A 72089-nucleotide genomic window follows, 5' to 3' on the forward strand; every position below is an offset into this window, starting at 1 on the left:
ACAGACTAGAGGAACACAACACTGGACCCCTCACAACTACCAACACATTCCTGACTGGGTTCACAGAAGCACCTTATCTTGAAAACAGTCCCCTGATTTTAAAGTGATTCACTGTTGTGAACACTGTTAATAGTCTTTATCAGCACATCACCATCCCTCACCTTGCAGTAGGGAAGTCATCCTCCCTAGAAATGAATGACAGGAAAGAATGAAACTCATTTACACATGGAGAAACCAAAAAATAAAGAGAGGACAAAAAAAAGGATAAAGGGATCTTAACTGAAGATAACTTTTTTAGTTATTGGTAATAAATATCTCAAGCTTCTTTCATCAGGAGAGTGACACATTCATAATTATGCTACAAAGATATTCCATCTATATGAATAGATTATGCAATATTTTTACTGGAAATTTCACTGCTGCTTTAATTTTGGGCCATCTCTTTATGGAGCCCTGTTCTAACTCCTGTCAAGGGAACTGTTTGTATTCAGTTCCATGTAGAGGGGGGTGAGGATTACACTAAGACTTTAAAAAGAGGGGAGTTAACAAAGAAAAAAGGCAATAAAGAAGAGACATTGGAAAAAATAGAACATCGATAATCTTGTAGTTCTCAACCTTTTAAATCAGTCAAATAAGGATGAACAGCAATTTAATATTCTAAGACCAAAAAAAATTGAATTTTGGAAGACTGCACCTTACAGAACTAGAACAGTCACTTATTGTGAAAGCTTTTATAGTCCACATCAAGTTTCTGAAACAATTTAAAAAACAGTAAACAAAAGTTCAGTGTTTCTGAGTTTTGGACTGTGTCATAGCAGGTAACACTGTGATGCTTGGGAAGTACAGTCACAGGGCTGGTATAAAATCTCACTATGAAGGGAACAATAGCAAATAGGCTTATGCTGATGATGCATTATGTCAAGAATCACTAGCTAAACAGCAACTGCTGATCAAATATCATAACAGTAACAGAAATAAATAAGAGGGCCTTTGTTTTTTCAGGCCACAACTGCAGCACAGCATCACACTGTCCCATCACACTGTTAACTGCAGCATTACATAGGCACACCGCAGACACTGAACCTCTCCATCATATCAGAAATAATGTTTAACCCTCCACAACAAAACGTACTTTTTTCCCTGATAGGTTTTTGAATACATCAAAACCTCAAAACACTTAAAAACCCCAAGTAATCTATTATTTAAGTCAAGACCAGAGAACAGTGCAAATCTCTTTCTAGTCAGAGGAACTGATCAGATGATGCTACAAAGGATCCTGTTGCCCACCAAAAATCACTTGGCCAATGATGCACACTGGCTTGAGCGATTCAGGGAGGGCACTGAACCTGCCCAGGTTTCTTGGACAATAAAACCTTGCTGGGTTTACTGCGCCAGCACAACAGATTTAGTAAGGAGTCACAGTGCCTCTGTTGTCTGCTGCCGGTTTTCAGTCCCAGAGTGTAACAACTTCCTCTGAAACACATGAAATTTGAAAGCTGTGGGAGACAAAGAATGTGCAGTGTAGGGATGCCAAACAGTGCCAGGGGTGAGAGGGATCTCCTAGATACTCCTAGGACAATTACAGGGGGTGCAAGTTGCCATTAGACCCACAGTGCTTGAGACACTAAACCCCAAATAACATTTCCAGTCATGGAAGGTAAAGACGGAGTTAGACAGAGAACAGTGACATGATGGAGTGACACCTTGCTCTGCAAAGAGGGAAGAGAGTGTCAAAACTGACACAGGAGCTGTAAGCCTGAATGACAGGGAAGATGCTGAAACTGCTGATGGACAAGTAACAGTAGATGTCAGGAAAATGAGGTGCCCCTGTGAAGAAGAGTTAGATCTAAGCCAGCGTATAGAATGCAGCTCAAACAGAACAAGGGCACGAGAAAAGTAAGACCATGTTAAGACCCAAGGTGGGAAGGCCTTCTCCAGGGACCAAGGGCAAGAGGAACAGAAATAGAAGTAGGAGGAAAATTTTGATATCTGTTCGGAGAAGTGCTAAAAGCAGAACTTATATTTTTCTGTCCTGAACTGTTAAATCCATTTTAGGTAACCTTATTTAAAGAATGCAGTTTTGTCATGCACTGGATTCTTGTCAAAATTATTTTGGGACAGCCAGACACCAGGTAACCCACAGTGAAGTGCCATATAGAAATGTGCTTGACACATTGCAACATATTAGCACTGAGGAACTCTCTGGATGGTGATACGGGCACCCTGACCTTGGATGTCTTAGCTGATGCTCCAGAGGCATGTATAGTTAATTCTGAGTTTGCTCTTGTGAGGTCTAAACCCTACTGTGCTGGACATCTGGAACTAAAAAGAGAGGCGCTGAATCTATATCAGAGTTTGAAAAGTGACTGAAATGTAGATGGTAATAATGGAATTCTGTCAGCGTAGGGCTCAGTGCCCATGTCTCTCCTTGCAAATACAAACCTTGGGGATAGAGAATTGTTCAGCTGTGGGCTTAATGCTAGACAAACTATAGAAAAGGAGGAAGAATCCCAAGAAACATGAATGAGATAACACTGGGGGAGGAAGCTGTTAATGAAAATTTTCTTTTTGTGAAAGACTGGAAAGATTGATGTCTCGAGACATTTTGGGGTGCATGTGTGTGGGGGAAGGAACAGGTCAGGCCTTGCCCAGGTGAGGAAGTGCCCTGCCCTGTGCACCCCACCTCCAGAGCCTGTATCCCAGCCTGGCAGTGGCTGCCAATCCCTGGCACAGCAGAGGAAATGCTCCACACTCACCTCTGGAGCCCCTAACCCAGCTCCTGAGTAGCCAAATGACCAGAAGTCCCACCTGGGGAAGGCCTCAGGAAGGTCAAAGGGCATTTAGGGCTGAATATGAGGCAAGCACATATGTTGACCCTACCTCCACTTGCAATTTCGATCAGCTGAACACTGCTGGAAGCCAGGAGTTGGTAGCTATATGTGTCCTTTTCTGTATCTTTTCTGTCTTTCTCTCTTCTAATTCCCTCTTCTCAGAATTTTTGAGTAACTTAAAATCAAACGAGCTTAGAGTTCCCTAAGTTGAACAGTCCAAATTAATGCTTTCAGAAGTGTTTTGTGTTGACTGAGTATTTCACTAAATATTTTGCAGAAGTTCTTTGATTTTCTGAAGTTGCCAGTAGTCTTTTCGTTGTTTTGACCTCTTGAGGATATCCCATGCATCTAACTCAGAGCAGACGAACAACTGTAAAGCCCTTTTTAAAGCCTCATCGAGCAAGTTGTTTGGGGCCTTACATTGTTCCAGTATATTTATCTTTCAGTTGGAAAAAAAAATCCTTCCTAACTTGTATTCATTGCATGCCTGACATGTGTTTGGTTTTACTTTTTGCTTTGCTCTTTCTCAAGTGTTAAAAAGAAGAGTACTTGAAGTCCGGTGAACATAAACTGTGGTAGGCAAGTCTGAGACCTTAACTTCAAAGACTGACTACATAGACGACAAATACAGGTTGGCTGGAAAAGTGTTAAAGGAGTGAGGTAAGTGCGTGTTTGATGAGGAAGGCTCATCAAAACCTATCTTAAAGTTCAATTGGAAGTCTCTCTCTGCCATCACTAAATGACTGCTCCAGAATGTTGGACTGCTAGAAACCTCCTCTGAATCCCCACCCTGGAGTTCCTCAAGGCTGTTAAGATCCAAAGTCCTTATTAAGGTCTAACAGATGAAATACTGACGGTTCTCACTTAACCCCAACAGCTGCTAACCTCCATGCTGTAGCTGTCTTTGCTGGTTAGTTTATCTTTCCCTTTCATGTATAACCCTAACAGTCTCTTTTAAGTTATTATTTATCTATGCAGCCTGAGGTTCATCCTCACAGCTTTTTTGCTTACATGGAAATAAATTCTAAATATACTAGAAATGAGTATGTTCAGTTTACTTCACCCAACTGATTTCCTAAATTTCTTTTTTTTCTTTCTTTTGCATGCCTTTAAAGTGAAGCAATAGACTCATCTCTTAACCTCCAGTTTAACTGAATTATTAATCAGCCCATCAAAGTTGTTTACAGTTCTTTGTGTTTTGCATTTTTAACGGCTGATCTTCTACAACATGGTCATTACTTTCAAAAATTTTACTAGTAAGGAAATCCATGCAAAAATATGTCTGGGTCCCACCATTACTTGTAGTATTTTTCTTCCCATCAACACCTGGAAATTACATAACTCTTGAGAACATTTATTCTTGTAAAAACAACATAGAGACTACATATCCAAGCCTAATACTTGCCATATGGTGGCTGGAAAGGTGACATGAGGGATTATTTTTTTTTTTGGTGGGTTTTTGTTTTCTTTTGGGTTTTTTTGTTTTTTTTTAATAAAGATGAGAAGACATCTGAAGGTAAAAAAAGAAGAGAGGAAAAAAAGAAAGGCAAAGCAAGGACAATGTCAGAACTGCTGCTGAGAAAAACAGGCAGAGGAATCAGGGAGAAAGTAAAAAAACAGTGACAAAAGAACACATCAAGTAAGATTTCTAGCTGGTGTCTGTTTCAGGGCTGGAAAGAAGGGCGTTTCTCCTGTAATTCTCTGTAGATCAAAGCCTGTTAAAATCAATATACAGGGGAAGAGACGACACCTCAGATGGTACAATACTTAGACAAAACATTCTACAAATTTTTGGCCCATTTTACAAATGCATACTAAGGCACTGACTTTGGGCAATCCTAAAAGTCAGGTTTACTCAACTCTGTAGTACCGGCCCAACCTACCGACACATCTGTAGGTTGGAAGAACACAGCCCTGCCTTATTGGCTGCTACTGAACATCCCACCTGCTCTTGAGGAGACTTTTCCAGAGGGTTTAGGCACCAACTGCTACATGGAAAGCAAGGATTTTTAGGCAGTGTGTGATTACTAAATACAGGGACACTTGCATTCTACCAGCCATATAGTTAAGTGGATCTAGACTGTGATGAGCTTTGGCTTTAGCCCATTACCTGGCTTACTCTCTAGTATAAACATAATCCTAGAGTGGAAGGTGAGAAAATCAAATGAGAGAAAATCTTAAACATTAGAGGTTGTATAAGTAGGACAAAAGACAGAGCTCAATAGGCAAAATGACAAAACAAGCTGATTATTTAAGAAGAGAAATTTGCAGCTAGTAGACCATGAAGAAAAGAAGGCTTTTAAAAGTCCCACATCCTGAAAAGACTATAAGTGAAGGAACTGATCCAGAACTACAAATAAAATGAAAATGAGCAAGACAAGTCAAGGTGCAAAGCTAAATAAAAGCTAAGTAACAAAAATTGAAGGGAAATGGCAAAGAACACAGAGTTCCAGGAGTCAAACTCATTGAAGAAGAAAGACAGAAAAAGACAGCTGAAACTACAATAGGACTCTGAAATGTAAGGGAGCCATCATTATTTATCAGTGTCTGAGAAGGGATAGAAAAAGAAATGAAAATGATGCCAGACCTGCTATGAGAAACAGAGATCATATTAATTCTAAAAGAAAGGAATTATCTGGCTGTAGCTAGACAGTGCACTAATAGGACTGGTACAATTCATCTTACATACCCATTACTATGAGTAGTACCTAAACACAGGTACTATTGTACCTATCTAGTGTAATAGCACCAGAAACTAATTTAACCACATAATTTAAGGTGAATGTGCTAAGACAATCTCAGATTCTTTTGAAGAAAAAGCAAACTGAGCTTGCAATACTCTGCTTTATATATCTCTCAGTAGAGACACCATTTAACCAGATTTGTCTCAAATATTAATTTCTATACAAATGAGTTTCATAAAAATACTTTTAAGTGGAATATATTTGAGACGGAAAAGGATGATTTCCTCCTTCTCCATCAGAAGGTAAAATATGTTTAGTTTTAGAAAAGATTAAAAAGTATATTCCAAGTATTGGGATCTGAAAGTGAAATAGACTGTAATTGACTATTCCCATTTCCAAATGAGAAAAGTAGGGGTATTTATAACAAAAAGAGCAGCTTAACATTTTGTGTTTACTTTTCCAATTTAGATAATGTAATTTGTTAGTTCCAACACAGTCTAAGTAAAAGATACTTACATTAAAAATATGAAGCTAAATTGCTAGTACAGGCAGATACAAGTCCCACAAAGTCATGTAAATACAGATCTTTGCACACTCCCTGTGGAATATCTCAGCTGGATGTCACCTTTTTAAGTCAACACTCTGTGCACAGAACATGGCTGGATGTTCAGTCACTGGAACTTCTCAGCACAGGTGGAAAAGCCAGATTTTTTATTAGATTCCTTCATTATTTTTCTTAGCCCTTTCTTCTCCTAAGGTGTATTAAAAGACCTACACCTATCTCAGTATGTGACTAAAACATAAAACAAAATAAGGACGCTCATTTGTCAGATCAACCCTATCTTCCAAGCCAGATAGTTCACACCACAGGCTTGTGTTTCTACTTCTGAGCTGTCACCAGGCAATTAAATGAGTCAAAATGTGAACCTACATGTCACTGCACACTACAAAATGACTGGTCTTCACTACTTTTCATTTCTTACTTCTAAAGCACAGAACATAGACCAAACTCCAAGTCAAATTAAAACTTATGTGTTTTATCCTTTGTTTTTGCACAGAACTCTTCATATCACCTACTTGGTACACATACAATTCATGACTCAAAACATAGGCATTACATGTATATTGCTATGTCTCATATCAACTCCAAAAGCTTCATGGTTACTTTAACAAAAAAAATTTAAATAAGAGACAATAGATGTTTCTGAGTATACATGTTTTATGCAGAATTCAGGTGACAAAACTGTACTCCCTTTGCTACAGGTTTTGTGATAGATGTGTATTTTATCCGTCTATTCTATGGTGCAACAGAATGATAATTCTTCATGTGGCTGTAAGAGCCCCAAGGAGTTACAAACACAGCCACGGTCAGAATGAGGTCAGGTTATTCCACATCCCTTTTCTCTGGTACAGCAGCAGGAGGAAAAACATATGGCATAACAGACATGAAGTCATATTGCTTGTTCTAAACATAGTTTTCTATTTCTGCCACATGTGGAAAGTTCCATGTGTAATAAATGTCAAGAGCCCTTGCATTGCCCCAAATTTTTGAAAATTCTTCCCCTTGATCAGGCAGCTGAAGCAGGAGGGACACAGACCGGAGGCTGCACACCCCCACACAAAAACACCCAGAGACTTGTACTTTTCTTCAGGCTGCAAAAAAATGAATTTGCTCACTACAGCAAACCAGAGAAGAGAACTATAATCAGATGTGAAGTGCCTCCAGCTCTTTATTGACACCATTGATCACACAACCATAATAAGCAAAGATGGCCACATTTGGGCTCCTTTTCTCATTGCAGGTTATGCACTAACCCTGAAGTCACCCTGAAGATGACACTTGGTACCAGGAGTGACAGGAATGGTTAAGACAGGCTGAGGTGCAGTTGGTATTTCTGTGTTGTCCCCAGCTCAGCCCTCCTGAGCAGACCTGGCAAGGCAGCACAGTCCCAGGCACAGCCAGGTAACCCCACCACAAGCCCTGGACTTGGGCTCACAGGCTACATGGATGGGAAGCAGGCACTGTTCAGCAGGCAGAGATCCTTTTCACACACATGAACAGACACAGCTTAGAACTGAATTAGGGCAGGCACTACCTGGATTTGTAAGAGACAGAGTGTAAGAATCTCCTTCAGCATTCAAGTACTGAACTTAGAGTGCTTTAACTTGTACTAGAAACTGCTTATGGAGAGCTAGGATCACAAGCCCATATATCATTATACCGGCAAGTGCTCCCTTTGCATTCAAAAGGAATGGGGGGAATCTCACCAGAAAATGCGCTGTGCCTTCTGCAGTGTCCTCTGGGACAGCACAGCCCTTTACTCGTACTCAGAAAAATGCCTTAAACCCCTTTCATATTATATATGCTTCACTGGGAGCCTTGTACAGTCATGCAGGAGGAAAGAAAAATAATGGGTCATTAAAAAGATAGTTATATATTTCTTTAAAAATGGTTATATATATGCATATATAAATATGCAAGCATCTTTAGAGTACTTTTATTTGAAATACCATTAATAAAATCAAAACTTACTGATGAAACTCCACCCTCAGGTGAAGTTTTCTTTCACTTCAATGGTATATCTGCCTGAGCAAGGCTGTGGGATTTGGATTTGATACAAATAAAGCTATGAAATATTCCCTCACCAAAATAAAACAGTAAAAGAGCTGCTACTCTACCACCGTAACACTGTAATATTCAAAGTGTGTGCTATCGGACTGTAATTATGCCTGCACAGACAGTTGCAGGGGAAGCAGTGCACTATGTTCCCTTCTCCCAACGTAGATCTCTGCAGGTAATTTTAATGGGGCTGTTAATAACCTGGCAACCATCCCAGCCAGATGTAGCACATTTAAACGTTGTCCTTACAGCTTTGTCAGAACTGTTGACATGGCATGTCAGTAATGGAAAATTGCCACTGCACCCAGCAACCATCTTCATTATATGGAATCACATTGTTAATCTACAGCCAAATGCAACTTGAGGCGGAAAGAGAGTTTAGATTGCACCCATCTGTATACTATCACTCCAGGTGGCAGGTCGTTCCTCAGGATTAGAGATTGAATCAGTCTTTCCATCATCAATAAGCCCTGCTCCACAACAAGAACCTGTCAATCCAATATTTTACTTTCAGCACCGTGAGGACCACACAGCATGGTAATGAAATTTCCCTGTAAGTAGACCACAGGGATCTATACCAGAGAGATACATCTCTTTAAAAAGCTCAGGAAAATCAGACAGTGTGCTGCACAATCTGGACAGTAACTCGGTTTCCAGCAACACCCTAACTGTTTTATATGTTTAGGGGTGAGACCTACCAGATAAACCAGCATTTTAATGCTGGGTTATTTCTTATTCTTTTGGTAGTAATTAGTATTGGGTAATTATTTCCCATTTGGAAATGTTTGAGAGCCTCAGAAAAGACATTCATTTCTGAAACAAAACAAGCTTGTTGATATACAGCCGCTACATTAAATACTTCTCATCACATATTACAATTGACCCAGGCTAAAAAAATTGTTTCAAACTGCCCCATATTAAAACTTACTAGATATTATATATTATCTTTTCAAGATGCAGCTTAGCATCCTCCAGAATCAACTGGAATTTCTTCAAAGCCCCCTTGTTACTTGCAGTAGGCATTTTGTTGCACTGAGAAGTCTTCTGCCCCCTTAAATTATCCATCTCCTCTTATATATTATATGCCTCCAACAACATCACCTAATCACCATCTCCAGGACTTTCCTGAATCAGAAGTTTATTTCAGCACTTCAGGCATTTGGGCTGTCTGATGATAGGTTTATTTAAAAAATATATACTATGAAAATATATACATGCATTTTAGCTGCAACACATATACTTCGCTATTACAAATGAAACTACTTTCATAACAAAAATATAATGAGTGTGAAATTCTCATATTTTAACAAGCATCTAGCTTCTTAAAAGTATATTAATATTATATTACTGCATTCATTCCCACTTGGTTATATTACGGGTCATAAATTCAGCTCCCACACCTTTTTATTTCAGTGTTCATGTTTTATCTGATAATGGTTAGTTACAGCATGTGTTTTCAAAGCAGATGGAAATAGGAATAAGTTCATTTTCTTAGTTTTTCACAATCTATTATTGATTTTTGTACGTTTGTTAAACACCTAACAAGTTCAAGCTAACAATTATGATCATTAAACAGAAATGACTATGTGACACGGTCACAGAAACAGCTGAAAACAGGAAAGCAAAAGACATTACAGGAAAGCAGAAGACATTACAACTATGGAGATACAGAAACAGGACAGACTAAACCCCTATTTTCTGAAGCAGTAGGACTGGTAGAATATGCCTTTTACCTCAGTACATCATTTGGTTTTGGTTTATCACATCTGCAAATACAGAAAACACATTTGTTTACAAATATAGTTTCTTAGAAAACAGATAATTTGATTATTATCAGCATATTAATGTTGTGTTTACCCAAGAAGAAAAAAGAACACATCAGCTTTTTTTCCTGACCTCTCCTTTTTATTCTACTGACAGTGGGTTTGGATTGATTATGCTATTTGCTTTCTAACTACAAGGACTACAGTCCAGTACATATGGAGGGGGCTCTGCCCACAGGACTACAGGGCAGTAAGTTAGAAATCCCTGCTTCAGCTAGACTCAATTTTGTGGCTCATGGAAAAGAATATTAGTAAATATTCCATATGTGGCACCTGTTAAACCCACCCAGCACTGAGAGGAATGCAATGATTCATTTCTTCATTCTGTGACCACTTAATGAGAAATATCAGATTCAATAAATTATTGGTATGGACTTCAATTTAATCTGAAGGATAAGGATGGAAATATGGAACTTCACTCCCACATTCCTCAGTCACTTTATCATTTATAAAATAAGGCCACAACCTTTGCTGTATCCTGTTACTTTTTGTTGGAGGCTAACTAACTTGATGCCATGAAAGGAAACTTCATATGAAAAGAAACACCTCTACCTCAGAAAAAAGTTTATGTCTAGAACTCAAACTCCTCTATTTCTTGTCAGCCCCCAATCAGCCCTTTTTGGTGACCTTGGCCTTGCTTGGCAACACTTATAAGAAGATAAAGGTTACATTTACACTACAAGAAACATTCTCTGTATCAGGCCACCTGGTACAGTGCACTTGCATCTACACTTCCTTCGGGTTCAGTTTCATCAATAAAGGATTAACTCTGCCCAAAGCGTACTGCAGACCACACTGTTCAGTGTTTGGCTTTAGTCCCTTTGGCCCCATTTGCTGTTTTGTTACCCATCCTGAAAAAGGGGGTTGTTTTTTTCCTGTTCAAAGCATGCAAACCTGGCACAATCTGCTGGAAAGGTATTTTTTAAACACGATACTGAGTCTATATTGTGTGCCGTGGGTACAGCATGTGACATATGAAGATATTTTAGGGTGCAAGGTTTGCCAAGACAGTGCGGGAAGATCATGTAAACAAAGATACAAAAGCTTTACACAAACTTGAGTTGTCCCTGGAGTGAGTTGACTGCAAACCCTCATCCAGGTTTGATTTGAAAAGGAACTGACTGGTGTACTCCAAAAGAAAAGTAGGCACTGTGTATGTTAGTCAAGCAGGCTCCCAAGGGTCTACTGAGTCTTTGGGAAGTCAGGACATGACTCTGCTTCCAAGCACAAAGATCCCCCTTTTCTCAATTCCACTGCATTTTTACCTACTAGTGTCTCCTTGCCTGACTTGTCTACATGCTTACACACAACTATAGAAAGAGTTGGAAAAATTTAGGGTACCACTTTTCCCCAGTTGCTTGTTACCACCCAGTATTAGCAAGAAGCAGCACAGACCAACCTAGGTGGTCACTGCTATCCTCTGGCTGAACTTCTCTGTTTGATTTATCTCCCCATTTCTAGTGATAATCCCATGATAGAAAAAGACTAGTGCTGCAGAACCAATATTCCTTCTATCCCTTTCCAGTGGCCTGTGAACTGGTTCACTGCACATCCCATCTCATCAGTGTGTGGTAAAATATAACTGATCAACGTTTGAAGGACCTTTTTATGTCTTTTGATGGACACTGATTTTAATGCCATTCTTTGTGCAAATGAAACATCCAATGCAGACAAAGAAACAGCAGACGGAACAAAACTCAAAGGACATGAAATTGAAATGAACAGTCCATGTGTCATACCCCAAGGGATTTTGGCTCAGTGCTACAAGCATCTTCCAAGAAGATTAAGCATCAAGCATTAAATCTGGCCTCCCACTCCGTCACACTCAAACTCAAAGTATGAATTTTGTTACTGAGTTTCCAGGGGGGGAAATGTACTACCAAACTTTCAGAATCACCTTTGTATTTCTTGTATTTTCAGGTTGCCTGGGAACCTGTTGAACTTCTGGCATCAATTAGAGAAAGCTTAAAGCTACTCTTCTGGCTGCAAGTATCCCTCATGAGCCATCCACCTGTCCAGAAGAGCCAGATAATGGACCACTCTGGGCCTGCCTGTAACCCCAGAACACCTCCCAAGTAAGGAGTATTTCTAAAGCTGTTACCCTTTTATGACCCCTTTATATTGCCAAAGTGATGTAATTTGGATGAGCCCAATGGAGACTTAACTCTTTCATGTGCATTTTAAGCTGGTGAATGCAGAAATGCACCCCACCACAGTCCATGGTGAATTTATCTGTCACTCAGGCCTAATGAATTTCTCCTCTCACTAAGCAGCATTGCACTGAAAGTTTCTAGCTATATAACGAATGAGACTTTACAATGTATGTGCCCAGTTACAGAAATTCAGTGAACATACCTGTTTACATGAAGATAGAGGAAAGGTGGGTGATTTGTGAAGAAAGTAGCATCATCTGAGAAATCTCTTTAAAAGGATGATTACAGTCATGATGTGTGTGGAGGCATAGTGAAAGAAACTGACTTATATGGCCAGTTATAATATATTTCACATAATGGAGGAAAAGCTGAGTCAATGAACAATTTTGTATCACCATTATTGCTAAATGAATACAGCCCCCTTTATCACAGCTGTACAATATGCTGACTGAACAGGAAAACATGCAGTACACACAGTGCAGTGATTTCCACCACCGTATAAGTAAATGTCAGGCTTGTTTCATCTATTCAGTGATTTTCTTAATGAAAACGTCAGCATAATGCTGGCATTTTCCTCCTTTCATTTAATTCCTGCTCTCCTCTTTCATCCACTATTTGACCTTTGCATGCACTTGGTAGCTTGCCCAAGGTGCTGTCACACCTTCTTTGCTCCTCTCTAATGATGGTCTTTCACTGACAGATTCAAACAAGATACTTGGGAAGGAATTGCTGTTCCCAGTACGATGACGAAAATCTGAATGCTTCACTACTTTAGTAGTAGGTGACTTTTCACTTCTTCTCGAAAAGAATAACCAATGATTGCTTACCAACATTAACGTGTTCAAATAGCATCCTGTTATGGTAGTCTAGGACTCAAGAGAAGCAGGAACAGCTATTGCACCAGCAGCACAGCAATACTAAGGACTAGTAACTGCTGAATGAGTCAGATGATTAGTGGAATATGTTTTCTCAGCACAAAAGGAAAGTGATGACACACAATTAGAATGAGGGGAGCTTTACACAAGACAATGACAAATAGGAGTAATGTGAGTTCTATAAAATAGGGAAAATTATATGCCATATTGACCAGTTTTGGTCACCACAATACAAGAAAGATATTAAGCTGATAGAGAGCATTGAAAGGAGAGCAGCAAAGATGATGAAGGGCCTTGAGGTGAAGCTGTATGAGGAGTGGCTGAGTGGACTTGGTCTGTTCAGCCTGGAGGAGACTGAGGGGAGACCTCATCACAGTTACAACCTCCTTGTGAGGCGAAGAGGGGGGCAGGCACTGATCTGTTCTCTGTGGTGACAGTGACAGGACCCAAGGAATGGCCCGAAGTTGTGTCAGGGGAGGGTTAGGTTGGTTATCAGGAATAGGTTCTTCACCCAGAGGCTGGTTGGGCACTGGAACAGGCTCCCCAGAGAATGGTCACAGAACCATCCTGACAGAGTTCAAGAAGCATTTGGACAATGCTCTCAGGCACATAGTGTGACTCTTCGGGATGGTCCTTTGCAGGACCAGGGGTTGGACTCGATAATCCTTGCGTGTCCCTTCAAAATCAGCATATTCTGTGATTCTGTGAAAATCAGACCCCAATTATAGTACCATGTTGCACAGAAAACACTTAATAATACTCTTGAGCTGGTAGCTGCCCTGAAAGATCAACACTTCATCTGGATACATATTATTTCCAATAGAAATACAAATGAATCATGATTCAAGCAGCTGAAATAGGAAGAAAGATAAAAATTTTTTGTTTTTTACACATCCTGATTGTGCACCATTTTTCCTGATATCTGAGGAGATCTGTCTCCACTCTACTGTGTTTAACAGCCTCTTGCATGTGTTAGCCAACAACTGACCTCACAGCAGAGCCAGCAAGGAAGGACAAGGTGTACAGAAAATTCTGGAGTGACTTGAAGAAGGAATTAGTAAAAGTTGACCAAATCCAAAGCTTCCTTCCTCAGCAGTGCTTTCTTCAGCGGTGCCATTCTGCGGGTTTGTTCTTTCCTTCCAGGGTCTCTATATACTCAAAGACCAACTTTCCACCACAGAAGCTCCTTCTCCTGCCTCCTGGAATGAATAGAACAGACACAATTACCTTTTCTACATAATTCTCCCATTTCTTTATGATATTCTTTTACGTTGCCTGTGGGTTAAGAAAGGAATGGGCTAACTGCAAGAACAAATAGTTCATGGCTAGTGGGTTTCACAAGGTTCAACAAGAGACAGACACAGCTGTCTGGGTTACACAAGTACCTTTGCTGATATTGTGCTATGTCAATATGGTGGTTTATCTACACACAGAAACACAAGGAATTCCTATCTCGGGTATAAAGCAGTTACTAGCAGCAGTTAAGTCTAAACCAAAGATAACCTGTTTGGGGAGCGGAATTATCAGCTATTTAAATCCCTACCTACATGGCATAACAAAACATTTCACACAAAAACAACTAGGCTATGAATTTGACAGGTTTCTTCTGTGCCACAAGTCTCTTACTGTTAGTCAGGTCTCTACCTGTAACACCTATAATCAGTTTTTCCTCATAAAAATGTGGATAAAAAGAAGTTAAAATAAGGCATACAGCAAGGTTTTGAACATAATAAGCAGGCTAAAATAGTCAAAGCTTTAGCTAAGTATTTTTCTCTTTTATCAGTTCACTGCATGCTGAGAAAAATAACATACAAAAGAAGGAAAAGTATTTCACATGCCATAGGAAAATATTCACAGTCTGAAAAAAAGAGAGAGCAAAAGGATCAGAAGTCAGCAAATGACTGCCGTAGGCCCCTCTCTGCCATGGTTAATAGCAGACAGGCACATCAGCACCAGATCAGCATCTCTGAAGTTTGGAACACCGACAACTTCTTTAACCAACTTCAGACACCTGTGATTGAGACTTTTGGCCATGTGCTCCGTACAAAAGCATAATCGAATGACAAAGTTCTGCTGTAATAAATGACTCCATGTAATGGTGAGTGCTACAGAGCAGATTGCTTATTTCTAGGAGTGAAAGATACAGTACTTGTTCAAGGATAATCTGATAATAGATCACAAGGAATTCCAATGCCACAAAAGACTAAGCAGAGCCTTGGGATTTCACCAAGAAGAGGGACGTAACTAACCTAACACAATCTAATGATGGAGGAGATTCACTGCAAGCTGATATACTGCTATACAACTGTCTCTTGTCTTGCCTCATCTTAAGGAACTGAAATGTTTTCCATAATGGGTCATAAAGCCTGTGTTTTCCCCTGCAGCAGAAGCCAACAGGTTTTACTTTGTAGGAAGGAAATCTGCACAAGCAGTCTCAAACTATGGAAATAGACCACTTCTTTCAGCTAAACAAATTCAGTTCAGTAATACAAATTTCCTATGTCCTACATGAGAAAACATTCTTTATCAGACCCTGCTAAAACAACACGAAAAAGATTATCTGATTGTAGCTCATCCTTCAAAACTATCAGTTTTACACCAGCTACTATTTTGTCAGATAGCATTTGTTTGTTTGGACGGGAAGGCTGCACTGTTGTGGTAGTGAATTTTACACATTGGGAAGTTTTTTATATGAAATATTGCCTCTTTTTGTATTGGTAAAACTGAGTTAATGGCAACCAAGACATGACTTGGCTAAACAACACATGAAGAAAGGCAAAAAGTGCAAGTCTTAGAGTCACTGGAAAGACAGAATTAGAGCAAGCTTTCTGTATCATCCAGAAGACGAAAATGCATAAAACGTTGATTTTAAATAGGAGACAAAATAAGGAGAATAAAGCCCTTGAAGATATAGAGAAAAGCTGAATTTTTTTCACGAAAAGAGTTGAACACACACCTTTCCCTTTCCCTTCAGAGTTTGGGACCATTATTCCATAATGCTCAAGGGAAAAGTAGAAAGCTCAAATAATTATAAGACCATAAGCATCACCATTCAGGACTGAATGGCCATTTTTATTTGCCAGGAGATGTGTTGTCATTAGATTTAATCTATGTCCTATTTCATTCAAAATAAACAAGTTTGCTTTCTACTTTCAGCCATTATTTTTTCTCATTTGCACATTTACCAAGGTTTATAACCTTTAATGGATGATCTTTTTAAAGCTGAATACTTGACATTGCCAGCTACATAACGCATAAGCGACAGAGTTTTTCAGGATCGAGTTAAATATTTTCCAACCCGTACAGGCAGAGAGTTTTTAGTGTGTTGTTACCCAGGAGGCTTCTCTAATAGTCATTCCCATCTCTGCCCTGGAAAGTAAATAACTATTGGGTTATATTTTCAATTCAAACTTTCTCCTTCCCATCTGTTTTTCATCCCGCAACATAGTTGATCAAGACTAGCTGTATGTCTTTTGCTGTGGAAAAATAAAAAAACCCCAAAAAACTGTATATTATTTTTTTTCTTTTTCATCCAGTTCAAGATACAAATAGCTCAGTTTTACGTGCTTCCCCTCCTCTCTTTCCTGATCCCGTATAACTTTACACAGTTTTATAGACTGAGAGAAAGGGTAAAATTTAAGGAGTTTTAATGACTGAGAAATTTTGAAAATAGCTGTTTCTGCTGCAACACATTACTGAAGTTTCCCAATGATATTTTTTCACTACACTAATTGTTAATCTGAGTAAAAGTTGCTTGTTAATTTAAGTGGTTTATTCTGCTTTGTTGCTTAGAGCCCCAAGTTCTCTTTTAAGATGTTCTTCTAGAAATACCTATGAGCCATCCTGTAAAGTTTCAAATATAAAGCTTGTTACCATTTAAAGTAGATAACATTAGGTAGTTAGAAGAAGTGATTCCATGACATAAGTCAAATAATTATAGCAGAAATTAAGGAAACATAATTTTTGAAGTACCATAATTCTCACAAAAATTCCCCATGTTTGAAAGAGTTTGACCAAGATATGCATTTCACACGTTCCTGTTGCTTAAGAAGTTGTGTTTTATTCATTTATAATAATAGGCTACTTTATTATTATTCTCAGTGAATAATTTTGAAGGAGAGCATAGTAATGACCTAACAAACCATTAGTTCAGAATTTGAAAATCAAACAGGAAAATTTATTTGATTATATTTCTTAACCAAGAGAAAAGTCTTAAGTAGTACTTGAGAACTTTCTTGATTACCATGATCTCAGCTTCATGGCTGATTCTAAGCCCAAACAGCCCAACTGACAACTCATGTGCTTAATGTTAAAATAGCACTGAAGTGCTTTAAACCAGGAATTAAATATTTCATACAGATATGATCAGAAGCATGTATTCATCTTGGACAGGGAATCACATTCCATTTACATACCTCCTTGTCTTTGAGTATATGGTCTGAAGTTCAGAGCCTTAAAAATACATTTATTTCAAAGGGTGCTGGATCTGGCATTAATGAATAACTCTAGCTGCAGTAATATGCTATTTGAAAATATTTAATTGAGCTCTGAAAAACTCCATGGAATACCAAAGCAACTTTTAGTACAGTTTGACTAAATTCAATGGCCAAAACTTTGTAACACTTCTGGGTCAAGCCCTAGAAGAGCTGAAACTAGAAGACTTGATGGCATAACCCTGATTGCAAGAAAACTAAGCATCAGGATGTATCCACGTTGCCTCTGCAGAAATAATATGTTCATTCAATGTCATCCAGAGGGCAAGCTCAGCAAGTGGGCCCATGGCAATTTCATGAGGTTTAAAAAGACCAAATGCTGCTGCTGCAGCACCTGAGTTGGGGCCACTCCCGTTATCAATCCAGGCTGGGGGATGAACAGATGGAGAGCAGCCCTGCCCAGAAGGACTCGGGGGTGCTGGTGGAGGAGAGGCTGGACATGCCCTGGCCATGGGCACTCACAGCCCAGAAAGCCAAACATGTCCTGGGCTGCATTCTGAGCATCATGGGAAGCAGGGGAGGGAGGGGATTCTGCCCCTCTGCTCTGGTGAGACCCCACCTGCAGTGCTGCATCCAGCTCTGGGGTCCCAGCATAGGAAGGACATGGAGCTGTTGGAGTGACTCCAGAGGAGGGAAACCAAGTTGATTGGAGGGATGGAGCATCTCACCTGTGAGGAAAGGCTGGGAGAACTGGGTTTGTTTGGCCTGGAAAAGAGAAGGCTTTGGAGTCACCTAATTGTGGCCTTCCAGTACCTGAAGTGAACTTACAAGAGAGCTGGAGAGGGACTATTTACAAGAGCCTGGGACGACAGGAGAAGGGGGAATGGCTTCAAACTGAGAGAAAGTAGGTTTTGATCAGACTTGAGGAAGAAATTCTTTACTGTAACGATGGTGAGGCACCGGCACAGGTTGCCTGGAGAAGCTGTGGATGCCCCATCCTTTGAAGTGCTCAAGACCAGGTTGGATGGAGCTTTGAGCAACCTGGTCTAGTGAAAAATGTCCCTGCCCATGGCAGGGGGTTGGAACTAGGCGATGTTTAAGGTCCCTTCAAACCCAAACCATTCCTAGGACTTATACTGAACACAGTCAATAAATTTGTTGCCTTGGAAGGAAGTAATGGCAATAAGCAATACTAGCACACTACTGCAAGTTTTCAAAGTTAATTGAATCAGCATATAAAAATGTTTTCCCTGTGTAATAAATCTCATTATAATCAACTACTCTATGGCAGGCACTTCCCTATGATATGCAAATTTCAATTATTTATTTAGAATATATTCAGCATTTTCATATGACTCCATTTTCTGTTTAAAAAATTTGAGAGTTGCATTAAATACCCAGCTCTCCTTTGGAAAATGTTATTAGCAATATTGTATGCCAACATAATAAAGGAGCTTTTCAAATATCCAGACTACAAATATACTTTGGAGCTTCCTGGTTAAATCTGCTATGCTGACTTCTTTACAAGATGCAACAAGGAATGAGATAAATGTTTAAGGATATTTTACCTATTTTTTCCCCACACAAGAGAAAAACTTCATGATATAATCACTATTTACTTCCATGTTAAAGTTCAGTCTCAATGAACTCGTGCTGTAGTTCCAAGTGTAAAAACAACAACATCTATTGAAGGAGAAATACAGACCACTGACAAAAATGTACTAGTGATCCACTAATGCTATGAATCTCTTCCTCAACCAGTGTTGTTAAACATTCTGGAGAATAGCTAGATGACCGTATTCAAGGTGAAAAAATAAAAAGGAAGCACCAGAAAACAGATGCTGTCTAATGGAACCTTTTCACAGTTTGCTGAGTTTCTCATTGTTTCTTGTCAGACATGAAGAACATGGCAAAAGAAGTCATACACAAGCCACACAATGAGATTGCAAGTAACAGAGATATGGAGCTCTTTTTATTCCCTGAGTAGCAAATGCTTCCTCTCCATCATACTTACAGTGAATACAGAACAATGAGACCAAAACTTGTCCAATGGATAATTATTATTTAAATTTGTAAAAAGCATGCTTCCTTTTGTGAATCTAATCCTGTAATCTCAATAGGAACTTTCATGATGATGGCCATATTTTAAGATTGCAAAACTCAACCTGTGAGTTTCTGTTCTTTTTTCCTTTTTATTGTTTTTGCAGTAAATTGTATAGAATAACACATTACTTCAATGCAGACTAGACTGTCACTAAAAATAATTTCCAAAGAAGAATTAACATTTAATAAATTCTTCATGCTTATTTATTTTTTGGGATTCACATGGAAAAATTAAATTTATATGAAAGAAATAACTGAAATATATGTATCACATGGTCAAAAAACTGAGCAGTAAAGCATACAGTAGGAAAACAAGGATTCGTAATTAAAGTAGATTAAATCATATACTTCCTCAAAATGAGTGGTGTGTAATCAAAAAAAAACTTAGAGACAAAGCTTTTATATATAGTCAGTATATATACACCTCCAGGTATCATAGGAAATTTGATCATAGACAGCTAAACGATGAATGCTAAACTGTGATAGAAGGATACATCAAAAAAAGACACTTGAAGGTCCATAAATAAACCCCAGCTAAGAATTGCTTGATGCTAGATTCAAATATCAGCATGTGAATAATTAGTTCCACCCATCACAGATACTTCTCCCCTTTTTTCTTTCTGCCCCTTGAATATTTAATTGCACTTTTCAAAAGAGAAGAAATTCAAAAGGAGCAGTAATTGTAGAAGATCCACTGGACAAAGCAGATACATAGAGGATGTAGATTTCAATCTCCCCTGACCCCACCTCTCTGGCTGTGCCTCATTGTGACAGACATAGGAAAAATAAGTAACTGCAGAAAAGGAAAGAATCTGGTAAGGATATGAAACACCTTCTGAAGTTGTTCATATGGGTTCTTATCTTCAGCATTTCCTATTAACTGGATGTAATTGCTCTGTGTTCTCTGGATTCCATTCTGAACCCTCCCTTGTACAAGGCAACAAAGACAACCTGTAGATTTTTGACATGGTGATTGGTTTTGAGGATGGTTACTACCATGTTGAATGCTGTGCTGCTTAAATGCCACTGGATATGTGCGCCCCTTGGCGATACACAGGCAAACAAACAGGGACTTCTTTTTTAACTGGTGCAAGCTAAGAGGAATTTTTGACTATTACTAAAAACCCATTCTGGCAACACTGTATAGACTCAACTCCTGTGAAAAGTCTCAAAAACTATTTCTGAATACGATCCCTACATTCAATTGGGCAAGGAAGACAACAACCTCAGGTTCTAGTTTAGGTTGGTAATATCTCTTTCCCTGCAGATGAAAGTTTTGCCTGTGATTTTTGCTTCTGTAGAGGAAGCAAAGTGATTGGTTTTGTCTGCCTGTGTAGCTTTGAGGTCTGCCTTCACCCTTTCCAAACTAATCCAATAAAATAAAAAGTGCTCTGGAAAGCATGACTCCTATGAGACAGGCATATTCTGACTTTCAGGGAGAAAAAGTGTCTGCATTAGGATGATAAATGACTGACTATAATTAATTAATCAATTAATTGATTTTACAAGAAAATCCAGTATTAGAAGTAGTGGCCTTAAATACACCGTGACCTGCAGTTTTATCTGATAAATTATGCTCCATCAAAATCCACACTCAGCAGTTATTTATTGCGCAAAGTTCCAAATTGGATCTTCTGAATTAATTTGGATCCTTTTTTGCATTTGTATTGCCGCTCAAAAGGGTTCTTGTAAAAATCATGTATAAAAAAGGGATATACAATGTTTACAGTAGGAACATGCTTGACTTTCTATGATATTAAAAAAGCTTAGCAAAAGGGAACAATGCTCATCATCTAAATGTCTGGTCTAGAAAAATTACTCCTGGGGTAATTTCAGGATGCTGCTCTCCCTGGATTCAATTTATGGTCTGCATCTACAATAAAGGGCAAATGTCTCTGCAGTTCCCTGCTGAAATCAGTGTTGGGCTTGTACTTCTCAGTCTCACGGCTTGGAAGAATGCCATTGCAAAGGAGCACGGAAAAGGGAAATGAGCCACCGCAGAGAAAGTCAAGAGTGAAGATGCACTTCAAATCAATTTTGCCATGAAGTTGAGCTCTTGTTATGTCTGGTAGGAATGGATTTTAACAGATAGGAGAGAATAACCTCAGGGCTACTATTCTCCTAATCACACGGATTTTTTTCTTTTTCTTTTTTTTTAACTTTTCTGGAAAGACCAAAATGTTAAAGATTATTTTTAAATATTATTTTAATGGTGCTGAATGTCTAATTAAATCTCATAAAAGTGGTTCTGTCTTGGGAAAAAGATGTTATTTAACCTATAAAAATGTTAAACAGATTATTTAAGTGGGACTGTTATTCTAACTGCTATGTTGTAATGGTGGAAGAGATGATGGAAGAGACAAAAGAAGCATCAGTCTGATGAAATATTAGAAAGAAATTTGAAATGGCATTTGACAACATATCAAATAAAGGGCACAATTTAATAAGGGATCACAATTCAAATATTCACTAGTATTTAGAAGACTACACCATTTCAAAACCCACTAAAATACGTTTTTATAATTGGTATCCTACTGCACAGGACACAAACTGAGGAATAAGATTTCAGAATAGCTGAAAAATCACAAGAATTGCTCATAACCACTCAAAGGCTTTTCCACAACTAACTGAAATATAGGTCATAAGTCTCAAAAAAAAAAAAAAAAAAGAAGAAAAATTCTGCTTCAAATACTTACCATAAACCCATCACAACAGTTACACACATCAGCATCTTTGAGTTCAGCTTGCAGCAGCAAACAGTTAGGTACTGTTGGCAAAAAGAGAAAGCAAAGTTTGTTGCTATAAATTTCTGGATTATTGCTCAAAATATCCATGTCTACAGTGTGGTTTAGAGTAGCTTCACGGTTAGAATGTATTTGGGGTTTGTTATCATTTGGGCAAGCACGACAAGATCTTAACAACTCTATTTGAAACATGCACAAGTTCGTTTACACTGCCTACTGTGCTGCATTGATTCCTATCTCTTTCCTGGGTTATTTCACAAACAAAAGGGTCATAGCAAATGTACACAGAGCCAATAAGCCTACAGACATTAACTCCCCCCTGCTCCCCAAAATCTTTATATAACAAAATTGTGTGTGGTTGGTTGGTTGTGGCTTAGATACATCGCCAAAAGAGTTTTCACCGACTCGCCATTTATTCACATTGCAACATTCTCAAATTCACTTCATCTATTTTTAGAGACAGACAATAAACATTTATGTGATCAAAATAAATAATACAGGACTACTGAAACATCTCAAAGGCTTTGCTATTCAGAATGGCATCAGCTCCTGCCAAGGAAGTACACTCAGCACTAGCCACACTTTAGTTTTCAGCCATCTATTTTTGACATAATGAAAATGCCTTCTCTCTGAGTACATGGCCACTCTTCCTCTCTTACGTCAGAGTCTAAAGCTATCGAGGGTAAAAGATGTATGAGCCTGTTCAGACTGAGAGAGCCAGCAACTTAGTCAGTATGTTTCTTTTTTTAGTATTTAATATCTTTCCTGACTGCAGCAGATTTCGTGTGCTTGGAAGTTAACACTGAAATATTTGGACTACCACTGTTTGAGGGACAGTGACCGCTGAGACAGGACAGTGAGCCAGAATTTTTGCTTGTTCTACATTTAAACACACTGTTAAAGAGATGGGATGAATACTTTTTTAAAAGAATTCCATGCATCAGGCCGTGCCACTGCGAATCACACATTGCTGCTTACCAGACATGTCTCTGCAACTGCAGCTGCTTGCATTCCTTTGTGGATGCTTACAGCGTGCAGACTGAAAGTCCTAAAATGAAGAGGAAAGGGGGGAAAAAACTGGATTCCGTATGATCTGACCGGATTCAGACTGAAGAATCTGAGGCGGCAGCTTCTTAAAGCTTTGGAAGGGGTTATCTAACCAAACCTGAGGGATTAATGTATCACACCGTTCCTAGATAACCTATCTGCAAAGGCATTAACTAAGAGTTTGGAACACAAGTAAAAGCATTCACCACTTCTACTTCAGCAGGCTAAAATTGGAGCCAAGCCACGAGAGTGCATACTGACATCAGATCAGTCCTTTCTAAAGACCGATACAGAATTGCGTTGTTTCATGCAACCAACAGTTTTAGGCCAAATTCTATGAATCCCAGTGACCTTGTCTTTTATCAAATAAAATGCGAAGCACTGGTGAATTGAATGGAAACTTTAACTAAGCTCAACAACAGTTTAAGCATTCCATTCTGGGATATGCAAAAGAACAAGGCTATTCTGTAAAGGAACAAGCAGACGTAGTAGATTAAACTGTCTGTACCACCATCTCTGAAATTCAACCCTTTCTTAAATCTTTTTAAAGGCAGATGGACAATGTTTTGCCAAGTCTGCAATTTGGTGGTGATGAAATTGCCTCATGAATGTGAAGTTAGATGACTACTTAGAATTTCATATATTTGTGAGAGAACAGAGGAAGAATTATCTGAGGTCTTCTAAACTGCAAGAAAAGAGGAAATTGGCTACATGCTGAAGCACCGATAAAAGGACAAGTTGAATCTGTTTATAAGAATGCTGGCAGAAGATTTTAGAGCCTTACAATTTCAAATCAAAGGCCTGCTGGTGGAGAAAAGCTGGAGAGAAAAAAGAGAAATCTGCGAATACACTTACACTTTGCTTCTGATATGAGATAGGAAAGAGGAACAGAGAAATTAAGAGAGGAGGAGAAATGTAACAAATTTTTATACAGGTAAGTATTTCTGAGCTCAAATTTGCAAAAAAAAAAAAGGAGATAATGGGGAAAAAAAACTATGGTAAATATATTTGGAAGAATCTCCTGCCATATAAAAAAAAATACAGGGTATTTAGTTTTGTATTATAGCAAGGATATTTAAATACTTAGTGGTTTATATTCTGGTTTGATGAGTTTGTTAGAATACTTGAACTATAAGCCCTGCAAGCTACTTGTAGTTCACTTTGCCATACTACCCTTCAATGGTTTTCTGTGTTATATTTAAAGGAGAGGCTTTATAACCCATTTTTCTACAGATGGTTTTAGTTTGTGCAGAGAGTACCTGTGCAAAAGATGGCAACATTGGAAGATAACAGCTAAAATGTACTTTTATCTATATAATACAAAAATCTCATTACTCTTGCTATGCTACACCAGATACTTTTCTACAAGGGAGACAGGAAAAGAAGGACATCCCCAGCCATCTTCTTGTTTGGAACATCAACATCCCTACAGTTACTAAACGTTAACAAGAGCACGCAATAATGGCAGATCAACTCTGAAGAAAGGGATGAAAAGGAAAGCCTAAAAACAATTTGTAAAAGGACTCAGACTTCTGAAATAGGTGTGACTTTGGATATCTGACTTCAACTGTGTGATCCAAGATGTTTCTGTTTGTTGTCTCCTTGAATAATAAGGCTTTGCAAATACTAAATATCTGATTTTGACTTGAAACTTTATTTCTACATTAACTTGTCTCAATTTCACCCTGTTGCAATGTCAGCAGAATAAGAAAAATCAACAGAATAATGTTTAGGTTTCTAGATTCTCTTTTCAGAGCTCAGAGCATGTTCACACACCTGTTCATGGCATGCTTGACCCACAGGTTTAACCCACTGCCTCTTCAAAAGTCACTCAGTGGTTTAGCTGACACTCATCTTGTGTAATAGCCTCACGCAGAAATGTGTGTCCCTATCCACCTCAGCCTAATTACAAGGAATTCAACCCCCAGCTTCCCCCTACAGTGCCTTAGCCTGAAAACAAGGCAGCCTGGATCAGAGCAGTACAGAACGATTCAGTCTGTCCGGTAATATCTGGACCTGCCTACTTTCATCATCCTCAGTAGGCAGAAAGATCACCGTCTGGTGATTCAAGCAACATCTGTGACATATTTTTAGAACTTACTTCAGTCCTCTCCATTTGCTTTTCATCACCATCTTTTGTCTTTCCTCCCTGCTACTTACTTTCATTTTACCTATCACAAAACTGGAACAACAGCTTCAGATTTTGCTAGTCTCTGTTCTTATTCCCTCTTTTAATCGCTGCCTTACTTTCCCATCCTCTCATGTCACAGCACAAACACACTTGTCCCACACCCCAGCCTCTTTAACTACCATTTCTCCTCTCTGTTTAATCTCTTTATGCTCAGAAATAGCACTCTGTGTCCTGCCTTGAACTGCCAGCTCCCTTCAATACAGCTACGTTCCTCTTGAAATCAGTCCCCTTTTGCTTTCTCTGACTCTGCACTGTGATAATTTTCTCCCACCATCTCTCTTCCACAGATCTCTTTAGATTTTACCAGTTCTTGGTGGCAAATCCAAAATATTTTTATTTTGTCTCCTTCAATATTGCCTTTAAATTATCTCAGTCTACCCATACCTGCAAATTTAAATTTAACTACTTTTTTAAAGCAACTAACAACCCTAACTCAGCATCCCTGACCCCTTGCCTCCTTGTCTCTCTGACATCTTTTCATGAGTGACCAGCTATCAATGTTTCAAACTCTACAAAATTAAAACAGGCATCTTGATATTCATTTGAACCATTTTTTCCCATTTTTTTTAATCTGAACAACCAGCATTTCACTGCCATGTCTGTTTATAAATACAAGACATACTTGGTATCCCCCCACTTATTAAAATGCTGCTGCAAAGACTGGTCCTCTACTACAAAATTGTATCCACATCACCCCTCTCTTTACATTCTTCCACTACTAGGTCACTTTTTTGTAGGAAACACAATCTATTTGTCTTTATTCCTAATGCTAAGTACATCCTAGCCCCACCCAATTCCCCATTCAGCAATTTCCAGTAATTCAGCAGCAGGAACTCCAAACAACTTCTCATCTCAGTCTCCATATTTTAACCACTCTACCTTTCTCTCACACGACAAAGTAAAAAATATCTCCCCGTCATTCTCCACCCCATTAATAAAAAATTTCCCTTATTATGAAGCCGCAGAAAACCTGACAGTGATTCTTGTTAAGGTCTATGACTACAAGATACCATGACTGTGCTTTTCTTGTGCACTGCAATTTTTGGCATCTGGTGTTTGGTTTTATTCTCAGATCAGCTGGGCAGGCATATTCATTGGTGCATTCATACAGGGCACAGCCAAATGCACAACTCCCACATTTATGATGCTGTGTAGAGATATTCCCATGGGGGGACACCTGGTTGCATCTCCTTGTTCATGTTCGAGACTGGTCCTTGTTCATGTTCAAAGGTGGTCCTAAAATGTCTCACGGGAAGGAGAGGGGGAATTACAAGGAATTTTTATAGAGATAGAGGCCTTCACAAAGAAGACAGAGTCTGGAGAACTGACACAAATTGCACAGGACAAAATAGAAAAGTCAAATGAAAAATCTTTTCACCAGGAGCAAAACTGGTCTCCCAGAAGGGCTTCTAGCAAAAAGTCACTTCACTTTTTCCCTTTGCTCTTCTCCCTGTCCTATCTTTGCAAACATGATCCATTCTAAGGGCAGGGGTCACATTCATGTTCACAGGATGAAAACTGTGAAGAGTAATACAGAATCTATTGTCATAACCAGGCAGCAAGGAGAGGGACAACGAGCTAACAAATCTATTTCTGTTCTAGACATATGTAGGTTTGTAAACAATTTATTTTAATGGTTTTATTCTAAACTGATGCTCCTATCAATACTGTTACGGCTAGTCCAAGGAACTACAAAATCTGTCCAATTCTTTTCAGCGTAGATTTCTGTGACTCTTTCCATCTGGATTTACAGGATCAGTATTATCTCTTGAGTTGCTCTCCATTTTGAACTAAAAGCTTCAGGTATTTTTAACATTCTTTGTGAAACAGTATTTGCAGTAAAATGGTGCTTGGAAAAGTAGTAGGAATATCTCACAGAAGGCAAGCATGTTTATACTGAATTACCTGATTTCTCTCTTTTGTGATTCTGCATATTTAGCATCATTTGGTTTAGGATTAAAGACCAGCAGAAATGACTGCTAAAGACTTATAAGTACATTTAATCCTATTTTATACAGAGGTCTTTATTGAATCATGTATTTTAAGTTACACTCATGAGAAGTGCAGAGAAAGGCACACTGAACTGGTCTTATATAGCAGTTAAAAGCCTTCTTCAAATGCTAATCATTTATAATTAGTCTACTTCAATTAGTAATGAACAAATTGCCCTCTCCAAGAAAAGAGAATATATTCCATGTGCTGATTAAAAGGGAAGAGTGATCTTCAAATTCTGAAGCGAATGATTGATGTGAAGCAAAACTCTCTCACAATTTTGTTCTTTTAACTCTTTGATGAACAGATCAACAAAGGCAAGTTTCCCAAAAGTCTTAGAAACATTATTAGCAATTCACATAAAGAAAAGCACATCTGTGTTCATACGTTCTCACTTTAAATACATCCTTACTTTAGCGCTATTTTATGCCATTTACTAAGCAGGTGTTATCTTCCCTCTTTTTTTCTCCAGGAATCAGCTTTTAATTGGCTACTTTCTAATGTGCAAGAAAAATCAAAAAGCAATTGGCTGGTTGGGAACTGATTGTTAGGCAGTAGTCCCAAAAAACCTTTGGGTAGGAATAAAGGCAACTTATTGATTCAGTACAACTTCAATCGCTAAAGATTATACAGTTTATGAGAAAATACCTAAGATGAATTTTGATACAAGACTTCTTTCACTTGCTCAGTGTCTATTCTAAATAGCCAAGAGAGTGTTTACTGGAAGAGTGGTTTTGCTCACTCTTAATGTATGAGTTCTTCAGGCAATAGTGTACTGCAAGCATATGCAAATCAATAGTTTTGAATCACCTACACTGAAATGGGGTATGGACTAGGGAAAGAAAATTGGATAATTTCATTCAGAAAGTAAGTTTCTGCTTTCTGCTGATATGCCAACTGGTGAATTACAGAAAATCAATGTTCTGTTCTTTATGTTCTGTTATTAGGTGTTCTGCTTCCAGATGTTTGGAGTGATCTTGTATAACTGGGGCTTTGTTTGTTGGTTTTGGTGGCATTTTTACTTTATCAGAAGTCTGTGTGGGATATCAAGTGAAAATATACAGGAGAATGTTACATTTTAAAAAGTAGAGAAAATCCTTCTCACTGATATGGTTGTGTAGGCAAATGCTGTAGGACTGGTAAGGAATATATTAACAAAAAAATTGCAAATGGAAAAATGTAGACATGACAAAATGAGATAATTTTTTTCAACGACAACTCTGTCTCAATAAGAGCAGCTGAACTAGGAAGAGTTTCTCTAGTAAAAGTAATAACAGAGATTTCTAGTACTTCATTTCAGTTTACCTTCCTTTCACTAATTAAAGCTGCATTCAGTTCATCTCATAAGGACCCATAGCATGGTCTCTGAAGGAAGAGGTGATATCTCTTTCCAGTCATCCTCAACAGGCATGGACTGCCCTCCATTTGAGGAGGCAAATGAAGGCACTGAAGCATTGCTTTGAATCTGATATAAACTGTAAAGTATTACAATATTATAATATAATTTGAAAGCATGTAGACACATATTAAATTGTAATCACTCCCCTCTATATGGGAATCAGGAAAAGGATATCTTACATTACAGAAACATACAGCTATAGCAGTAATTAATTTCCTGATTAAAGCTACAGATAACTCCATAAAATAATTAGCAATAGCTTCATAGATCATTTACAAAGTATCTGGAATTCAGACAGTAAAACACAGTTGCTCTAAGACAACGGTTAGTACCCCTGTTAGTCTGTTTCTTCCCTAACTATCAACTACATTAGTAACATCATGGGGAGCTCATAGCAACTCCATAAATGTTTTATCAGACTTGAAAAAAGATCATTATCCCATAAAACACCAGTGTAAGCATCTCTGATTTCACACAACCCTTTGTCTTAGTTCACTTGAAAGCCTGCTGGTTTTGGAAAAGTCATTGATTGTGTCCAAGAAAAACAAATAACTTTTTGAAGGATTTGTTCTTTGATTGAAGGTGATTTCACAGCCTTATTAAGATGTTAGGATCCCTACGTTCAGAAGGAGATTTAATTTTTCTTTCTTTTCTTTCTTTGAAGGTTTCCAGACACAGCAACAATAAAATGTCCACAAGACACTTGACAACACATGTAAGCTAGCCTATTATAACTTACCCATTTGTACTTCTATGCAGAATATTTCACAGAACCATTGTTTATTCAGGGATTATTCAAGAGGCTGTTTAGGGATAGACTTTCAGTCAAGTGCCTTAGTTTGATCACGAGTCAGCTTTAACTTCTACCCTAGACATTGTATCTGACTTTTCTGAAGGAGAAAGTTTAGGAATTTACTCTATTGGTCAAACACAACTATATGTGTTACTGCGTTACCTGCTCCACCTTTGGAAACAATGAAATAAGGAACTGAAGATATAATCTATTTAAAGAAAAAAAACCCTAATTGTTCTAAGACTGGCCTTCTCTCTGGCCTCGTGATGTGAATACTGTTTTGTTTGACAGAAAATGCAGTAGCGCTGTGTAGTATTATCATCAGACTATTGATGGACTTTCAGAGTTGTCACCAATAGTACTAATTCTGCATAAATGAAAAATAATTACCCATAAGTCAATCAATTTGCCACCTATAACACACAGAGTACTCTGAGAAGTAACAGGAAAAATATCTTTGTAAAATGAAAGCTTGTAATAAAAATTAAATATTATCTTTAATGAAGGGGCTTTTCATATAAGAAAAACTCTCACAGCACCAGCTTCAGAAGCCACATCTTGTTTCATTAAAAAATTTATATGGAAAAAGGAACTGTGTGCACATGAAATACTCAGTAGACATGAGCTCTGTATGTTCTGTGAACACCAGACAGGAAAGAGATCTGTTCCAAAGAATTAGTGAAAATACACAGATTTCAAAAAGCAGTCTGGTTGCCTCGGAACTCAGTGAGAAACTCAGAATAGTTTTACAGCTGATCAAGGTCCATTCAGTGTTATAGATAAAAAGTGCTGATCTGGAAAGAAATGAAGATGCATATCAACTATATATAATCTCCTGTTCAGGCATTCCATAAGGATGTTCCCTTATCTTGGGAACATCCTCATGGTAAACCTTATGCATTTTTTTTTTTGTGGCAAAACATCACAGAATACCTTAATACAGCGGGAAAATTTGTCTTCGTATCTAAACCACAGAGAAGTAAACACCTAAGGAAATACTAAGAATGCAACACAATGATGGATTTTTGTGGAGAGAAGACTTGAAAAGGAAATTATTATTTCATTGTGAGTGATACTCTAGAAGTACAGCCAGTAGTATAGTGAAAATAAAGTGAAAATATAGAGAAGACATTTTCTCTGATAATAAGTTCTTCTGGATTATGGAAAAAACTTTGATGGAAATTACATCTCCTGGAATTTGGACAAAGCACTTGCTGTAAATGTAATAAAGGATATACTGATGGATTGGCAGAACAGGAGGTGGAAGAGCTTTTAGCATTTTTCCTCTTCTTTCCTAGCTCTTTACTCTTATCATTGACAGCATTAAGTATTTCCAAAATTTTGATGCCATTTCTATAGCAGGAAAAAGTTGATTCCACATTTGAAGTAAACAAACTCCCAATTTCTACAGAACATCTTGCAGTGAGCTAACAGGTGTTAAAAATAAAAGGTGAGAACTATCAGCATTTAGTTTAACATCTACATAAGAGCTATTTCTACAGAATCTCTGATACACTGTAGAGATAAGCACTCCTAGTGCCTACATTATTTCGTATTGCCAACAGGTTACTTATGAGCCATATCAAGAGAACCACTCACAGACAGAGATGAAAAACACGAAAGTTGTACAAGCTAGAGTACAAATGGTAAGGTTATTAGGATGTAATTAGACATTAGGATGCAATGAAATTAAATGGACATCAAACACCCAGTTCCTGCAGTGTAGGGCAGGATGTTGTGGGGTTTTTTGAGTAGGGTGAGTGGATGAAGCCAAATGCAGAGGCCAACTCTCCTGAGCTGAGAGCTGGCAGGACCCTTCTGCCTTCACATAAGCACATGCCATTGTTAGCAGCAACACAGGTCTCCAGAGAAGTTCAGAGAGAAGTACGCTCCTTCCAGAAGACATAGAAGCTGTCTTCAGGAGCCAGAATTCTCGGAAGGATGTGCTTCGTACTGCCTTTGCTCTTGTTAACCACCTGAGATATGGAGAATATTTTTGGATGTTTCCAGTTACTTCAAGAATCAAACTTCCTAATTTGTCTCCTACTTGTTCTTCAGCTATACCCAGCTGTGTAACAGACTAGCAAGCAGACTCCACCATAAAGGAACTGTCTGCTCTTTGCATAAACTGGGATTGATGACTCCTAATAAACCTGTATTTTGAGCTGCGCACATTCAGATTCAAAAATGTAAAGCCAAGACTGCTGACTGTGAGACCATCACACGACAGTATGCTTGTGTTCTGCCAGGATGACATTTAATGTAGTTATGTCTTGTCACAAGAAAACCTGAAAATGTAAAGTAAGCAAAGATACAGAGGTTTTACACATTTTTTACAGCACTCAAAACTCAAACCACCCTGATTATATAGCAGTGAATTTAGGCATATTACAGGAGACATGAAGACAAATGCAGCCTAAAATCAATCTTTGCAGAAGGTAGGGTCTTGATTTGCCCCTCAGAGTTCAATCTATTCTCAAAGTTGTATATTCTTAGGATAGATTTTGTAGGCTCAGATTCTCAAAGAAACAAGATATATTTCCTTGAATACTTTTTCTCATACCTTTTCATCATGTAAGGGAATTTTTATGAGCTTTTTTCCTGGTTATTTAGATTATCAGGCATCAATAAAGGTCCTTTATAGTTAAAAAAAAAAAAAAAAAAAAGTGTTTTTTTTTTAATCGTTATGTAAATGTGTACACTAAAAATGCATTATATATTTATGGAAAGCAAGAGTTAATTCCTCCTCACTGCATATTTTAAGTCAATATTCTTAATCTTGAAGTGCAAAAGGGAGTCCAAGTGTACCATTGCCAACCAAAGGATTTTCTCAGAGGAAAAGGTAGAGTCAAAGGCAGCTTTTCAGATTGTCTTACATCATATTATCTCTTAGCCATTAATGTAAGGAATGAGGCCAAGCAAAAGAAGATGGACACTCCCAAATCTGGATGACCTGTAGCTCTCAGAAGAGCCATCCAGGGCTACAGGCAGCCAGACACAACTTAGTGTAGACTGACACAGCTCTAATTTCAGGCAGCAGTAGGGATCCATCTGGAACTTGGCCAGAGTCAGGCTCAAGGCAGTGAAAAGCTCTTTTTGTTCTCAGACTGTTTTGTTGTTTTTTTTTCAAATAAAGTCTGCACACACTACCCAACCTGCTTTTCTAGCTATATCCCTGTTTAGACATATATAGGTAATTCTGCAGACCTTTCAGCCAACACATACCTCATGGCAGACACTTTGCCAGGGCACACACTGCAGGAAGCAAAGCTCCCTCAGCAGTTGCCACAGCCCTGCTCCCTGCAACGTGCACACCACAGGCCTTCCATGTTATGCAGCTGTGTTTCATTCCTTTTAGAACTGATCTGGAGAATGGATATGGGGAAGTGACACATTTCTGACTTAAATTTTGGTCTCTTTCAGTTTAGAGGCTGCGTGCAGCAAGTACATACTCAGACTTGACAAGCTGGAATTGCTCATGTACTGCTGTTTATATGTAGCAGAAGATGCTGCTTTGTAAAGTTACATGCACTATGAACGTATTTTACTTTTGAAATATTATTGTTTACAGGATTAGAAATAATAAAATAATAGGAAGCCCAGTAGAAATAACAGAGCTTGTGTTTGAGTTTTCTTCTCCTAATGGGTAGATATTTATAATTTACTAACGCTGCAGTGATAATGAGGGTAAGCTGCCACAGTAAAGTAAGCTCTCCGACTTTCCAGCTAAGTGTTCCATTTGCTCAGGTAAGCAAGCTGGTTTCCATCTCAAGTGAATGCATAACTCTCTTCACAGGCTGCTCAGCACAGGAAGTTTGGTCTCTGAAGCTTCTCTGCAGACAATGTGCCAACAGGGTCTCGGTGAGACTCCTCCACACAGCCCAGAGATAACTGGAGTCTGGGATACAATGGGAGAATGGATAGCAGCTGTGAAGTGTTGGGGGACAGAGAGAACCCAGTGTGGGTGTCACACTGTGCAGGGAAGCCGGAGGTGGCCCTTGGCTCCTCCTCAGCTACCATTTTTCTCATCTCTCTGTTACACGGTGTCACTACAGCACCAGTTCCCCCAGCATATTTGAGAGGGCTGATACAGTGACAAGGCACAATATTGCTGAAGGTGCTAAATGCTGTCTGGTCAGTCTGGCATTGCCCTGCCACCCAGGCTAATAATATTTGTTTGTTTTCTCAAGCTGCACAACACACAAACTCAGACATGTTCTTAAAACTGACTTGGTCTCTGAAGACTTGAAGACTGCTGAACATCACTCCAGTGCCTACAGACGGACCTACTGATCTCTGATACTCTTGGCAAAAAAGACCTGCATCTCTGCTTTCCAAAGGCACCAGATTTGTAGGTAAGAAATAGCCTAAACAGGGCCACAAAATGAAACATTTGAAGACTAAAGAGTGGTGGGATTGGAAGGCCTTTTTGGGGTGAGTGTGGTGTCAGGAGAATACAACACGTGACATAGGCACGACTGGATCCTGTGTCTGTATGCTATTATACAGGATAATCTGGCTTTTCGCACAGATGTATTAGAGTTACTCTAAAAAAAAGATCACAATGTTTTTGTGTCCATGCTACTTCCCCTGTATTTTAGAAAGAAAATTAGCCTCTAATCTTATCTAGACAATACTTCTAAAATTTCCTTCTCATCGTGTCCAATCAGCATTCCTGTAATAAGTAATGCCTTGATATTAACTAAGTCTCTAAGGTATCTTTCCATGAAGTTTTCATAGCATGGGCTGATTTATTTAATTGATGAATAGCTTTGTATGTGCTTATTTTTAATCCTACTCATTTATCTTAGGAAGAATTGCTGTTTGTAATTATTCCAAAGATCTAATACCAATATTTTTAATGAAAATAATGAATGAAATGGCTTTTAGCAAGCCTTTTAATGTTTGTAAAACAATACTCTAATTAGTCCGAATAAAATATTTACTCAGTTAATACAAAAGAGCTTGATATTTTACTTGATCTCACGTGACTACAATGAATCCAATAGGCTGAATTTCTCTTTGAAACACAAGACCACACACCTTTCTTTTAATCACACTCTCATACTTTAAAATCTGTAGAATACTCTTGAAGATGTCTATGTTACGAGTTAAATATTAAATACTACCAAAAAGACTCCTATAGCATTTTATCTGCTCTATCATCTGCTGCATCCAACTGTTGTGGCACACTGAGAATATAAAGTGGAAGGTCTTTCTGCCAGGGGAGGTTTTTTTCCTAACTGGCAGAACATCTTCATTGTCCATTGCTAAGGTTCCTTGTGCTAATGCACTACAAAGAATGATTATTATTTAATGAATACCTGTAGTCTCCAGGATGGTTCACTGAGGTTATCATTGTCAGTTACATTTTCTAAGCTTATATTAAAAATTACAGGAATAGCTATTCCCTTGTTCACTAAAGAGGACAGAATATTTTACCACTAAAGCAAAGAGTGTGCATAGATACCATCCGTAGCTGCAGTCTCAAGAGTTCTTAAAAATAGCAAGGAATCCATCTCTGGGTGCCTGATCTTGGCCTGTGATTCAGAATTCATTTTTAGGCCCTTAAATAGGCAAAGGAGTTTATAAAAGCCCTTATTATCTAGTCATGTCACACAAGTCACTGTCTGCGAATCCATCAGTCCCCTATCATTGGAGAAGAGTCATTTCTCTTGATCCAAGTTCACAGACTGTAGATGCCATTATTTTGATAACAGGCCTTCAGGTGTTTCCATTTTGACATCCAAAGCATTTCAAAAGACTTCTGAAGATTTTCAGGAAATATCCAAACCATCCACTCTCAAATATGAAGAGAGACCCACCTATTGCTTTCCATTCTCCCCATCTTTCCTCTTTTGATTATTTCAGAAAAATTTAGAGTGAGATTTGAATTGTCAAATTCTTTTTGACAAATGAGTTATTGATTTGAGATTGTAAACTACAATTTTAATCACTTAATTTTTGGCCAGTCTAATCAGTATTTTAGTTCATGAAATAAAATATTTTTTTTTTACATTCCATGCTTCCAGGAAAACACCAAGAAAAAATGTTGTGAATGTCAACAAACTTTTTCCAAGTTTTTCATTAATCTGCTCTTTGCTATCCCACATTCTTCTTCCCAGCTCACTGTAAAGTTTCTTGAACAATAAGGAAATTTTTATCACTGCATTTGATATCTCTTTGACTAATCTCATAACAGATGCTTCTCTGAACAAGCAGGACCCTTTATATCCAGTATTTTAAAAAAATAATCAAGGGCACAGCACATTTATTGTTAGAATTTTATCTCTCTGTAGCATGCATGCAATGTACAACCAACTTTGAGCAAGAACTGAGGTGTTCTGGACATCAATGTGTACTGAAAACTGAGAAAAACAGTATGGAAGTTCTTTCAGCCTATGGAAAAGCATCAAGCAAATACTTCATTGTGAAAAAGCACTGGAAATTTTGCCTCAGATTTTTGGGAGCTTTTCTTCATTGGCTTCTGCTATTTAAACACAATGAGATTTCATATTATCTTGTCTATTAAACTAAATTTCACCTAAGTTTTGCTACTCTAAGCTTTGTGTTTAACTGCACCTTCCCATAAAAGCTCTCAAGTGGAAATACAGCTACTTGACTTTCTAGGTTACAAGAACTTCTTTCTCTCATTTCTATTAAAGGAGAAAAAGACTGAAAAGCTATAACTGTTCATCAAATTTATTGTGCTCGTAATCCCCTAAATTCCAATTTCACTGTTGTTTTTATTGGCTGAGAAACTTACCCAGGCTTTACTCATGAATTATGTATTTAAGAACTGAGTACAGACAGGATCTTATGATTAATAATTACAAATTAAGTCTTATACAAGAATCTCTTCCTGTATCACACTGGTAAATCTTTTGGCAACATAGTTTTGTATCTCTAGTATTAGTTCTTTATTTCTTTGGGGCCTGTATATCATTAATCAAAAAATAATTCAACATATCCTCACAACAAACTTGCAGTGACTCTGCTGCAGCCCTGTCCCCATAAACACACTTCCATGACCTCACTAGGCTAATGAGTGTACTTACAATTGTTCCAAAAGGGCTGTATCCTCTTCACTTCGAGTGCTTGCACAAATTTCTAACGTGACAAGTCTACAAAATTTAACACTGTGCCTAGACATACACACAAGCACACCCTGTACCCACAAGCAAAAGGTGGCAAAGAGGTGGAGAACAGTAATAGTCCTGAAGCCCTACAGCCTACTTAGCACTGGAATTTCTAGAGGAATAATTTTCTGAATGTAACCCAACACAGCCAACTTAGTCAAGTATGAAGTTGGACTCAGTAAGCTCTTCAGACAGCTGGTCACAAGAGATTCCTGTTCTGAATTATCCCCTGGGGCAGCATCCAGGTCTTGCAGGCTGCAGAAAAAGCCTGAAAACTTCTAACACATGTGTTTACACTCAAACCCAAAGTACTGTGAGTGTTCTGATAAAAATGAAAAAAACGGCAAGCTCCTCAATCTGACAGTGTTGAGTGGGAGTTCTACATGCTGGGTATCTCAACAGGTAAGAAGTAGTTCAGAAGTTACCATCTGAATGGTCAGACAATGGAAGCATCTTCTTTAAATATGTCAGATTTCACTCAACAGTCATCTTAGATTTAGTCTGCCTCTTTTCTCCAGGGAGTTTAAAATATTATAGCTCTGTAGAAACCTAGACGGCCAACCCTTGTACTATTCAAACAAGGAGTAAACACAGCAGTATGCTGTGCTCAAAATCAACTACAGTAGCTTAATGATTAACTGAAAAAACTGATTGATTATTTCATTATTTTATTTGCAAAATATTTTAGAATCCTAGAGCCTTTGGATATGTGGGAAAAAAACCCGAACACAAGTTTGATGGTATTTTCAATATTCTAATTTTATCATAATGATTTAAGGCATTTATGACAGCTTTAAACTACAAAAGCACATCTCCAACTTCCAGATCTATAAAAAGCAACTAAAATGTGTCTTATTGAATGTTAGGCACAAATCTATGACTTTTTTAAAAAGCTTTGAATATTAATGAACACTTTCCAAAAAATTGCTTAAAACTTTATGAAATGGTAATTCAAATCACAACATTAACAAATTTGAGTTCCCTGTAATGATAAGAGTCCAAAAGATTTAGGATAGTTTTAAAAGAAACAGAAACACTGAGAGTAAAGCTTCTCTGATGCCACTCAGGATCAACTTATTCATAGATAACAAAATACCAGCCAAGAATGAGATTTGCACCTTTACTTCAGATTTCTTGCACATGAACTTCTTTCCACCTTATCAATGCAGCTACCAAAAGGCTTAGTGAGTGCAGTTGGATTGGAGTGTCTCACTGTAGTTCTGGCTGAAAACTTAATTGTTCGTGTCCATGTGTAGCAGCAAGTCATGCCTGCAGACTCGTGATAAATTTAACTGCAGAAGGGGAAAAAAACAGGGAATAGGTAAAATATTAACCTCCATCTGTAAGAGTTAATGTGTCAAATTATATTACATGTATTCTGCATATAACTTAATTTTCTTTATACTTTAAATCAAATGGCCTGATCAAAAAGAGAAATACTCTACCTGCGCTTCAAGCAATATGGGTCAGTTTAAACATGCTTAATGCGACCGTGTCCCTAGAAAATTTATTTCTGTCATTTAGATCAAAGGCATGTACTTGCAGCATTTTCTATGCCTGCTCTATAGATGCAGATATGTTATTTCCATAAGACCTGCTACAAATGCTATTGTAATTGCTCAGAAAGTACTAAAATCACAAAATTTAATTCTGTGAAAGATTCTCTTTAATAAAATATTGCTGGTTTTCTCTTAAGACTGGGTCATTATTTATTCTTTTCATGCAGTTCATTTCAGAAGTTTCAAAGTGTTTAACAATAACAAAAAAATCAATTAAAAGCCCAAAGACAACACTGCAGTAACATGAAAAGAAATATAATAAAATTAAATGCAAATTTCTAAATTATTCAAATTAAAAGTTTTATAGGTATTCACAGTAATAAAAAATACTAAAAAGCCTTCAAAGGAAGAAAAAAAGACAACAGAGGGTTTGAAGACTGATATTTAGTTTAATATCTGTAATTAGTTTAATAATTTGGCAATACTTGTGCCTCACAGGATAATGGCAGTTGCCTACAGAAATTGCATATGCACTTGCTCAAAACTGCAGTTTTTCTTTTAACTATCTGTGCACCAACGTGCAGCTCCTTTATGCTGTATCTATTGAACACAGAAATATTTTGTGCTTTTTTGATGCACTTGATCTGTAAGTCTCAAGGTAACTTAAACAATCGTAACACCCTGCAACAGGAAAATTATTTTTACTTTATAACTGGGGAAACTGGAGGATGAGATTCCCACCTTCAGACATTTCACATGTTCCTGAGTAAAAATCAGAGTGCCCAAAACCACAGAGGTGACAAATATCCACGGTTTGCAGTGGTGTATGTAGAGTTTCCAAAGCCTCCCTGTGTCAGCAGCAGCAGTCCTGCTGCACTTACTCAGGTATGAACCTGAAGATCTTTGCTTTTGCTGCCTGACTGTATAAATGTTGGACTACATGGTTTAGTCCCTGGCTGGACTGCATGATTTATTCCCTGGTAACTTATTATGGCACTGTATCTAAAAACCCATGTTATGGAGAATTTGACGGTCGTTATTGTAACACAAGCTGAGAATCTCACAGATGGTTTATTTGCCATCACTACTTCTCATGACAGCATCCCAGTTTTACAGAGTGAGAACCCACGAACAACGGCATAAAGACCTGAATGTAAATTCACCTGGATCAACATGTGGCGCTACCCCAGAGATAATGGAGAAATTAGCATAATGAGGCAAACAAATGCTTTAGAGTCATAACTTCCCCTCCAGTGCCTCTTGCAACGCTTCTTTTGCTCTGCTGAGTTCTAAAACCATCTCAGGGCTGCTGACAAGTGGGTGATAAAGAAAAAGAATAAAATGCTGTCAACAAATGTTGCCCATTCCTTTTTATGGTCTCCCCACACATGATCTGGGCTACAGAAAAGTAGAAACAGTCATGCTGGGTTAGAGTGAAATGGCTAAATCCTGCCTCCCACTGCAGACAGTAGCTGATGCTTAGGGGACATGGGAGAAACAAGGTAAGGACAGACTGGTCCTGCTTAGCAAACTGCTTTTGGCAGTCAGAAGGTTAAGGACTTCCTGAACTGCCTATCTGCCATTTATCTGGAACCAAATTCTACAATTTAATTACAACTTTATGAAAAAAATATTTCCTCCTGCTTGCTTTAGACCTGTTCCTTGAAAACAGAGAGGTGGGTTCTATTCTTTCCTAAGTAAATTGTTCACAGACAACTTTGTAATGACATGTTTTTATTGATCTCTCTCTGACCCTCTTTCTTGTATATTTTGTGTCCTCTGTTTCCTCAGAAGAAATACATCCTCATATATTTGGTAACATCCATCTCTAGTTAATACTTCTATTAGCCATAATACTCTGTCTCACCTTTAAACCAGGCATTAATAATCACAACTGATAATTACTATGATTAAGAAACAGTGACAGTCAAGTGAAAACATTTTTTCTCATTTCAAAAATGCTTAGTTTCCTAAAGGAAATGTCTGTGTATACTGTCAAAAATCCTGGTTCACCAGCACTACAGCTATTCCGGTAAATTCAGGAGCCAAAACCATTCCTACTCACAAGAATTCATCTCTTTGCAGTTATTAAACCCTTAAAATTGCCCTTGTCACACCTTTGGTGCAGTGACCTGGTACTCTTTGGATAGCACCATCTGCAGTGCAGCACATTAGGTTAAGTGTGTTCCCCATGGGCATTTTGGATGCAGTCCTTCCACCTTTGGATGTTGGGAGTGTTTAATAGCATGGCCAGATGCCGCCTGGTGGCCCTGGGGCCAGTGAGCATGCCCTGGCACTGCTCATTGCTAACATGGATTTTAAAAAAAGCCCAAAACAACAAGGTTATGCAATGTACAGCACAAGGCATGCTTTACCTTCCATGTCCACTCCCACTTATTTGAAGAGGTTATATATGATCAGCATAAGCCCACACAAACAAACCTCCAGATTTTGGATGTTCTTGAAGGTATGGGGATCCTACATCCTTCTGCAGCCATCGAGGTCAAAGCACATGCTATTCATAAATGTTTAACATAAAGAGAGTGAACCACAAAGTGAGAGCAGTATTCCTACAGCTCAGTCCACTGCCAGAATCATATTTTCCTCTGTTTTGTGCCTAAGGTGCCCTACAAATTTTTGGTCACAGTTGTTTGTGGTTTTTTAAATTAAAACAATTAAACTATTTAATCACAGTTTAGAAGCTCTACAGGTAGGATGCTTGTTCCTGTAACAAATAATATCTTATTTTTTTAAATTATTATAAAATAATTTATTAATTTCTTTTTTTTTTCTTTTCCCAGAAAGGAGGTCAGAAATAACATATTTCTTCTATTTTAAAAATTAAAACCTTAAAAAAACCCCAACCCAAGCCCTTTCCTACATGTGGTCTTTCCAGGCAGCCCTTCGTTAAAGATGTGCTTTAGCATGGTGTACTTCCTCACACTTCCTTGCTTAGTTGGTAAGGCTACCCAGCTGATCATCCAGGTTTTCAGCTGTTTCCTTAAAGCCACACAGCATTTCATGCAGCTGAACTGAGAGCTTGTTGAATAATGAGTTCTGCTATGGCATTGTGAGACTTCTCATCAATTATAATATTGACAGGTTTCATTGACAAACCTAACCACCTTCTTACTGAAACAGAGTTTATGCAATTTTTTTGTATTAGTGTGAACATTACTTCTACTATATTTTCACTCTTTCCTTTGTGTTTCTCCCATGCCCGTTGGTTTCTGTAGGGTTTGGCTGCTGCACTGCTCCAGAAAGTTCAAAAGGCTCCAATTTTGCTAAGCTCTGCAGAAAGGTGACTTGTTCAATTTAACTTTAGGTGAGATCCACCTCACTAACTTTGGATAGCTATGACATAGTCATCTGAATCTGCATAAGAAGGTCCCTGCTAAGTTTGTGGAGAGAAAAAGGCATTTTATAGGACAATATACTCCAGTCTCGTGAAATCACAAGAACCAGCTGAGATCTAGACTTTTAAACTCTAGCCATCTAAAATTAACTGAGCTAATTCTGTTTCACTTACATATTGTTTTAATACCACCTTCCTCAGAAGCACACAAGGAGAGCCAATTCTTTGATTGCCCTGAGAAACAATAGCGGAACAGCACTCGAGAGCGCAATGTGTTGTATTTTCCCAAGTGATTAGCAGTCCATGAGTGCCAACCTGCAAGTGCAAATCATATTCAATTACCATCAATCTAGAGCAGAACATAAGAACATGATTGCTCACAGAGGTTTAGTGTGTAATTCTGTCTTTTTTTTCAATGATTTCTCCAGAACATACTATACACCCTATGAAAATCTTCCAGGCATTTAATTTATACTGTGGTCTAAAGAACAAAATTGTCCTCTTTGATGAGCTATGATCAAATACATTGTCAGCCTAAGACAGAATGAATTTCAACCAGCAGCGTGTTTCCTTGAGCCATGAAGGAGGAAGTGGCAATAAGAGACAGCAAGGTTTGTTATGTGCTGTGGTTCACTGTGTTCACATTCAATCAGTCATGTCCCTGCTCTGTGACTCAATTTACCCTTGTGTAGACGGAGAATTCATATTTTGTGAAAAAAAAAAAAAAAACCAGCTGTGAAGTTTTGTGGCAGAGAATCACACTTTGCTTTCAAATACACAGAAACTTCTGTTTGTTTCACATCTGGAACTGAAATCAGAGTTCAGTCCTTGAGGTCCACGTAAATAATTTGAGACTCTCAGTTGGAAAAGGGCTAGGAAGGTGTGCATTAATATTTAAACTTGTTTTGCATGGCATTTTCTGGGACATGTTTTCTAATCATTGACATTATCCAAACATGCCACATTTCCTCTTTAGCAAGGTTTTACTGTGGGATTATCTTGATTGATGTGGATAACAGCATTGCTGTGAAGAGAGGTTTTTTATGCATGCACTTCAGTTTCTGTTAACAACTGTACAGATTAGGGGTTTATACAACAGGTATTAACAGACTTTTCCTGTTATTAACAATTTAGGTCAGTATTTTGCTTTTTATTTTATGCATGAAGGTTTTATGATTATGTATTCCAAGTGATTCTGCTTTCTTGTTTGATTTATTGTTGAGCAAGCTTACTTAAGTCTTTGCTCACTTTTTAATATTTGAGGAATTCAAAAAGTCTGCAGACTCAAGGGGGGTCAATACATTATATCATACATTTAGGATGAATGCAAAATGTATTTCCATTTTATTCTGTGTTACTAAAAACCTTACAAGTAAAGTCATCAACTTCATTAACATCACTGGTAAAATGATGATATATGCCACATCTTGGACATAACCCTCACCAGGGTCACAATGAGACTGTCACAGCTGTATGAACCGGGCTCTGTTCAAGGCTGTGAGTGGTACTGGGTGAAAGAAGGAAAGGAAGTGCCACTCAAATATATGAAATTACATATAATTCAAAGATTTAAAAAATGTTCTGCCTTGATTCCCAGCATATAACGTTCCTCCCTTGCCCATCTTCCCTCAAAAACCTCCGATAAGGCTTTAATTTTTTTTTTGTCAAAGAGGTCAGAAACCTTTGACATAATTTTCTTAAAGAAAATCTATGCCACATATATTTCTTACTATCTACAGATCTGAAAGTTAAACAGATATTTTTCTTCATGATGACAGAAACATCAGGGGGTTAAAATGGAAAAAACTTAGAGCAATAACATTGGGCTGAAATACATGCATTCACTGCACTTTGAAGCCTGTAGCTTCCAAAAAATTTGGTGTTTGCATAATAAAAGGAATGAATGTTCAAATGAGAAATTTTACATATAAATAGGTTTCTTACAAATCACATATGTATATAGCTTAAAAAGCATCCCAGAATCTTGATGGTTGTAAAATGTTTAGTTGTTGACCTCACTTCATTCTTCCTAAGGAGAAACAGATGTATGTAATTGAAATTATATGTGGCTTTAAAGTTGTGCCTAATTTATGGATTTTGATACATCTCTTCACTATTACACAACAAAAGAGGATTTCTTTCTCCCTTTCCATGTTTTTGTTTTTTGTTTTTTGTTTTTTGTTTTTTTAGTTTTTTCATTTTTATGTATGTGTGTATTTTTTGAGTCTTGTCAATGCTATAGGAGAGGGTGTAATTTTGGCACAAATCTTTGCTCTGGGATGTGTATACATTGTGTACTCAGCCCAAACACAGGCTAATGACATCATCCACTATCTGGACAATCAACAAACCCAAAAATATAAATTACTCTACCCTCTATTATTTTTTGACTACTGCAAATCCAGTGAAGATCTCTGTCTCTCTCTCTGCCCATTGCCAGCCAGTGTGGGCAGTGGGAGTTCTGCCATGAGCCAGGTCGAGGCCAAGCCACCTGGTGGCTTAGGCAAAAATAAGTAACACAAATAGTAGGGAAATAGAAGCTCTTATAAGAAAATAATAAGTATTCCAGATTTAGGGTGCAAAATCTCAAGGAAAAGAACTAGCAATAGTTCCATGAGGTAAGATCAGTGGCATTTTAAATGTTTATCATTTTATCAAATAAAAGGTACAGCATCAGAAGCTAGCGCTGTTTGATGGCATCACACCATGACATCAAGGAGAGCAGGATCTGGCTGACCTAAGCTGCTGTAACTGTCTTGCATCTCCTTTGAAATAACTAGGGTGGGAGGGTTCCCCTAATACTTTTGCAATTATTTCAGAAATAAGTTTCCTTTACATAAAAACAGCTGATGCAGAACCATTCCAATGTGTTCAGTTACAAGCAAAGTATATAACTTGCTTTTGTTTGGCAATTAATTAAAAATATAATTTCCTTTCACAATTTAAAGAACAATTAAATAATATACAAACAGCACAGTTCCTTTAAATAATAGACAAACAGCACAGTTCCTTTTAGACTCACCTGATAAAATTTCTTTAAAAACCACGTGATCGAAACACCTTTCCACAGGATTAAACCTCTCCTGTCACATTAACACTGGCCTAAGCTCTGTGGCATAAGTAATTTCAACAGCAAAGCCTGCTTGGCAATATTACACAATACTTTCTGGAGCCCTTCCCTGCAGCCTACTGAGATAACACCATGGCAAGTCTCAGGATCTACTGTATAAGACGAGGTTAAACCTTCAGAAGCCTTAATTAGTCTACTGAGCATTTGCAAATAGGTACATATACAGAGAGAAAAGAAAAAAAAGCCTACCAAGTATAGGAGGGAACATAGTTAGCAGAATAAAGTACATTTCTCAAAAATTTGAGACAGAATTGGAAGTAACAAAAAACATTTGAACATCTAAGGTTATTTTTAGGCAACCCTATTCACAGTGGGGAATCACTGAGATTTTGCATGACTCAGACAGACAGTATACTCAAAAAATTATTATATTTACAAAAAGCCAACCAGCTTTCTTCCACTTTCCTTCTCAAAGAATGAAAAAAAATTAACCCATGTGTTCGTAGACACACAATTCTGAGGTACAGTCACAAACTGCTTGGAGTTCTGTTCCGAAATGAATCTCCAAGCTTCTTGTCCCCTGAACCTTCTGGCAGGGAGGAAAAGGAGTTGGGACCAACAGAGCCAAGCCAACTCAAAGAGGAAGCCCTTACAAGCTGTCTGGGGCTGTTTTACACACTGCAAGCAGACAGAGCCATCTCAGGGCACCATGCAAAAATCCAGTGCCTGTCACCACAGGCTCACACAATGAAGCTACCTCTTCATGAGGAGCTGAACATTCCCAGTGCTGGTCTTCCTTACACTGCTGTCCTTCAAGGCCATTGGTCATGCGACTTCTGGAAAAACTCAAGCAGATAAATTATTCAAGGTCTTGTAACAAGATTTCTTCAACAAATGCAAGCAAGTGGCTTGTGGCTTCAGGTAAGAGGCTGCTCACCTGAAGAGGATGGGGAAATTATGCTAGAACAGAAGCACAAGGTTTAAATTAACTGTCACACAAAGGAAAACTGTCCAAACTGAGTGAAATGTCGATGTTAAACGGCGCAGTTCAGAAGACATTTAAAAATACCATGCCAGACACTAGGAGTGCCTGAAAAATGGTGAGAGGGGGTCTGAAAAGGAGACTGAAATCATGACAGTTGCCACTGGCTTCAAATCATTATGCCAGACCAGGCAGGTAACATTTTGCACTAACTTGTCTCAACAAAGGAATGGATGAAAAGAATAATGACTCTGTACAACCAATTATACCATTGTCTTTATGAAGTTTAGCTTCAAGAGTATTTTCTGGAGCTAATTCTTGCAACTTTTTATGAGAGTATTACTTTAAGAGACATAGTGTGTCCTCACTGCATTTAAAAGGGAAAATATCTTCTGGATACATAAGTGCAGTAGAGAATTCTGCAAAAATTAAAATATCACCATGCTAAAATTATAATAATGCAAGTAATTTAATTCTCATGACCAAAAAACATTTCACCATACATTTCAAATATATTAAACTCTCAGACTGCAAACTGTATGTCTTTTTCTTTCCAAACTCAAGGAAATGGAAAATCAAGGCAATTCCACAAAATGTTTTACATTTTTCATCAAACAGCAATGCTATTCACATGCATCGCTTAAGAACAGAGACCTATAGGCCTTCCCATTTAAAAAGCATCAGGTTTATAGAACCACACTCCCTGCTGCAAATAGCAGCAAGAATCTAAAATTAAGAGATACAGAATAATTGATAATGTATGATGAGAATCATATGACAGCAAAAGTAAGTATGTTTCATTTGTAGCAGAGGTGGCTGGATCGTATGCTGTGGTATTTTCCCAAGCTCCGATCATTTTCTCTAGGTTGCCTTGATTCTTGAGGCGATTTCTATCACTGTTACAGAAAGAAATGACAAGTGTCCACTGATTCTGACTATGACCCTTCTCTTTCTTCCCACGTTTTGAAGTCCCTTCTGTGAGGATCCTACCTACCGTCTACTCCCCACAGAAATAAGGTGAAATATGACAGGAAAGATGCCTACATCTTCACCTATGTGAAGTGAGGCTCTCATTTCAGCCTGGAAAAAACTCTCCTGCTCAACTGCACTCTTATGCATTTGCAGACAAGGTTTTTGAAAAGGTAAAATCTATCTCCTAAGTTTGGATTAATTATTTTTAAAGTAAACACTTCTTCCTCCAAAAGTAACTGTGGAGCAGTCACACTGAGTAACTCCCACCAAATAATAAAAAAGAAACAAAAGTCCCAATGACTACTTCATACAATCACTGAAATTTTAGGTTATAAAAGACCTCTAAGATTGAGTCCAACTGTCAGCCCAGCACTGCCAAGCACTGCCACTAAACCGTGTCCCCAAGTTCCACATCTACATGTCTTTTAAAAATCTCCAGGGATGGTGACTCAACCACTTCTTTTGGCAGCTTGTTCCGATGTCTGACAAGCCTTTCAGTGAAGACATTTTTCCTACTATCCAATCTAAACCTCTCCAGTGCAGCATGAGGCTGTTTCATCTCATCGTATCACTTGTCACCTGGTAGAAGAGACCAACCTACACCTCACCACAATCTCCTTTCAGGTAGTTGTAGACAGTGATCTGCTAATGTCAAAGTGGCTCCTTCTCATTTTCCCACAATATTTTAACAACTGTTAGTTCCACAATACTTTGCACAAAAAAGGAGCTCTCTGGCTTTGTGGCCCAACAATTAGAACATGTTGTTAGAGGCTCAGATACAAATCTAATCTCTCTCTGAACCAAATCAAGCATTTAGGAAAATACCTTAGACACAAAGTAATGAAGAATTGTGGGCTGGTGCCCCCTCAGTCTATTGTTTTTTTTTCTGTTGAGCACTTGGATTCATTAATACAGTAACCTGGGAATCCCCAGAATGTTCTTAGCATCAGGCTGTAAAGCAATTTTTTGTGCTGCTGATGAAAAGAGCTGCTTAAGCATTTTATACCTAGTGGAGATGTTCCAGGAGAAACATACAACATTCTGTAACAGCATATAACTCCACAGTAAGGACATTTTCTTCTAAGTTAGGTGCGGGGGGAAAAAAGTCCATCTCCTTAAAATCAGTAGAGACTTGAACTGTTTCAATATACATAAGAAAACTGCAGCACCTGTTTTGTGATAGTGTCTATATCATCCTGAAAATCTAGCTTTTGCTTTTATCTAAAATGTTATGGAATGCATTTTTTTCGCTTGAAAAAAGCATCTTGCTTTGATTAGATGGAAAAAAAGTGGAGAGGAGTAAAGAAAGATCTGTTTCTTGTCAACTGGAACCATTCTAATGTATTTATTTTTAAGTCGGTCACTGAACTGACAAATCAATTTATTATGTACCCCAAGTGCAAATTGCCTGCCCTGGAGTCAAAGCAAGTTGCACATATGCAGGCAAAATTTAGCCTTTGCTTCCTGAATACACCCCTCTCAGCTGCAGAATACCAACTGCAGGCTCCACTGGCTCCATGTCAGCCAATGCCAATGGGTAAACTAATAGGGAGAAGCTTCACAGAGATTAAGAGATTACAGTTTCTCTGTAAAATATAATTAAAAGAGAAGGAAGCTTAATTTCTCTAATTCCTAAAATGGAATAAATCAGAGAAAAATATCTTCTGTTTTTATCTTGATAAAAGTATTCATGAGTTTCACAAAGCATTGTATCACTACACACGTATTCCAACAACAAAGCAAATGTATCCATGAACAACAACTACTTTGCACTACACTAATTCAAACTCATATCTATTCTATATGGCTTTTTGTAATTTCATCTGACTTTCTAATTCAGTAACTGTACAGCAACTAGCAAGAGCAAGCTATGCAATAAAGAAGTAGAATTGTGGAATTTTCTGCAACCTAAAGCAGAACATAAATACCTGAAGCAGATTTACTACTTTGCCATTTACTGTGACAAGCCTGCACCTACAAAAAACTTATTGCTAGGTCCCTTCCTGATCATAAGTAGGAAGAATTTTCTGCTTGCTATTTAAATCCTCTGTCAGTAACTGGCCGAAATTGGCATTCCTGTTTCTGAAGAAGACACGGATGGTTTCTGGATTAACCTTCTCTGAACACATCACGTTTAATAAGAGGAAGCAAGAGAAACAGCAAAGCAGTTCCTATCCATAAGGATACCACAAGGAGGTGGTATATACTGTGGCAGATCAGTTTGGATCTCTGCAAGGCTTTTGGAAAACCACTGATGCGTATTCTTGGAAAGCACTGCTTGAAATCGCCCCTAAAGCAACACAGCACATGCAAAACAAAAACCTACCTGCGGCTGTTCAGGTAGCTTACCTCGCAGCTGATGTGGGCCTATGCAGGCAAGTTTACTTTGCATCTGACACGTGGCGCCGCAGAGGTGGAGTGCTCCCAGCTTTTCACCTCCCGGCAGGAAGAGTGTGAGGGCAGCCTCTGCCTCCACTCTGGCCTGGAGCACTTGATTTAGGGACCCAGTGGCCTAATTTAATTGCTACAACTGACTTGTAAAGCTGTTGCACAGTGTGCCTTCAGGAATTAAAAAGACATAAAGAACAAATGTGTTCATCTAGCCTAACAGCATCTACAGAATTCACCTAAAATCTGAGAAATTCTACATCAAACCAAAATATGCTGTTTCAATTGCTGTTTATTTTAGGAGGATATATAGGTGAAATTTAGGGTTCCAACAACAAACAACCACCACATTTAAAGACACAGTGTGCCAATGATGAATTAAGCTCATTAATAATTCATATCTTGTTTTTATCTGAATTTGTTCTCGCAAATGTGAAATTGACCCATTGCATTCACAATGTACTTTAATATCAACCATTCCTGCATTTGAACTGAAAAACAAATTATATAGAAATAAACAAAATAAATCAGAATATCACCATTTCTCTTTGGAACCATCTGTGTACTTCACAGTTCTTCACCTGGTTTTAAATGTGACATTTTATTAGCATTTAATCTGGCATTAGAAAAGGCATTATTTTCTAATTGCAGAAGAATTTTAAAATATCAGGAAGAAAACTCTTCTCAGCAAGAAATCAAAAATGATCCAACCACGGAGTCTGGAATCTGCACCTAGATGTAGGTTTGATTTCTCAGAAACTGGGAAGGTATGAACATGACTTGGGATGGGGGAGGGGCGGGTGGGGGTGTATTCAGCATCTCTATCATGGACAATCATGGCTGATTATGGATGGAAAATCATGGCCCATTATCACCTCGCACTTTTAACAGTCCTTTACACTCCCACTGCCACAAAGTCATTTGTCCTGCATTTGGCTAATAAAAAAGCCTTGGGAGATTCCTGTCTCTGCAAACAAAGAAACTCTCCCCAGGAAGAGGAACCACAAACCTGGCCCTGCTACTATGACCACTCTGCTCTCTGTGGTTTTCTCTCGGGCCATTTTTGCATTTGGCAACCCCCAGAGCACCAGCACCCCTACTCTCACATCCACCCCACCTTCCTCCTGCACCATCTTCCAATTCTCCCTCTTCCCCCACTCAACATGCCCTTTCCCTTTATGACCCCCCACTTTGACTCTTCATGACTAAAAATATCCTCCCAAAAAAATTCCATTAAAAATTTTTCAAAACTCTGTAAGCTCTGAAAAAGACCTCTCCCATGATGAAAAGAAAAGGAAAAGTAAGTACAAAAATCAAAGCCCACGTGTTCTGGTATAATAACAACAATCACTCTATCATTCTTTTTTGTTCCATCCCCTCCTTCATATTCTTTTTTACACTGTTTAGTTGGATATGATTACTTTGTCTTCATACAGTATGTGGGCAGTTCTACAAATCTGCAAAAACACAATTTTTAATATCAATAACTATATTGATTAAATGTATTAGCAAGGATATGATACAAAACACATCTTTTGACTTTTATCTCCATCCCAGTGTTAACCGCCATCCTGTACATATCCTACTAAAAAAATCTCTTGAAAGATTCAACAAGATGCAAGACTGAATGAACAACTCCTCAAAGGTTTTAAATCAATTAATGTAATTCAATTTCAGGGTTTAATTTTATGGTAAATTTAAATTCTATCATAAAGAATGTTAAACTCTATACCTCTTTTTTCGCCTCATGCTTCTATCAGTAATAAAAATCTGGTTTTCATAACAAGTAATTAGGAACAGATCATACTCATTCAAAACATTTTATCTGTGGTGGAAAAAGATGTTGTTCACACAAAAAAAAACCCCAAAACCCCATCATTTTAGTAAAAAGCACAAAGAAATCAAGGTCCTCACATGACATTGCTATACTTAGGTTAGACTTCATTAAGTTACAATAGTCCCCTATTTGCTGCTACAGCAGCAAAATCCAAACAACTAAATAACCACACTTGGAGAATCCTTTGGCATAAACATATAAAAATGAAAGAACAGACCAAAAAATTCCTTTCTTCCAGTCTGGCTGATACCAGCCAGTCTCGGAGCTGGATCAGGCGTTGGAGCTGAGTGGCTGGAGCACCTGGCCTCCCACCAGGGAGCGCAGAGTCCATGGATGGTGCTCTAGCGTTCAGTGCAGCTAATGCTAGAGCTCCAGCAATCAAATAAAGTCGGCAGGAAACCCATCAGATGGGCAGTTCACGGCAAAACCCTAGAGGGTTGCAAGAATGGAAAGGCAGCAGGGGGGGAAAACAAACAAGAGATGCTAAAACTGCAAACAACCGGAAAAAACAGTGGCAACAGAGAAGAGCAGTTTAAGAAACAAACGTAAAACTGAACCACATAACACTTTATTAGCAAGACAAAGCACGGAGAGCTTCAGGCACCCTGAAAGGCAAGCAGGAGTTAGTGATGGATTTCAAACACTTGGTTCCAAAATAAAATTAATTCAGCAAATAAAAATTATCCATTGGAAGGAGACTTTCTTTTTTCCTTTATCACCTGTTTTGTATTTGTCCTAGTACTATCTGATAGAGATTGAAAATTCTGAAAATCATTCTAAGAAGAGAACATGACAGAATGACAACCCAGCTGGTGAGCAGAACTAGCCTGCTCAGCAAAGAACCATTTGAGTTTATTAATAAGCATCCAGAATAGAAGTGTGACTTCACAAAAAACCTCTGTCTTAAGTAAGAAGTGACCAATATTACCTCTTTCAAGATAAAGGAGAGGTTGTCCTTTTTTTTTTAATTAGGATACAGGATGAGGTACCTCTTATTTGACCCTACAAAACAGCTCATAAACAGTGAGAACACTCTTCCACTCTTCCAGGCTGCTTGAATTATTTCCTATGGTCAGGGAATTCAACTCCATATTCTTATCTGTCTTTAAAGAGGTGGGTTACCATACCCATCAGGACATTCCTCACACTCCTCATGGAGGCTATGAGGTTACAGAGGACAATGCTAAACTGGAGAATTCTGCAGCATATGAGCCACCTTAGCTGGGAAGAGAAGTTCAAATGCCTGTGTCAAAATCTGACATTAGGGCTGAATCTGTCCTTAGCATGGAAAATGGAGGCCTCAGGTGACTACAAACCACTAAGCCTCATGTTCACATGTATTTTCTCTCTGGCTCACTGAACCATAAATTATTTTCTGCCTAAAATAACCAAGGTCACAGAAACTCCTTGTATGTGAGAAGAGATTCTGAACCAGTTCAGACCTCAAGGAGAGTGGGCGAGTGCCTTAACTGTAAAGCAAATACACACACAGAGATTTTGTGTCAGCAGCCCTTCAGCTCCCTGCTGTGCATGCAAGAAACTATCTCTTGGGTTGGGGAAAGGGTCTGTTTGTTTGGTTTTTTAAATTGACCTCTATTCTTGAGCCAAGTCAGGTAGAGCACGAGGAGAGGGCATGGTGCTCTGTTTCTTCCTGTCCCCGTTCCATCTCCTCCATGAAGTACAGCAGAGGTAGTCATTTCATTCTGTACACACATAAACAGCCACACCCACCCTCTTCTGCAAGCAATGAATAAACAGAGGGACAGCCAAAATGAAGTGGAATTGGTACTGGCCTTTGACTTCAGAGTTGGCGTTTGCTCCTTCCCTCTCAGAACAGATAAGTCTTTATGATGGCAGAGTCTGAACAGGTATCTGGGATCTGAAAGAGACACTTCCCACATGGCAGAATTTGCCAAGTAGCTCCTCACCTTTCATATCAAACTTAGAATGTTTACATCAAATCTGTAGGTTCTACCATTCTTGGCAACATAGGAAGGTTCAATAAGGAGGTCTCTAATCAGTTAAAATATGAAACCTGATCACATCGTTGCAATTTCAGTGAGTACATTAATCAGAATTTAGTGTCTTTCCTCAAATCTTTTCTGGCACCTGTAGGAGAATAGGAATTGTTAAGAACAGAGAGCAAATATCACTTCTGCATATTCCAAGACAAGCAGTGCCCTGTGGGAATTCAAAGAGTGCTGCCATGCAGCCTGAATGATGGCTCCTTGAGGAAGAACAACTAAAAAAATTCCCAGACTCTGCAATTAGCCACGTTATAGTGACTGTTCTGCCTGATTCTTTCTGCATTTCTGCATATGCTTATGGAATACAGACATTCCACTATCTGCTTCGAAAAATTACCTGTTAGTAGTGGTTACTCACTAACAAACAGCCAAGATATGTGATTAAAAAAAATTTCATTGTGGCATCAACTCTCTTTAAAAGGAAAAGGAGGGGTGGGAAGAGGAAGAGAGGGATAGAGAGAGATGCTGTAAGTTCAGAAGCAAAACACTGTTATTATTCTGAAGCAGGAATGACATCCTTGCATTAACACAGCATGAAATCATGGTAGCAATTTTCATGCTGTATTATTTTGTTTTTGTCAGGTCACTGATTTTCAATTTCATCAATACTATATAAATCTAAGGAAGATAATATAATAAGAAGCATCCACTCGGAGTCCAATACTGAAGCAAGAACATGTTGCCTTTTCTGTGAATTTAAACCAGCCAATATACACAGAGAAAATATGTGTTATTTTTGCCCCCAAATAACATAAATACACCAAACTCAGAGGTTACACAAAAGACAATATACCCAAGGAAACCTGATACAATACTAACTGTACGTTACTACAGTTTACAAGCTGATCTGTACCTTCCTCTAACATGCAAAATAGACAGAGTATAAAGCCAAAAAGCTACAGTGGGCTTTGTTTACACTGATCTGAACCCATGTTCTTGAGCTTTTTCCAAGCACTATTCATTTAAAGTGAAATAACTGCTTAAATTATCACAGATTTAGCTCACTGATTCTCATCACCCAGCTGTCCTTCTGTGTTTTGACTGTATCATTACAACTGATCTGAGGTCTCCTAAAACACAAGTTATGGCAAGATACAGAAATAAGAGCGAGACACATGCTATTTTCAAAGCAAGCCTGCCAAGCCTTCACCCATGGGGATGTCACTCCAGGAAGTAAAGCTCACAGAAGTGCATTTGGGTAGCAGAGAAGTCCCTAGAGATCCACCTCTCCATTTGGAAACATTTATGAGGTACTTTGCATAGAGAAGGGAAGAAGGGAGAACAAAATCCAAGGAGCTATCACATACAAAACATCCAATGGGCTTGGAGTTTGGCAGCTTGACCATGAAGTATGTCAGTATCTGCTTCTCTAATTCACAGCTGCTCCACCAGGTTCTAAACCCCTGAGCACCTTATCTGAGCTTCTGCATACCCCCTCAACCTGAGAAAATTTCCTATGAACGAGGCACCAAACTTTCAGGCGTCCTCTCCGGCATACACCTGTGCAAGATCAGAGATAATTTTCCAAATAGAAATGTGTAACTTCTTTCTTCAGAGGGGACTGAAAGCCCCTAAATGCTTTCCACAGTGGAGGAAAGGGGCAGCAGGGAGATGGACACAAACAGTCCTACTCCCTTTATTATCCAGTTTTATCCATTGCAGGCATGTCCCTCACTGATACTGAGTCCATGAAGAAAGTTACCTGCTGCTCTCATTCCCTAGTACTTTTCTGAAGGCTCTGAAGAAATCCAAGTAGTTTGGCTGGAAGGGACATAATGCTCAGCCTGGTCAAGCCCTAGTCTGGATGGGCAAGGAACAAGAGGTGCTGCACAGCATATCCATCCCGTAGTTAACACAGGCTCCTGTGAGGGCAACACTACCTCTACCTTCTTTGTAAGAGTTGAAACATGAGCAATTGCTGTGATATCCCCCATTGTCCTACAAATAATGGCAGCCATATGTTTCCCTATTAAAACGCTGCGGGAGTAAATTAGATATTCCATGATTTCTTTATAAAACTGGATCCTTCCCATTGCTATTTGAAAATAATTAGTCCTTCTTCAACACTGAATGATTAAAATGTAACTAACACCACACTTCTTTCACATGATCAATGTTGGTACAATGAATAGCACATGAATTAATAATGTCTAGGCAGTTTTTCTAATTGTTTCCTAATGTTCTGTTATTATATATTCATTTGATATTCACTGCAATGCTAGTGATCACCATTTTTTAATTTGTACCACAAAAATCACAAAATTTGCCTTTTCTTGCTGCAAAAGGATTAAAAGAATGAAGTACAGTCACCTGATTTCTATCAGGTGAAGTCCCAGGTGACTGGAAAAGAGGAAGCACTGTACCCATCTTTCAAAAGGGTAGAAAGGAGGATGTTGGGAGCTACCGACCTGTCAGCCTCACCTCTGGGCCTGGAAGGATCATGGACCAGACCCTGCCAGAAGCTCTGCTAAGGCACATGGAGGGCAGGGAGGTGGTTCAGGACATTCAGCACGGCTTCACCAAGGGCAAGTCCTGCCTGACCAACCCAGAGGCCTTCTATGATGGGGTGATTCCATAAGTGGACAAAGGAAGGGCTATAGATGTCATTTATCTGGACTTCTGTAAAGCCTGTGACACGGTCTCCCACAATATCACCCTTCTCTCTAAACTGGAGGGAGATGGATTTGATGGATGGTCTGCTAGATGGGTAAGAAAGCGGATGGACGGTCACATCCAGAGGGTTGTGATCAACAGCTCAGAGTCCCAGAGAACATCGGTGACAAGTGGTGTCCATCAGGGGTCTATGTTGGGACCAGTGTCATTCAATACCTTCATTAATTACACAAAGGGATCGAGGGCACCCTCAGCAGGTGACACCAAGCTAAGGGGTCTGGTTTATACCTCTGAAGGATGGGATGTCTTCCAGAAGAACCTGGAAACGCTCAGGAATTGGCCCATCTGTAATTCCCATTGGGAGTCTTATGAGGTTTAACAAGACCAAGTGCAAGGTGCTGCACCTGGGTCACAGCAACCCCCAGTATCAATCCAGGCTGGGGGATGAACAGATGGAGAGCAGCCCTGCCCAGGAGGACTTGGGGGTGCTGGTGGAGGAGAGGCTGGACATGCCCTGGCCATGGGCACTCACAGCCCAGAAAGCCAAACATGTCCTGGGCTGCATCCAGAGCTCCGTGGGCAGCAGATCCCAAATCTGTTACTGACTCTGTTATTGTCACTGAAGGGTAAACATCTCTCTTTGACCCTCTCTCCTGTCAGCCAGCCAGTACATGGTATGTCACCAAGAGAGATTAAATTACTATTTTTAACAAAAATGGACAGCTATACTACCTGGCATCATCATGACCAGTCCCCACAGAATCCTATGCGCCCTGTGATTGCAATCATTTTTATTCTGAGTAAAAAAAAAAAAAAAAAAAAAAAAAAAAAAAAAATTAAAAAAAAAAAAACACATCAATTCCAATGCATCTTTTTACAAGCATGTAAGTCCCTAGAAGGTGACTTTTTTCTACCTCCTATGGTGTCCAAAATTTTCAGGTAGCATCAGCCTTCTTATTATGAGCTGCCTTTCTTTGTCTGTATTCAGGCTGTGAAGTATGAAGAGAAAATCAGGTTAGATTGTTCATGAATTACAAACTTGTCTTTAAACAAAACAAAACATTCTAATAACACATATTACTAAGCCACAAACTTAGGAGGAAAAAATTAAAAGCATTGTGTAGAAACACATTCTTTAAAAGGAGAGCACCTGAATGTAATAAAAGTAACAAATGTGATATCCAGAGGAGTGTGTACAGTACTTGTTTTGTTTGTTATTAGGCTTTGTTTGGCTTGATCATAACTCCCAGCACAAAATCTACTAAGACAGATCACTCAAGACAGTACCACAGACTATTTTCTTTATCACAAATAAAACATCCAATTTTTGTGGAAAAGCTCAAATAAATATACAACATGAAATGGGATGACTCCAGGCTTTGTTTTGTGCTGTTGTCCATATCTTCAAAATACCTTATCAAACAAAATTTTAAAAACTGCTTACGTCAATATTTTATTGAAATTCTTTCAGAGAAGACTTATATACATTATATTTTCAAGATGAGATGCAGACTATTTTACTTGCAGCAGAGAGCAATATATTGGATAATAGCTGACATTTGACTCCCAGGGTTTTTCTTTTATGAATCAAAATTCATTTATGGATAGTAAAGTAGAAGAGTGTGGCTAAGAAATCGATAAAAATGTTCTGTATTCTAGTTATGGAACATAGAGATAACCTTAAATCAACATTAAAGATGCTGGCCTGTGTAAACATTGACAAAGCCAAAGGAATTATTTTAAATAATAGACTTCAACAAGCAGGTATCAACAAGCTCTGTTAGTGGAGATTGCTGCCATCATTTATGATGGTTCTAATTTATTCAGCATGTGGAAATGATCAGTGGCATGCAGATGATGGCATAATTTAGAAAAAAAATTCAAACTATATGACAATGGTCATCTTTCCTCTAACAGCTCTAAAATAAAAAAAAAAAAAAAACACCAACACCCTCTCTTTTAAATACATAACATTTATTTACTGGCTCATTCCAGCTCCATGCCAGGTGCCAAAGACAGTTTTGTTTTTATTTTCCTCGTTGGCAATGAATACGCTGAAATTACACTACTGAGCACACATAGCCCATGCACTGATAAATCAGCAAAGTCCATAAAATGAGTAGAACAAAGACCTCATATTTCCTGACTGTCCAAAAGATGGCTGCTATTGGAAATTACTGTTTGTGTTCAAAGAGCAAAACACCACAACAGCAGAGAGGGATAAGGATATGAGCTGTCTGCTCTGTACATGCACAAATAAGCCCATCTCCCCAGCTTGGAAAGAGAACTGACCCAACTGATCCAAGCAAAGGGGTAAAACAGAAGAAGGGGATGAAACAGTTTTTACAAACAGGCCCAACTGAAACAAAGAATCAATATCAACAGAAATTCAGGTAAAGAACAAGACACATTCCACACCATATTTAGAAACACATATACTTCAAGTTTGGGTTTTAAACATCTTGCTTCTGAAAAACAGAAGCCTAAGCTAACTCTTTAGACATTAAATAAAATCAGTAGCAAAACACCTATTTGAATTCTGTTTTACTTCGAGGATTTGATTTTTATTAAAATTTTGCCTGTTTGCATACCAACATGTAATTTTTCCATGATTCAACAGGCTGCTTGAAATAGTGCTGTTCTTGAGATCTCTCAGGTAGCGCGTTAGAACATCCACTTAATTTTCAGTTTATTCAAAAACAATTCCTTTCTATTACTCAAAATGATCATGTGTACTGCAAAGAAATGCCTATAAGGCATGCCTATTTAAGTATACAGCTCATGACTGCAGCATATATCTTATTTATTGAGTCTTCCAATAGTTGTTAGCACATATTGCTAACAAGACTCCAGAACCTACACTTCTGAGAATCTAAGATTTTAGTAAAAAAGGCATATCTATCTCTCATATATAAAATAGAACTTAAATGTGCAACTTTAATGTACCCCAAAGACAAAAGCAAGAATCAAACAAAAAAAAAAGAATCCAAAATGTCTTTTTATGTTTTAAGCAATACACCTGATTCTTCTACATTTACCAATATTAGCAATACTGTATATTCAAAATGTCAGGAAATCTTTGCCAGCAGGATCAACACAATGAAAATGAGGAATAAAACATGTCCGGGCAAAAGAAAGTGCTTTCTCTCCCCTTAGTTTGATTTTTTTACTAAGAAATCAAAATATGCTTATTACTCTCTATTGGGAAATGCATATCGATTTCACCTTTATTTTATGAATATTTACTTAGCTGAATACCTAGTCCTGCTAATCCATATTTTATGAATATGCGTACGCACACACAAAAGCTACATGGAAATTGTTTTCCTTATAACATAAAAGAACTTTTTCTCTTGGTGAGCATTTATTATTTTGATCAGGGAGAATAGATAAGCCCTGTCACCAGCCCAAAATATATACCTGAATCTTGAGAAGTTTTTAAGACTATTTCCAAGCCATGGATTATTTTTTTCTTTTTCATATTGTACCTTTTGAGGCAGAAAAGGAGAGACTTTTTCCTTTTATCTTTCTTTTTCCATCCTTTATTATGCCCTTACCTATGTTATCTTTAGTGAATAGTAGTACACTTCATAAAGATAACTTAATTATTTTCAGGACAATAAGCAGCAAAAAGCCTCAGCGACTGAGGATAAAAATGCTTACCTTTTCACCACCCCGTGATATTTTTATATCAGCTATTTTCCTTTGCAAGGGTGCAGCAAGAAGCATCAGAAGCATTTTCTGCTCACATAGGAGAGAATAACTCAATATATGTGTTTCAGAAACCATTTCTCAGGATCTTTCAATTCTATTTATTTCAAGTACCACTGCCTCAAGAGTAATAAATATACAAATGCCTGGGGACAAAACAAAGTGTTTAATCTTGATGCAAGAGGTTGCACAGTTGTTAAACAACAGAACCTCAGAATTTGTTTCTATTAGACACAAGGAGAGAAGAATTTTATTCAGGATGCTTTCTGCCAACCAAAAAAATTAAGAAATGTAGGCAGATTTTAGCAATAAAGACATTAAATAAATGTATCATGCATGAGGATTTTTGTATGCTGCCCCTAAAGCTGCCTCTTTAACTCAGCAGGAGGCAGATCAGACAGGAAAATCAGCATATTTTGTAACAGAGCTGTGCGTAGACACTAATGTTTACATCTTTGTTGATTCTGGTTCAGGAAAACATGAACATTAGTACTTCCTTTACAAAAGTCTCATTACCAACCCATTGCAGTGTCCCACCACTACATAAGCAACTACATATGCTCTTGCTTTGTTCAGCACAAAAAAACATGCTGGCATTTAAATTGTTGCTTAGGCCTGCCTTATTTGTATTTATGTATTCAGGATTACCCTAAAGTGAGTAATTTTTTTCAGTAGTATTACAGAGATTTAACCAAAACATATCTTTGTCCTTCATCTGAAGTGAGATTTTTAGTCTAAAAAAGGAGGCAACAGTAGCGTAAGACAAGAAAAACACCCACACTTTCACTTGAAAGGTGTCTTTAGAAGTGTCAGTGTTTTGACTAGTCATCTCAGCATACAACCTCTGCCTCAATGAACTGCTTATAAATTAACCACAGATGGCTAAGGCATTAAAGAAGGTTAAAACGCAACACTATTGTTTAGCTTCAATGAAGAGTTTCAAGTGTATAGAAATATTATTTTATCTAATTGTATTTTGATACACCTGAACAGACCATAGAACTTTTCTCCAAGGAAGTGGGTTTCAACTATTCTTTTCCCAATTCAATGCATTAACTGAAGGTGACACACAATTTAGTATGGCAAGACAGTAGTGTCCCAGTCTGCCAGAAATGATGGTCTGTGAGATCCTGCACAACTCCACTGCTCAATCAGTCATCTGTGTGCCACCAAATTGGAAACCCAGGTTCTTTCCAAGAAGACAAAGATGACAGCAACTAAGTCTTTGGGAAAAATCTGTATTGACAAAGCCCAAGAAATTTATTTCAAAGTGACAAAGTGGATCACAAGAAGATAAATTTAATTTTGGAGCTCTCTTTTTAAAAATAAATACTTTTTTCCCTAGCAAGGATGTCTAATTGCAGGTTTTAGGCAAACAAAGCTAAAAAGGAAAATGGATTAATGATGACACTCCTAAAATAAGGGTTATCTTCAAGCCAATCTGAAGCTTTCATCTCAGCCATAAAATGTGGTACCAGGCCTGAGATGAGACAACAGGGTGGCTAAATTCATTGAAAGACAAATTAATGAATGGCATCAGTGATGTAAGCTTACAGAATTGATGTAAGCTTACAGAATAGCAAGTAATTGAGACCTGAAAGCTACAAGCTCAGCAGGCAAAGATGAGAATAAAGCTTACAAGCCTTTCTTCTTAAAGGAGACAATGTAATCCATGAAACCTAAATACTAAAATAAAGGTTCAGTATTCCTCACCTCTCACAGAGAGAGATTCTGTCTGTTACTATGCACTGGCCTACAAGTAAGAAAGCAAGGGTGTTTCTTCTTCACATGAACTACAGTCCAAGCACCAATTTGGGAGTTCCTTGTTGGGAAGACTCTGGTTTTGTTCTGTATTTGCCTAAGTTGTAATTATTTGTGTCTTGTCCTAAACACAAATTTTTTTTTTTTTTTTTTTTTGCATTAGCTAAACCAGATAAAAAAAATTAGTATTTGAAAATGCAATTTTGGGGAACTATTAAAACAAAATAAAAAGTTTTCTTTCTGCTGGGTGTTGGGGTTTTAGTGTAGTCTTAGGTTTTCCTGTTAAAGGAATTTTCTCCCATATGCATGTTGCTAGGGGACAAATAGCTGTACTTAAGAAAGACAAAAAGGGGAGTGGGGCGGGCCTGGCTACTCTTTTGTCTACACCTGGGTGTGGGGTCAGTTCGCTCTGAGCGTCCGGAGAGAGAAGCTGCAGAGAAAGGAGCTGCTGCTGCTTTCTTTTTGGCCGTTCTTTCTTCCTGCTGGAAGCAACGCCGGGACCCCAAAAGCCGCTTTTCCCTGCCCTGCTGGAGACCGAGCTGTGGCTGCCCTGCCCCGCTGCTGCTTCGAGTTTTCGCTACGCTGTAGCCCTGCTCGCCCTGCCTGCCTGGGCCTCCGTGGTTTTTTCCCATCTGGATACATCTCGTCTGCCACCCGGGATTTGCGTTCGTCCCTGCCATTCCAGCCTGCTGTTCCTGAGAGTCCGGGATCGGCTGCCCAGGAGTTTGTGAAGCCTTTGTTCCATCCCTTCCCGGGATCCCAGGGCACCAGAGCCGCGGGTTTCCCGAGCTCGCTCCGGAGCGCCCCCTGCAGCCGCGGGGGAACCATCGCACCTGCCCTGCTCACCGGGAGCCGCCAGCGCCCCTGCCGGCTGCGAGCGGAACTGCACCCGAGGGGAAAGGGCCTGACAGCCGAGAAGGCTGGCACTGGGTTTGTGATTGCTGTTACTGCCAGAGTTGTTGTTGTTTTGTTTGACTGGTTATATACATATATATATAGAGTAAAGAACTGTTATTCCTATTTCCCACATCTTCGCCTAAAGGCTCTTGATTTCAAAATATAATAACTTGGAGGGAAAAGGGGTTATATCTGCCACTTCAAGGGGGGCCTCTGCCTTCCTTAGCAGACACCTGTCTTTCAAAACCGAGACACTGGGGAAAAAAAAAAAATTAAAAAAAAATATACATATATATATATAATCATATCCATGTATAGAAGAGAAAAAAAATCACTAAGTTGGTCTTTTCTTGGACAAAAAAACCCAAGATTAAAAAAAGGGTTGAAGGTAGATGATAAATAACCTTTAGACTAAGGGCAAATTGTAGACTGTGAAGGTATCATGATTCAGTTAAAAAAAAGCATGCAGCACAAGGTATTCTGCTTACAGGTGATATCACTACTACTACCACAGTACCAGCTTCTGGTGCTAGTCCAGAAGAAAATGAGAAGAGAGATCTGTAGCAATAACATGGATATGTGCAGACTCTCAAAGAAAATACAACTGCACTACACTGCACAACTGGTAGAACATCATTCTGAATTGGTACAAACACAAATCCAGAATTATCCTCAATTTTTCCAGGCATGGCAATCTCAGCATCAACTTCTTTTTGCAAAGATAATTTAAAATGCCTACCGAGCACTCAATTGCTAGAATAAATGTTGATATTGTGCTAAATCTTCATCAGCAGAGAGATAAACTTTTATTGCATGTCCTACATATTCAGTGTAAGTAAAGCAAAAGGACATCTGGATAGAGGGATGCACATGGATTTTAATTCCCCAAAACTGTGCTGCAGCAGGACTGGCACTGCTCCAAAGTAGAGACTTTTCACAGCTGCATGGAGACTGCTGCATCCCTGTGAGAGGGAAACACAAGGCACTATGTGGAAAATTCAACCACAGTTTTAGGTTTTGAAAAAGTTTTTAATTTTTTTTCAAAAGCACAGCTTTTTTTAGTGCTTTTGCCCTGTTATGTTAATTTGGTAACTGACATGGGGCTTAGTCTCAAACTAACCAGACTCCCACCTTGCTTGCCTGTTGCCTCATCTGAAATCCACAGCAAACTGTGCAATTAAGCAGAGAACCCAGTGCTGGAAATGACACCTCTAGCCTGGCCTTAATGGAGTGTCTCTTGCCAGGTTCAGTTCCACCTTTGCCTTGGCCTTCCTCACCCCTCACTTCCTACACAACTGTACTTCACCTCCATACTCTTCCCAGGTGTGCTGGCTTCAACTCTCTATTCATTTTCTTCTTTTCCCTTCAGTTTGCCCTGAGCCTGTCCCTACTCAGCCATGGCACTGTCTCACATTCCTTGACCAATTTCATGCTTCTGGGAATCGCTAGCTCTTGCACTCCATGGAAGACTTCCTTAGAGATCTGCCATCTCTGTTTCACTCCCTTGTCCCCAAGGGGAGTCTCCCAGGGAATCCCACTGCCTGTCTCCTTGTAGAGCTGGAACTCTGCATTCTTAAAGTTCAGGGGCCTAACATTAGACCTCACCTGACCCATATCCCTCAGGACTGCCAACACCACCGATGCCTGATCTCTGCAGCCCAGGCTGCCTCCAATCCTTGTGCCCCCAGTTAGCTCACTTACACTGGTGACCAACAGACCCAGGATCACCTTCCCTCTGGTAGGTCTGTCTATTACCTGACACAAGAAGCTATCCTCCATGCATTCCAGGAGTCTCCTGGATTGCCTACAGCTCGCCATGCTACCTCCATCACATGCTAGGGTAGTTGAAGTTCCCCAGCAGGACAAGAGTCTGCAATCACAATAATTCCTGCAGCTGGAGCAAGAGAGCTTGGTCAAATGATCCCCTTGGTCAGGGGCCTGTAGTAGAAACTGACCACAGGGCTCCCTTTGTTGCTGGGGTCTCTGACTCCTACCACCAGCTTTCGATCTGCTCTTCAGAGACAACTCTCCACACTCAATCTTGGTGCCCTCTTGATGTAGAGGGCAAGTCTTCTGCCTCTCCTTCCTCCCTTGTCTCTTCTGAACAGCCTGTAGCCATTGATACTCACACTCCAGTCATGGGATTCATCCCACCAAGTTTCAGTGAGGCAGCAAGGTCATAGCTTCCCATCAGCACTGTGCCTTTCAGCTCTTCCTGTTTGTTGTCTGTGCTGTGTGCATTGGTGTAACAGCACCTCAGCTGGGTTGTCAGCCATGTCACCTTCCTAAGGGAGCACCCCTTAGTTCCTTTGCGATAATTCTCTGGTGTTTCCCTGCTGGCTTTTATTACCTCAGGAGTCTCCCTGGCTCGTCTCCATAAGACTGCAAGTGCGATCCAGTGTGGCCAGAACATTTGAGAGTCAGCAGAAGAGAACCCTCACTAGCACCCTGTCCCTCTAACCCCTGCCCCTCTGTTCTGGGTAACTCAAAAAAAAAGTGTGTTGTATTCCATGTCTGTGCTACATCATATGCCCAAGACTGCTACTGTCCCTTTAGGACCTGGGGGCCAGAAAGGGAATCACGGAGGCGGGGAGAGCTGGGTCCTTGTAAAAGATTCGTTCTCATCATGAAGCTTCAACATCTCAAGACAAAGGCCTTCTTTTGCTCCTTTCCAACCTCCTTGCCTGGATTAGGTCTCCAAGAAACTGCATTTTGCAATCCTAAACTGCTTCAGGGCAAATTTCACAAATACCTCTCTGCAGTGGCAGCTGCCACCACCAGACCTGTGGGGTTGGAGGCTGCTGTTTTCAGTGCCCAGCAGGGCTGCTTCTTCCCCTCCTGCAATACACCAGTGACTCGGAACTGCAGTGCTGACACCAGCTGGGTCCAGCCGGACAGAAAAGACGCAGAGAAATTGATACCACAGGTTCACCGCTGCCCCAGGTCCCAGGTTCCAGCTGCCATTGTTGACAGAGCTGCCACTGTCAGGACAAACCCTGTTGGGTGGTGTGAAGTAATGGCTTGAGGGGCATTTGACTGTTTTTGGACTCCAGGTTTGTTTTCATTTTGTCCATGTTCCCTGTTGGTTGTTGTTTGGGGGAAGAGGGAGCTTTTTGTAATCATGGTGGTTCTGTCACTGTGCTGGGGATTTTTTGCTGTTTTCTTTCTCCACACATCAGGAGAAGGGGGCTTATCCACCATCTTGTCTTTGTCCCTTGGACCACATGGTCATCTATGGAAGACACCATCTTGGGGGGAGGGGGTTCGCCACCATTTTGTTTTCTTTGTTCCTGGGGAGTCCACGGGATTCCGCACCTTTGTAACTAGTGGTTATTGCTGTTATTTTTGTGGTTGCAGGTTTGTTAGGTTTTTTTTCTAGTAAACTTTTTTTTACTTATATCTTTTCATGTCCATCTCTCCTTATTGTTTAAGGTAGTGGCTAAAGCTAAGAGGGGAGGTAACTCACACTGGAGTGTCTGCCCCATAAATTGTCTTAAACCAAGACACATCATGCAGCTTGCCAAGGACAAGCCTGATAATATCCTGCTCCTTCCTCACATCTAGTTTAAAGCTGTGCCAATGAGACCCACTAGTTCCTGAGCAGTCTCCTCCCTCTACTGAGTAAAAGACATCTGATACCAGTATACCTGGTGTTGCATAAACCATTCCATAGTCAAACCTATTTTTGTCTTTTTTCCTTTGTGATCTTTACATATTCTCCCTGTTCTCTGAAGCAGTTTGACAAGACAGCACCCACCAGGCCCGTGAATGCCTCCTGCTTCCAAAACATTCCCCCAGCATGGAGCAGAGTACTACAAGCTTTGAATATCTCGACTCGCTTAACCCTGCCTGGCCGTGCACAACTCTGTTCCCACCTGGATATGTTTGGAAAAGCAGCATGCCAAAATCCCTGATTATTGGGTTGTATCTGGGCACCCAGGCACATCTCAGTGACACAAGTGAAGCTCAAGGTGTTCTCTACTGAGGGCAGGCAGAGCCATCTTGCTCCTGCCCTGTAGGGGACCTGCTTTGCTCTCCCCTGCTTGTCTGTCTCTCTTCTCTTATGCTTTTCTCTACAGTGACTGACGTGACACTGAGTCAACTTACCTACAAGTAGTGCCTTCCTGCACATTTCATGTGACCAATCAGAGAAAAAAAAAAGACTAACGAGGCACTGGAATGGATAATAAAAACAGAATTACTTGTCCTGCTTCAGATCTAAGGCAGTTACTGATCTGGAGACATTAAGACATTTCCCTATAGAAGGACTCTATAAATAACTCGGCGGGTGATTTCTAGCTGCCTTTGAAGTGTCAGGCACTTGACATTACCAGAGATTCCTCTGCATTAGGCAGACAGATGTGATGTAACATATTAATCCCAAGAGGTAGATTGCTATATCCCCTCTTGGCACTCTCCTAAAACTCAACAGATAAGAGTGAACTTAAAGCAAACTGCTTTGAAGATGTTTGTTGTCACTTCATCCCTTTCGAGAGGAATGGTGTCAAAGCCAAATGCTGTATTGCTGGAGTCTGCAGGACAGCCTACAGCCATGCTAAGTGCTATTTCTTCCATTTGCACTGCAACTGCAAGGCCCCTCGAAGTACAAATAGTGCGGGATTGTGCCACATTAGACCTTTGCATTTTTTTCAGGAGAGAAAACTTAACGTCATTCTCAGGATCAAGGCACTGCTGGGTTAAGACACTGTGACAACCCAGGGTTGACTTGAGCCAGAAGAGCTTTCACTACAAATAAAGGATCTGTGGTCTTTTTTTGCTATAGAGAGTACAAGGTCTCCAAAAAGGAGCCAGGGGAAGAAATAAGGCAAATGGCTGCATGCTAGTCACCCAGGCCTTCCTTGCTGTGGTTACCCTACAATTCCCCTGAAGATCTGCTCTATCACAACTTCCTAATGCAGCAGGGTAGGAAGGCGAAAAGATCCCTTCCACCCCCAACCACATTTACACCCACAAGCACAAGCAAAGAACACATAATCCCAACAGAAATCACCTGGAGCACAGTGCACATGATTCAGGGGTTTATTGACTATGGTTATTTGTGAAAGAGATATATTAGGGTTTTGTGCTACAAATGCAAACAAAATTCTGTCAGGCTCTATAGACTTGCAATTGCTATATGAAAGTACATCTGTGTTTATGAAGCACAAATAATAGAAGCCTTTGTCTCTTTTTTCTTTGAGATAGAAAAAGGCACTTAAGCCCCTATCTCCAAAGGTGTTTCTGTCTTCTATAAGTCACTTAACTCCCACTGAACTTGGTACTTAACTGCGGTAGAGAAGCTGACATTTAGGTTTTATCTAGACAATTTCTGAAAATACCTTCAACTCCCTGGAAAGTAAAGGAACAAACATTAGTGGCATCTCTTAAAAATGGAGAATATTTGAGGAAGTCATGAATAATCAGAAACAGCCAAGCCTCAAGCAAGTTTGGGAGAATGATGCCAGTTTAAGAAAGCAAGAACAGTTTAAGAAACACAGTGAAATGATCAAGCTACACTAGAAAATGAAAATAAAAACCAGTGAGCTCACATTATTTAAAATTTACCTTGGCTGTATATATTATGGCTATCCACACCAAATTCAGTCCCAGTCTGGATTTTACCTGTTTATTTAAATGGAGATGGTTTAAAAGCATGTATAATTTTATTCTCTTTATAGAAACAAACAAACAAAAAAAAAAACCCCAAAAAAATCAAAACCAAGTAGAGTTTGAAATTATCACAGAAAATTTCCAAAGGCTTCTACAGATGTTTTTAGATGCCTTTACAGTCTTATTTCATTTTATGAGTCACTTGTGATACTTGATCAGCTCTACTTTTTTAGGTATTTATAAAAAAAGAGTAAAGTGTCAGCTTTGTGTCACGGCGTTGGATGCATCTATGTCTGTTCACCTGCATGCCAATTCATTTCAGCACCTATGACCCTGTGTCCTTCAGTTTTCACAGCAATAAAATACAGTTCAATCCCAACCAGACAACTTTACAAGACATTCAGGATACCTACAAATCAGCTGTTACTCTTTCTCTCTCTTCCTCCCCATCCTTCATTGAAAATTGTTATTTGTTATATATACAAAACATTCTGCAATGTGTGCCTGGGTGATGGGAAGAAAGGAGAAAAGAAGCTCTAGCAACCACATGAAATGCATGTGCCAGTTAATTGGATGTTTCCCACCACCTACATTAAAATAATTTGGAAGTTGTTAGGGAGCTGGTTTTTTATGATTAAAAAAAAAAAAAAATCCAAAAAAGCAAAGAAAACCCAACAATCAAAGAAGCAAAACAAATTTCTTCTGCCAAACAAAATATACCCCAATTCTTCCTTTTACAAGTGATCACTACCACAAGAGAAATCTGCCACTGCATACTCTGTCACCAATTTCCAGCTTTGTCCATGGCTGCAATTTTGGGAATATTATGGCTGAAACTGGCATCAATTCTATGTATAAAATTTTAATGCTGTTATGCAGAAACAAGTAAAAGAAAAAATTTGACTGCTTCATTTCTTATCAGGTGTTCAAAAATGAGCAAGAACAATGTTACTCAGTCCCTCAGTTCATCACAGGAAAAAAAAAAAAACAACCAAAAAACCCAACAAAAGCCCACTAGTTTCCTTAGGTTGAACCTTATTTCCCATCAGATTTGTCAAACATATCCCTGACATTAGATGAGACAAGAAGTCCTTGTGAATGGATCAGTAAGCTCATTCAAACTATTCAAATAACTTCTACAAATGTCAAGTTTTAGAAAACAAGAGACTGTGCAGAATATGCCTATACAATTTCACTTTACAAAATATGCTTCAGAACACGATCCTCTGATACTGTTTTTATTAAAAACCACAGCACTAGCAATCACTGCCAAGAAATGATGCTGATCTGAAAGCTCTAGCTGTATAAAGCAACACCTTCAGAGAGGAGGAATATTTATTATTAAAAAGTGCTACAAAACCCTGTGATGTAAAAAAGAAAGCTGTGTACCTTCTTAGAGAGAACTACCATAATCCTGCTGAGGAACATTCGCGTGCGTAGCTGAACTACCCATATAAGGCTGGCAAAATATTTGATTAAAGTCTCAGAGTAAGCTCTGTATCCCTACACAAAACTCTGGTAAACTGTTCTTAATGTTAACCAGGTGTCCAGAAGCACATGAATACCCTTCTGAGGAGTCCTTTTAATATAACAGTTTAAAGTAAACAATAATTTTGAAGAACAATATAAAGAGAGGGTTTGGTTTTTGGGGTTTTTTTGTTTGTTTGTTTTTGTTTTGGTTTTTTGGTTTTTTTTCCCCTAAAGTGAAGCTCAGCGCTGCTTACAAGCTGCACTAAATTAAGCAAATTGGGGCTGAGGGGTGTTGTATTGAGAAATAGACTCTCATTACACTGGTGGGAATGCACTTTCAAAAGAGATATGTAATTTTATCATGAGCTACAGAAATAAAAGTTTTGCTTTGTTTTGCTTTGCTTTGTTTTTTGTTTTGCTTTGTTTTGTTTTGTTTTGTTTTTCTTGGTTTTGTTTTTTGCTTCATGTGTGGTTTGGGTAGGGTTTTTTTTGGGTGGGTAGGGCTTTGATTTTTTTTCAGACAGACTTAAAATTCTCATCTGCCCTTTCAAATCGATATTCAAGGTGTTAAGCTCACAGAAGAAACACAGCATTCAATATCCAGGGTTATGCAGAACAAATTAAAACAGGCAAACTATTTTTCAAGCACAAAAGCAAAAGGATTCTGGCTTTAGTCCCAGCCATAGGTGCTCAGAGTGCAGAAACCTCATGTATTTGAAGCACTGAGGAACACGTTCCCCAACAACCATCCAATAACTCACCTCCAAGGCAAGGCTGGCAGGAAGAGAGGAGGGCTGGCTGCAACGCCCACAGCCACAGTCCTTCCCTGAGTCCCTAAGAACCAGCTTCTGCAGCAGGGGAAGCAATTCAAGCACAGTCCAGGGAGTTTCCCAATTTGCTCCTATCAGTCACGGTGACAAGAGCTCCTTGTGCACCACCTCACCTTTTGTGTAATCACTTCATAATGTAATTGTGCCACAGAAGTGTCTGCAAAAACCTCCCTATGCTTGTTTCCAGCTTCTTAATTATGAAAGACTTCCTAACTGGTTTTCCTCATTTGGTCAATTCAAAAAGAAAAGTGTCTAACAATACTGCTGCATGTGCTTTATTTAAATTTCACTTTAATATCTGAAAAATCTTTTCACATCTTTAAGCATCCAGCCAGAATAAATATGGCTTCCAATTCTAAGCAGGGGAGCTTTTTTCTTGCTCACTAGCTTGCTTACGACGATACAATTTAATTAACATTTCTGTAGTACTTTCTCTGCCAGATAGCGACTTCTTTCTTCAACTTTGCTGTTCAAAAACACTATATAATAAATCACAAGGGAAAAATCTTTATTTTTAATTTTTCCATTTATGTATTTAATGAACATTATTGAATTTTTGCCAAGTATTTATTGGAAACTTAGAATAAATATCTGTGAACTACTAATTCACTTCTGTCTGTGAGGATGAAGTGTTCTGCTGACACCAGAATTTTAATAATAATTAGCTCTTTTATTAGAAATCTGCTCTTCATTTTCAGTAACATTATAAAAGGCTGAGTTTTAAACTAAGCTAGAAATCAAAAGCTGTTTTTTTTATTGAAGCTTTTCCATCCTTCGAACATAATAAGTTTTGAGGAAACCTTCAAAAACACAGACTGCAGAATGCCATGCCATGCCTACTACTAATTAGTGCTCTGCACTGCATTTGGAGTTTCCAACGATGAGGACCAGCCTGGCCTCGTGAACTGCCTTAGTTATGCCTGCAGTTCTCTCTCTGAAACACGCATTGTGCTGATGAATCTGCTGCATTTTTATGCACAGATCCTTAGATCTTTTAGCTGCCTTGCTACTGGGAGGCCTCACTTCCCAGCTGACCCATGACAGGTGCACCAGTGGTCCCATTTCCCCATTTCATCAAAGTTTCAATTCTCTCTTGGTACCCTTTGTTCTCCGTTATTAACCTACCTCTCTGACAGAATTGTTCATGTTCCATTTGAGGATACACATATTTCAGCTTTAATACTCCAAATATAAGAAAAAGTGAAATACTGGCACAAACACAGAACTCTTGCTATACTCACCCCCAAACTTCTCTGTCATATGCCCGTTAAGCAGTTACTGTCAGCAACTTTACGGGGGTATCTTGAGTGACAAAATGGGATCTACTTTATCACAGACCTCTAAGGCATGGCATTGGTTGCTTAATTATGAAACACAACTGGACTTCTTCAGAAAAAAATGACTTTGTAAAGAAGCTCTGTTTTCCTCAGAGTGTTTTATCAGTAGAGTGAAACAAAATTCAGTATTTAGTAGCATTATTTCTTTCTTACTGATATTTTGACAGGATCAAGTCCATTAAAATAGAGCTTTTAGTGCACAGTCCTTTATATCTGTGTGTAAACTACCATAGTTATCTGAAGTTTTCACACTTATAATGTATCTAAAGCATCAATTATAAATCAAAGCATTCAACATTCAGTAGGTTTCAAATTATGAATGCTCTTGATCATATTTCATCTTACAGCTCCTTTGACAAACTGTATGACAAAAGATTTTTTTTTAAAGCCTAATCTTTACTAAATAATTGGCTATGTAATTGTTATGTTTTTGCATTTATGAAAAGGAACCGTGTATTTGCATTCTGAATTCTTTCTAGGCTAAGGAAACTGCAAAACCAAAACAAAAATTGAAACCACACTTTACTGCCTGTAAAGGAGTCCTTCCCACAATATCCACAGATCATAAGCAAAAGCTAAATACGTCAACATAAGAATAAAATTATGATTTGGTTGCTTGGCATATGTGTAGTCCTGTATCAGATGCACTTTAAATGGAAATTACAGCCTGGCAAGTACCAGTGCAACATTATTTTCAAATACAGCCCTGACTAGTGTTTTACAAAGTAGTACCAGGGGTTTTTTTGGCCACCACAAATTCTTGATTCAAGATGTGAATATTGACTGTAGGCCAAATTTATGAGTTGAAAATAAATCTCGATATTAAAGAATATAAATGCCAGTGTTTGGTGGAAGTCTGTGCACGTACACATACCTTTTTGCTTTAAATTGGGGTAGATGTTT

At 38.8% G+C, this 72089-nt stretch overlaps 1 long non-coding RNA gene across 1 annotated transcript; it reads right to left on the minus strand.

Annotated features, from left to right (window-relative positions):
* Positions 1 to 9293: 9293 nt before the first annotated feature.
* On the minus strand, positions 9294 to 55105 carry LOC125326703. Its single transcript, XR_007203951.1, has 5 exons — positions 45509 to 55105; positions 41856 to 41996; positions 37946 to 38119; positions 22219 to 22289; positions 9294 to 14185 (listed from the first exon to the last, which is right to left on the minus strand). It is a non-coding gene; the product is annotated as an uncharacterized LOC125326703 (long non-coding RNA).
* Between the last annotated feature and the right edge of the window lie 16984 nt (positions 55106 to 72089).

The sequence above is a fragment of the Corvus hawaiiensis genome, chromosome 5 (genome assembly GCF_020740725.1).
Source record: "Corvus hawaiiensis isolate bCorHaw1 chromosome 5, bCorHaw1.pri.cur, whole genome shotgun sequence".
Classification (NCBI taxonomy): Eukaryota; Metazoa; Chordata; class Aves; order Passeriformes; family Corvidae; genus Corvus; species Corvus hawaiiensis.